The 62,862-nt window shown below is 39.5% G+C and overlaps 3 protein-coding genes across 3 annotated transcripts in view; 1 reads left to right on the plus strand and 2 right to left on the minus strand.

Annotated features, from left to right (window-relative positions):
* Nucleotides 1-2,833: 2,833 nt before the first annotated feature.
* On the minus strand, nucleotides 2,834-12,304 carry LOC139730826 (uncharacterized). The gene is made up of 7 exons (XM_071641699.1): nucleotides 12,218-12,304; nucleotides 10,830-11,003; nucleotides 9,275-9,331; nucleotides 6,722-6,911; nucleotides 5,877-6,055; nucleotides 5,021-5,081; nucleotides 2,834-4,572 (listed from the first exon to the last, which is right to left on the minus strand). Exons 2-7 carry the CDS (start codon nucleotides 11,001-11,003, stop codon nucleotides 2,834-2,836), a joined length of 2,400 nt encoding a protein of 799 aa, XP_071497800.1. The 5' UTR covers nucleotides 12,218-12,304.
* Nucleotides 12,305-14,986: 2,682 nt separating this feature from the next.
* Nucleotides 14,987-23,260, plus strand: LOC139730786 (uncharacterized). Its single transcript, XM_071641650.1, has 3 exons — nucleotides 14,987-15,035; nucleotides 20,235-20,453; nucleotides 21,525-23,260. Exons 2-3 carry the CDS (start codon nucleotides 20,254-20,256, stop codon nucleotides 21,925-21,927), a joined length of 603 nt encoding a protein of 200 aa, XP_071497751.1. The 5' UTR covers nucleotides 14,987-15,035; nucleotides 20,235-20,253; the 3' UTR covers nucleotides 21,928-23,260.
* Nucleotides 23,261-29,310: 6,050 nt separating this feature from the next.
* The window catches only part of LOC139730827 (major facilitator superfamily domain-containing protein 6-like), a 37,287-nt gene continuing 3,735 nt past the window's right edge, over nucleotides 29,311-62,862 (minus strand). Inside the window, exons 2-6 of the mRNA XM_071641700.1 lie at nucleotides 45,150-46,241; nucleotides 44,425-44,801; nucleotides 43,835-43,958; nucleotides 30,322-30,483; nucleotides 29,311-29,633 (exon numbers count right to left, since the gene is read on the minus strand). Coding sequence (XP_071497801.1) covers nucleotides 29,311-29,633; nucleotides 30,322-30,483; nucleotides 43,835-43,958; nucleotides 44,425-44,801; nucleotides 45,150-46,215 — 2,052 coding nt within the window. The 5' untranslated portion in view covers nucleotides 46,216-46,241. The remainder of the gene's footprint in view (nucleotides 29,634-30,321; nucleotides 30,484-43,834; nucleotides 43,959-44,424; nucleotides 44,802-45,149; nucleotides 46,242-62,862) is intronic.

The following is a 62,862-nucleotide window of genomic DNA, read 5'->3' on the forward strand; positions in this document are numbered from 1 at the left end:
GCATGTTAATCACAAAACTGAAATGAATAAGAAATTCAAACATCTCAACATTCTACAGAGAGCAATAATAAACCACATTGGTTATCATTAAATCTCCACTCTTGCATCTGCTTTAATTTCACACTGTGAAATTTGTTGGCTATTGTTGCCGTGCATTATAGCAATGACATCATTACACGACTGATAAATAAAAGCATACATTGTGGTTGCTTAGAACCAACCACACCCCCCCCCCCAAAAAAAAAAAAACAAAACAAAACAAAACAAAACTCACACATAAAAAAAAAAACCAGCAGCAAACCTACAGCAGTTTGACCATTGCACACTGTTGATTGGTATGCATCTACTTCCCATGCAAGCACTGTATTTGCCATAAAATTTTGACTACCAGACTGAGGACTGGATTTATGCCTACTGGTAATCAAATTCTTGGAGAAAAAATGTCACACTTGTAAACTTTTAGTGACCATTGACATTTCATCTCTGTCAATTCAGGCAAGTTATTACCAATTTATTTCTATCTTTGCCACCATCATCATCCTAAGTAAACACTGTAGAGAAGGCTTTCAGGCTACCAGGAACTCTCTTTGTGATAGCATAATATGGATAAAACTGAGTTTGTAAATTTACCTACTGAGTATGTGACATAATTTGGGATCACCTACTGGAATACATGACCTCACACTGAAACCTTTGATGAAATCTGTAACTGTCCATTTTCATCAGAAGGTGACACACAAGTGTGACCTGTGTTCTTTGTCACATGAGCTAATGAAAAAAAAAAATGCACACACAGATATGCACCATGTGGGACTATGGATGATCACATCATGCTGTCTATCACCATTTCATACAACTCCTCTCACTATCAAGGTGACAGATGCGGCATCATCACAACTCACACAAATTACTCCTGGTAAAGTTCAGTTCACTTTCAGACATTCCTGGAATATTCATATCAGCATACCTCAGATTTCTTTACTCAAACTGTTATTAAAACAATCGACTATGCCAATTCAAAGCAGAATATTATATTGCAAACTTCTCCAAGCCTATTGAATATATACCTGCACTTTGCAATTAACAGGTAGAAACTTGGTACTGCTTCACAAATATGCAAAGAATACAATGGGCAGTAGCCATAATTTCACCTATCAAAGACTACTAGTATGCTAAAGAGCTCTTTCAGATGATATAAAAACTTAACTTGTAACCATCTTTATGAGTCATGATTGAAATCTTGACTTGAATTACAGAACATTCACATGCTCGAAAATATGAATTGTGATTGTAACCTTGATTGGAGTTTTGGAGTTACATACTTAATGACTTATCAATCAAACTGGCACAGTGTGCATGAGCTAGTGCAGCACAAGCAAATCACAATACAATTTGCGTGGTCTGCGGGCGGAAGTAAATGTAGGGTCGAGCTACTTGTAAGTTTTGCCTCAATCATGTTTTGGAGGTCAAGTCTTTCAGATGGGAAGTGTGCTCCACGAATCTAGCAAATCCATATTTGAAAACACTTCCGGACCTCAATTTGCAAATCAAGATTCTGGAATCATGATTACAATAATTTGCTTTCAGACGATAGAAATATATCAATTACAATCATGATTCTTTAAAACTCAGAGATTACAATCATAATTACAAGAGATTTCTACCGTCTGAAAGGGGATAATCTCTTGAGGATTTACAGACTCGCAGCTGACAAGCATAGGACCGTAAATCTACTTTTTTTGCATGAAGAGGGAACTTCTCTCTAGCTCTAAGCTATAAAGAGAAAAACATTTCTGGTATAGCGATGAAAAAGCGAGATAATCTCTATCAGTGGACAAAATGAAGGCAACAGTGATTTATCAATCAACTTTTATGTGTCATTTCAGTAAAGAGTAATACTTTAAAGCCTAAAAAAAATATGCATTTCACTGAACCAAAGACAAAAATAAAATAACAACAAAAACAAAAACATGGTACAATGGTATATAAATCTCACATCCAAGCATTTCATTATACTGGTATTAAGTTCTTACAAATATAAAACTGTAAAGGTGCATAATTCAGAATGAATCCTGCTGCAAATAGACATTACTGTTTACAATATGCTTCTCTATGCACAAAGCACATATGATAAAATGGTATTTCCATACAAAGTATATGAGTTAAGACATACACTCTCACCACAGGTATTATATACATCCAAGCAAAATCGCGAAAAACTGTGGTAGGACAATTAACTTAGTCACAGAATTTCAGTTCATACTGCAAAGGTAATACAGGTGATGCAAATGCCAAAAATAAAAATAAAAATAAAAAAGAAACTCTACAAATGTTTCATAAATTTCATACACACACAATATCATGGTATCACAGTGATCCCTCTACCATTATTACAATACTTGAGGAGCCAATGAGCATCATCTGCCTTTGGTATTGATAATCTAGCTACCTGTGAATAACTTGGTGATTTCTTCATGTACAGTAATAAACATCGCCAACAGCTTTGCACAAATGATAGATATATTCTGATCCATTCCATGTAAAAAAGGCTTATGTCATCTAAATGCAGTCCATCACATCCATGTGATATCAAGGCTCTCATGAGATTTTGTACAAAATAAAAATAAACAGAACAATCCGCGGACATTTCAAGGTAAAAATGCTTTGGAATACATATTCAAGGTGAAACAAAAACAATAGTAAAAAAATCAAGGTGATAGGGCTTCAGCTCAAGAGGTGTCAAGGCAGAAAGCAGCTGCACAAGGGATGTCCCAGGACTTGAAGCTTTAGAATGCAATAATTCAAGGTGATGTAAATCCACCGTGACCCGGTGTCACACCCTACTGTCAAGGAGGTTCCCCCTCTGGCTCACCTTCCTCCGCTGCTTGTGTCTCTTGGAGCGACCGGCCGAAGTGCTGTGCACCGTTTCAACCAAATTGAGGATATCTGACAGGTTTTCTGGACTTGATCTTCTAACCTGTCTTGCCATCAACGGATCTTCATCTGGGACTCTCCTAGTTTTGACAGGGAAGGAACGTGGATTGTATCCACGGTCGGGGCTTATCTTCCGTGCAGTGGGGCTATCATGAGATGGGTTTCTTTCGTAGCATCGTCTCTGTTCTCTGCTGAACGACTTGGAGTGCTTGCCACGTGACGAGGGACGGGTCTCCCTTGAAGGCCATTCTGCGTTGCCGTTGGCTGCAGCAGACAGACTTTTGGATCGCTTTGGTCTCCTGGGATTTCCATTTGCGCCAGCTTGCTCCCCTCGGTCAGCTTCTTCTGGACGGTTTCTTGTGACATCATCAACATGATCTATGATTTGATTGGCACTGCCAGTTTGGGAACGCTTTGATGCTGGGCTTGTATGGTGCTGTCTTGGATTAGTCTCATTTCTTTGCTGACTTATGTCCCTTAACTGATCTGCAGAGTTCTGCGGCTGAGCCACAGAAGTTGATTCCACTGGACAGTTGGTGATGTCCAGCACAAGGCCACTGGGACCTTCTCCTGCATCTACATTGGACACACTCAACTGATTTAGGGACGGCGCATCAAGTTGAGTCTGCACCTCAGCGTCAGCCCGCACCAATCCACTCTCTTCAGGGGGCTGTGGTGTGGCATGCAGACTTGATCTTGCCGACTCAATGGCTTCTGTTAGGATATCTGGAGGCACATGATCCATTGTTGATGGTTCTCCATGGGCATCTCCTGACCCTGTGTCTTGAACTTCAGATTCTGTGGTTTGTCCAACACCATCTTCATCATCATCATTAGCTGCATCTGTTTCATGGATGGTAACATCAATGGCTCCTAAGACATCAGAGGTGTCATGACCTGCTAGATTTGACTGCTCCACCTCCCTGCTGACATTTCTATGCTCCTCCACAGTGCTTTCTTCAACAGCATCAAGAGATGGCAACGACTGACGTTCAGTGTCATCTCTTGCTGGTTCAACGGTCAGCTCATCATCAAACGAAAGGCTCTGCCTCGCAACCTGTGACCATGTGATGGTGGGGGAGGCATTCAAGTCTCGCTCTGGTGATTCTGACAGTATCTCGGCTGTGGGACTGTATGGAGGTGGTTCGTAAGCTGGAAGGCCGGGAGATTCTGGGATGTACGCAGGAACTTGGGCCAAGGCTGGAAGCTGCAGGCGAGGAAGATCTGTGAGTGCAATGTACGCTTCGTGCGAGCCCTGGATGGTGTAGACGGGTACCCGCGGTCCATTGACATGGCTCTGGAGATAGCCGCCCCTGACTAGGAGTGGTAGTCTTGGCCGCTGACTAGACTCGCTCCTGCTGGCTCCTCCGCTTACAGTAGTGACAGACTGATGACGAGAGGTGGATCGGGAGCTGCTGGTTACAGCTCCAGTAGGGGTGTTCACACTGGCCGACCTCTGCACCGGCCTCCTACTTGGTGTCCTACTGCGCTCACGTCTGGTGGAGCCCCCAGTTGGTTGCACTCCCTGGGGCGTGGTCTGAATGGAACCTCTCCCACTACGGTTGCCTAGGAAAGAGAAAGGGCTGGTGGCCCTCTCAACACTATCTCGAGTTGCAGTGTTCCTCTCTTGGGCTTCACCTATCATAAGGAGAGTTGAAACAATGACGATACGCGTAACACTTACCACTTTCTTCTGAGACTACCTATTGGAGTCATATGCCACTAATATTTGATATTTTCATATTCTCTTCTGAACAGGAGGATTGCATTGGTAAAGATACAGATAAAATAAAAAATCACAAACAAACTGGAGGGGAGCAGAGCATTACCTCCTAAACACCATAAAGTCACCGTTAACACATGAGCAACATAATCAGTGGCATGTTAATGTCAGTTATCATCATGCTATGCACTGCTCATTTAATAACATTACCAGAAATCTCTTCTATTTCTCTACATGCTGATTTTGTTTTCCATATGCTAATAAATATTATGTCCAAAAATATCCTAATCCATGATACACTATTCCTAAAAAATGTACAGGTCTTTCATTTATCTACTCAAGATAGAAAAACAAAGATTTTACCTTCCTCGACGATATACTGACTTCTGCTGGAAGCTCTGGTCTGATTTCGTTCGTTGTCAGCCTTTGCAAGAAGACAAAGTAAAACGGCAATATTTAACCCAAATGTGTCCTCTTGCAGCCATTAGACTTGATGCAATAAAGAACACGTGAACTCTTTCCATCATACATGTAGCAGTCAATGGCCTTATCCTGTACATGGCTGTGCAAATTATATGGTAACATCCAAAGTTTGACTCCATTATTTTGTTGATTTTCTATTGAGAATTATGCTCCCTGCATTTTACAGTTTGATATGGATAAATGTCCTAAACACAGCAACAGAAGAAGTGTGGAAGGAAATAAAGACACATGGTATATGGTAATAAGAAGTCTATAGTAAAACTGAATATAAGTCAACATTATTGAGAGAGGAAAAATACCTGTATTGAGTTATTCTATTATTTGTTGTCTCTAGGTTCATGACAAATCATCTCACATACATGTGTCTTGTTTTATATTCAATGTCTATTCACAGAATATCAAGTTTCCACAAAGCTTTGCATCTTTCCAGTTTGGTTTTGAGTCAGGCTCTACAGAAATCAACTTTTTCAATTGATGTAAACAAGTCAGGAAAATCAGTCTTATAATTTGTAAGTCACTTTCAAGTTTACTATGGGACAGTTTTTAAATCATAAAACAAATGTGTAATTGCACTTCATAAATAGTACTTTGTCTATACTCAGGAAGTCATTTTCATAGACTGGCCTTTGAGGAGACACAAAGGGAATGTGTAAATGATATCATTACATCATTTGCATAACACAAATATGGGGGGGGGGGGGGGGGACATCAATAATTCTACAACAGAGATACATACCTCATTTTTTTGAGCCCGTCTACTGCTACAAAGCAGCAATGTTGACAAGAATGCGGTCACTATACACCCTAGGGCACAGAAGCTGTAAACTATACACAGCGTGTAGACAAAGTCTTTGAGAGTTGTCTCAATGGATCCACAGCTCTTCACATCTTTGAAGGTGTAGTGTTTGGTGTCATCTGTGGAGAGATTCAAAATACTGAGTAAACTTTCTGGAGATCAGTAAGAGTACAGAATGTCAATGAGAGTTGTGTCACTTGATCCAAAGCAAAGAAAAAATAAAATAAAAATAAAATAAAAAAATAAATTGAGGTGTAGTGTTCAGTGTCATCTGTCTTGAGAGTCATAAACAGAGTGAACTTCTGATGACTTGAATCCCATATCGTTGCTGGGGTGACTAGACCTTGTATCTGCAATTTTGGTGAAAATTACTTTTTTTGATTAATGGTCAAATAATGGGTGAAGTGATGTCCTGTCCAAATCCCAACTGTCTTTATACTCCAGAAATAAAGCCACCACGGCATGTCAAAGGAAAGGCTATCCCATTCGCCACAGTGCTTTGGCCGCCATGTTTTTTGGCTCTCCTGAACATTTGACATTTTGTAGATACGAGGTCTTGTCGCTCCAGCGACGATATAGTACTAGTATTACTTTCCCCTACACATTACACCTTTGACAATTGACCTTCAATCAATCCGGTAGAAATTCACTAATGATCCAGTTCATGGGATCACTGCATCAAGTACTGATACTGGTAACACTTTTACTTTGGAATTCTGTGGCTTGCTACTACCATCACACCAAGTCGTGGATCTATCATTTCAGTTTGAGAGAATGACACTGACCTCCTGGCACGATGACAGTGCTGTTGGTGCCCGCTCCTCCGAGCACATAGCACTGGCACTCTCCACTGGTTGCCCGCAGGACGCAGACGGAGAAGCTGCCCAGGAACGGGATGGACACCAGACCAGCGGTCACTGCATGGACGATGCACACTATCAGGTCAAGGACACTCAGTATGATGGAGGCACAAATCTGCAAAAACATAAAGCAACATGCATATAAATCTCTAATAGACTGTTTCTGTAATGTATTACAATACATGGTTTCTTTTCCTACACCCTAGCAACAAAGCACTTCATTCATCTGCTCCCGTGCTCCAATAAAGTTCCTTAGGCAGGAATTCACTTAATTGTTGTTAGGCAGGGCAAATATCTGGCAAGCTATGTGGTTGTTAAGAGCAACATTTGTGAACAAAGCATGCATAGAATTGAATACTTACTAAAACAATGAAACAGTCTTACATTGCAAAACATTGCATGGGGTCTCAACCATCAATTAATGAAAGACTCACATGGTTTGTCATACTGCAATACTGAAGGCATGTTTATTATGATGTCACAATTTGAGAGTCACAGTAAAACATGTTACTCAACACAAAATGAAATGATATTCAGGGAATATTTTCACATTTGATGAGCAAAAAATAAAAAATAAAAAAAGATAAATATATAAATAAAGCTTCAGCTGAATTAAGGCGGCTAAATGTATTCTGGTTGAAGGTATTGTTTATATGCAGAAGAATTCTATCCAGTTTTAAGAGAGTGCTTCAGCTGTAAGGCACAAGCCTGCCACCCAAGTCTGAAAACCAACATGTTAGTCTGAAAATGGGATGCATGGATGGAAGAAATTGTGAAAATTGGCTACATGCTACTACTAGGTGCATATTGCTGTGCACTCCAAGCCTTACAAATGATTTCAGCATGACAAACAGTACATGTGACTTGCTGGCCTCTACCGTTTATTTATCTTTTTTTTTTTTTTCAAACACAATATTAGGTCTTACAGTTCCTAGCAAAGCTGGCACATTATCAAATGACTACTGTGTAAGCATGGCAGAAAAAAGAGTTACTAATACATGCCATTATTCATACATACAATGCAAATGACTGGGTTTGTTGGGTTATCTCATTTAAAGATGATATAAAGTTTTTTTACCTCAAAAGTTTCCCTGAATTTCCTTGTCTTAGTTTGTGTTTCAGGTTAAAGTACCTTTCATATAACTAACACTGTGAAACTTACTCCCCCCCAAAGTGTTCTCATGTCTTAGTAATCATGCAATAATGGTTTCGTACCAGAGCCACTGCCGGCGGCAGGTAGTACACGTATTGTACGAAACCATTATTGCATGATAACTGCGACCAGCAGCATGCAGCCCCATACGCATAGCTATATGGGGCTTCGCATTGTAGCTTACAGGATCATGACAGATTTAGTATCGCGGGTAAATATCAACTTAAAATCCAAAAATTTCTTCAATTTAAAGACTTACCAGTTAAGTTGAAGTATTGAAAACAGGCTTCGGGCAACGTTTGGTTTTGCCAATAGTCCCTTTCTGTTCGAATTGATGACTGAATGTGACTTGGTCGAGAGGACCTTGGGAGAGCTACACTGAATGGACGGCCAGCGCATGCGCACACAAACATCTTATCCGTTCATGGATTTGAAATTTGTTCGCATGTGATGTGTGCGTATGCGCTGGCCGTAGTAATCAGTGTATGTAGCTCTCCCAAGGTCCTCTCGACCGAGTCACATTCAGTCATCAATTCGAACAGAAAGGGACTATTGGCAGAACCAAACGTTGCCCAAAGCCTGTTTTCAATACTTCAACTTAATTGGTAAGTCTTCAAATTGAAGAATTTTTTGGATTTTAAGTTGATATTTATCCGCGATACTAAATCTGTCATGATCCTGAATGCTACAATGCGAAGCCCCATTACGCTATGCGTATGGGGCTGCTGGTCGCAGTTAATTGCATGATTACTAAGAAATGAGAGCACTTTGGGGCGAGTAAGTCTCACAGTGTTAGTTATATGAAAGGTAGTTTAACCTGAAACACGGAAATTCAGGGAAACTTTTGAGGTACCAAAACTTTTTATTGTCTTTAAGAAAATTTTCTTGTTACTGTCTACTCGCATACATGTATAGATATATGTGTTAACTTTAAGCAGGACATTGAATATCATGCCCTGCTATTATTACAGTAACATAATCACCATGACATAAAAAAAGCCATTAAAAAAAAAGAATTAATCCTACACTATACAGCCCTGATGTACTCTACACAATTGCTTCACAACTAACCTCGCCGATATCACTTCACATTATACAATATGGCAAAGTTGACAGCGTAGTCGATGCTCCGTAAAGCTCTGTTTGTGTTTTGCATGAAGATTTAATTGAACTGTGTGTTTCAACTTCGCAAAACTTTTGAATAAATGGTGATCATTTTTTGTTTCCCACAGAGAAAGACCTGCATGATGTCCAACCTGCAAATTTCATTTTATTTTATCTTATTTATTTCATATAATTGTGTAGATCTACCCAAGTCAACTTACCAGAACTAAATGTCTCTTCTTCACCAGCAGCACAGAAATTGTGCCCAGAATGATGGTCTGCAAGAAATTTGGAGTCAAGAAACAATTTTCATCACAAGACACACATTTGGTCAGCCTGCTCATCCCTACAATTAAAGGTGCATAGTCCCGGTAGTGTAGAGGGCGCTGTTGATGATACTGCCGATCACCGTTAGCATTGATATGAAGATTACTGAAGTTGAGCTGTCATCAAGAGTAAAGTGCGTAGGTGTTGCTTAGTAACGTTGCCTTCGTTGTCTTCTCTGCGCATCGCGCAGTCTGTAGTAATGCCAGGGTGCGTGCATATGTGCTTGTTATTATGACATCACAAAAGAAGTTTGCTAAAGCTGTCATCCCCCTCAGCCGAATCATGAGCCGAACTGTGATCCGACCACTGACTACAGTGAATCGGACTTCTTCGGACTCGGGGAAGTGGGCCAAAGCGTAAGCGCTAAAGAAGAGTCGATAGCATAGGTCTCTATAGGAAACTTGCGCCGTGCGCCCGCGTACGCATTTGACTAAAACACTGGGACCATGCACCTTTAAACACACTAAAGAAAACAAGGAAGGGGATGAAGAAATGAAAAGAATATACCAAACCACAGCTCATTAGGAAATTCCTGGGAAAACATACCTCTGTATCATCCCTGACACATTGTACTTCCTACATTAAAAGAAATGAATTTGTGTTCTTGTATACTGCCATGCTGGGAAGCTGAATTTTTGATTTGTGATTACAGGGGATGGGGCGGATCAGATCATATCATTGTTTCTGTGCAAAACATCTGCAATTTTAAATTGAATTTTAATTCTTATTGACGCCTTCATTGTTTGGCAAATTAATCCCCGTTCTCATCTTTGAAGTGCTTATCAAAAGAAAGAACCATTAAATTAAAAAAAAAACTGTGGGCAGCATGGACAAATTGGGCATCTTGTTGAACAAAATTTTGATCCATTTGGTGGACAGCCCACAAGATATGGCTTTAGGGTGATTGAGTGAGATAATGACAATTACTAAAATCCCTTAATTGCACATGAAACACAGGATAAGTAAGGTTTTTCAATTTTTCTGAAGACTTTTAAATGCAGTTTGATTTGTAAACAACACAGGCTACACTGATGCCAACTGTAATCTTTGGATGAGATTTAGTAGAAGACCTTTGAAAGTTAGGGGGCTTGGGGAAGACAGTAACAGCAGTCAAGACCAGCAGTCTAGTTAAGTATTGGTACTGTAAAACGAGGAATGTTCGCGAGCATTTTAATTTCGCGAATTTCGCGAGAGCCAAGATTCACAAAATTGAAATGCATGCGGAAGTTCTTGTCTACAATATATGTGCATTGAATGTTAGAGGCAACTCGCGAATATTTCATGCCGCAAAGAAGGCTGTCGGCTCCAATTCGCGAGAAAATTTCTTGCCTAGAAAATACCATTTTACAGTAGTTTATAGGAGAACCAAGAAATGATAGTGCGACTGCGCTACAGTGCTCTCTTTGCAATTCCACAAACTTTACTTATCAAACCAGTTAAGTTTAATACCATGAGAGCAGCCACGTAAGATGGGATGGGAGCTTCCACGAGGTACAGCGACGACGTGATGCCCCTGGCAACCAGGTAGATGATGAGAAGAACCAGACCCAGGAGTGAGACAAAGATCCCGCACACAGGAAGCACCAGCACATTGCTGGTGCAGCAGAACGTTTGCCGCGCCATCTGTGGATCAAATGAAAAAGCATAGATTCTACATCAAAACATGAAGTTGTATGAAAATAACATGCACATGATGGTGTAGGACAGTATGTGAACACTGAAGTGCTTCTTTCCATTTAATTAGTGACCACAATGTCGGGCTCTATCTAACGACACCTCTCTAGTAATAGTATACAGCATAGGTCCTACTTAAAATTCTACTTCTACTGATGTCTTGCTATGCTCGTCCAAGAAATGACAGAAGATTAGGTCTTAAATAGTATAGTGAGGTGCCCGCACCTCATCAGGGGCCCTATTTAAATACCGTTACCCTGTGTCAAATTGCAACAAGCGCACTGAACAAAAATGTATACCCAGCCCCAGGACTGTGTTCAGCACGCTTGAAACTTTGTAGGGTTTAATACCACAACCAAGCAAACTGAGCTGAAAACCGAACAATTTTTCATGAAAATCTTAAATTTATATTACAAATTACTTGTTATAAGTGTCAAATCATCACAGTCACCCGCACGCGTCTTTTACGTGCTTTGCCTATGGGAGCCGGGAGCATCACGGTCACCTGCACGCGTCGTTTAGGTGCTTTGTCGGTGGGAGCGCAGGGTGATCAGGTGCGGGCCCCTTCCTTTGCGCACAACTATTTTGCATTGTTCGCATTTGACGATGGTAGCTGCAAATTTCCGGTATCAATCAGTGAAATTGTGGTTCTATTGGAATCTTCAGCATTTTTCCTACTATGTGAGTGGGATTTCGTAGGATTTCAGTGACGAAATGTGATTTAAACATGCATAAACATTACCGTAGTTATGGGTAAACTCGGCCTAGCGGGTAAAGTCGGCCGCCAGCGCGCACAGTACAATTTTATGTACTGTACGCGCTGGAGGCCGACTTTACCCGCTAGGCCGAGTTTACCCATAACTATGGTAATTATATTTATAACAAGGTGCGGGTCACTCAACTATAGACACAGTATCTACCCGGGGACCGTTTCATGAAACTTTTTGTCAGTGATTTACACTGACAACTGTTAAAAGCTACTGAAATCCTTGCGTCTGATTGGCTGATAGCAACTTTGTCGGTGAAAACCTCCGACGAACTTGTTGATGAAATGCCCCCCTGGTACGGTATTTCATTAACATATGTAGATTAGTAGCGTAAACGTTTATACATTGACTGACATCTCTTGATAAACAGAATCAGGATTCATGAACAGAGTTTACCCTTTGTTGCTGCAGTCGTTGCTGCAGTCGTAACTGTTGCACTGGCTGCTACTACACTAACGTTAGTTATGGTGTAGTGTACTGCAGTGGCGACATGTGTGGCAGTGGCTGCCGGCTGGTATGTATAGATCTACTGTGACTGTTCATTCAATCGTCATTCATCGACAGTCGTTCGTAACACAGTTCCTCAGTCATGCTGCAATTTTGGCTCGGTAAAAACTACGAATACATGTTGTTTTCATGCCATTTCTTGCTCTGTCCGATTATGAAGACTAAATCCCATCGTCAAACACAACGACGCATTGTAGACTGAAGTTTGAAGTGACTTCAAGTTTGAATGGAAATCCCATGGCCCAGCGCATCGATGCGTCACTTGGTTGCTATTGCTTGGGCGTCCTTGTGTACGGTCTGTCGGTATCGCGGTTTCAATGGGGAAAACGCTCGTTGATCTTGAGGCTGCCTCGGCGAGGGCACATCAGACTCAGACTCAGAGGATATCGACGTTTCCCGATTCGACAAGGCCTTTCCCAGTCCCAGACAGATTATCGGAGACAAACACTCACAGCAGTACTTTATTCTTGGCCCTGCCGGAGTTCTTCTCTCTCAAAATGTAAGATCGCCATCGGTTACATCGTGCAGATTTTCGGCGTCAGCTAGCTAACGCTATGTTGTTGTTGTTGTTGTTTTGGTTTTAATGGCGTGCATGTATCACTCAATAATGAGTCAAGCTTATTCCACAGTGTAGTTGTGTTTACAGACGTTTCCTGTACGTGTCGCGCAGCTCTCTACTTTACAAGTCGCAGTTGAAGGCGCATTGCGTTTAGATGAAAGATTGTCTCATATCAAATCACCACAATCATGTACATGTACATCTGTAGGATACCTACTAGTACTAGTTATGCGACGTACCTACCATCCTTAAAAAAAAAAAAAAAACTTTTTTGTTGTTGTTGCAGGCAGATCGTATAACATATGCCTCTTCCTTTATAAATTCGCATCAATAATTTATATTCAAGTGGTTATTTTCAGGAACAAAGAGAGAAAAATATGTGTGGGGTATGAAAACCGTGTGTGTGGTATAAAATTGTATATTCATGAGCACTGTACCTCATTTTGATGAATTCTTGATTCTAAATTGGTCAATGGTGTAGTCACTAGTTTTCGCTATCATACTACCCAGTAGTCAGCTGGCCGTTAAGATGCGCGTCAGTAGTAGGCCTATAGGTCTATTGTAAGCGCGTATTTCTTGCTTGCACATTGAGAAATAATTATTATATTCAGTATTTCATGTATGTGTCCTACATGTATATAATGTAATTTCTCTGACCGGTAGCACAATTTGAGTTTCAATGCCTTACTTTAGCATAAAGTATACCTCTAGAATAATGCGGATGTGGTATATAAAACAAATATTGACTGCTTCTTTTGGGCTAAAGTTAAAACTATACTTGCCTTTTAGGCAAGTTCTCAACAGTGCTGTCCCTCGACTTCATCTCGGGCCATAGCACTGTTGAGAAAATCACCTCAGGGCAAAAAGTTTTACCTGTGCCCCTCGGAGCAGCAGTCGATAATTACAGGGGCGGATCAGGAATTCCATAAAGAGGGGGCGCAAGCAATATTTCTGGTGCTACTTCATTTCATTTTTTCTTTTTATTTCTTTTGTTTTAACAAAAAAATAAAGAGGGGGCGCTGGAGGAAAACTTGACAAATGAGTGAAGAGATATTGGCTTAGATATAGCAAAGTGAAAACAAATAAACTGTCAGCAATATTGTTGCATTTATTCCAAATTTTCTGAGACTTATACATCACTTCATCAACGCCGTCAGGGCTTATGTTATCTCACATATTCTACCCCTTACATACCTCTACTTCTCTGCGTTACTAATACGATTAACAAAAGATAGATCATCGGGAAACATGCAAGTTATACTGGGTTAAGGGGGAAGGCACATTCGAATGTCTTTTGTCAATCATCTCGGTACTTCAGCAATGATTGACAGATGATGTCACAGTCAGAATTTGGCTTCGGAAGCTGTTGTTGCTTTTTGTTTGGTTGGGTTTTTTTTTTTTTGGACGTATCCAAGTAATCTGAAGAAAAATTTTAGAAATGTTATCATAAGATATGACGCACATGATCAAGATCTAGATATCTTTTGGCCACATAACTGATGATCAGAGTATCATGAATCAAAATAATGTCACCATGCAATTCCACTGCATAGATCCTTTAAGCTTTAAATAAGATATGATGGCATAACATTAATCATAAACGGCACTATTTTGGCTGCATATTGTAAATTCACAAAGAAGTGAAATTCAAAATGCTATGGAGGAATGAAAAATGATAGGAAATGAAAGACAAACCTGCATAATGGTAAGATGTTTAAAAAGAATCCATTAATATTTTTGACCAGTAATAAAGAAATTTGCTATCAAAGCGAATGGAAACAAAATCACTTGTAGATAAACATTAATAATATTATGTTCATCTTTATGATGACGGCTGAAAGATGATGTGAAAATTATTGTGTATGCAATCCATGCCATCATCACCTTTGGGCGTCGTTGAATTGCTGTAGATCTAGCGCCAGCTATTGGATAAAAGCGGAGTCGCAGTGTGCTGCCATCTACGCCGCCACCAAGTGAATTTGACGGATCGAAAAAGCCTAGCCTGTGTGCATGTGTGTGTGTGTGTGTGTGTACAATCCGGCGATGCGTTGGACGTGCATATGCGCATGGTGTGGATTTCTAGCTACTGTCTGATCTGTCGCCTGTAACTCAAACTGGAGCGTGGCCTTGTCCGACGTGAAATAGTATGTAAGTAACTATTGTTGTTACCATACAACTCATTTTTTTTAAACGAATTTTCGAACACTTGCTGTTGTTGGGGTTTCTCCAGTATGATTGCCCATTTATGCACAATCTTTCCTTAAGAATTCTTATCATGAGGCATGTCGTGAGAGGAGATCGGAGACCTCTTTTGTGCACCGGCTGTACTTTATAGCATTGGCTTTTCACGTAGCACGTGTAACGTGTTAGACTGTGTAAATGAGGTATGTGCAACATGCATGCTCCTTGCTACACATGTAGACCTTCTACAGGCAGATAAAAATCATTAAGAGTCCACTCACAATCGGGATCCATAACTCGGCTACTGACCGAGTAGCAAGTGTATGATTTCTACTCAACTTTCAAGTGTCTATTTGTATGACTGTGTGTAATTTCATTATCATCATGATCATTATTCATGGTAACAGAGACTCCAACCCCAAGCACCTTCTGATCTGGAGATTCTCCCGCCCGAAACCCCTAGCAAACGGTAGACTCCAAGTTGATGTGTGCAAAGCGCGAAGTTCATATTCATAAATGAATGATACACGCCAAAAAAAAAAAAAAAAATAAAAACAACAACATGCTGCTGGCATTTTTTTCCGTACCCTTAATACGCCGAAGAAATGTGTTCCAGTAATGCTGCTTGAATCGCTTACAAAATAATAATAATAATGATAATAATGTCTTGATCATGCACATCAATTAGGTCTTCACACTGAGTTCATGAATATTCATTTACAATGTTACTAGTATTATGTACATCGACGATGCGGCCGATGGGGAAAAAAAACAAGGAAAAACTGAAACCCCACCTCTTCCTCTATCTCACTGAATATGGCATCCATGATGCTGTGATTCGAATCACAATTCTATATAAACTAGACTGGTAGTAGTTGTAACTAAGCCAGCCGTGTAATTGTATACAAAATGATACAGTACTGTACTACGTACAGTATTGCAAACATTGAAAATGAACTGTTTGATGCATATTCATTTCACCTTGAAATGATGCACTGAGTAATTACTAGGATTCTAGATGTTCTCTGGTGCTATCTAAGGCTTATTTTTTCAACATACGATAAAAATAAGTAAGAAAGCCTTTCCACCGGGAGACACAGTGCCAGGGCGGGAGAAATCAAATCTCAAACGGGAGAACGGGAGATTGTGCAAAAATGGGTTTTCGGCGGGAGTTCTCCCGTCGAAAACGGGAGAGTTGGAGTCTCTGTGGTAAAAAAAAAAAAAGGCAGTGTTATGATGAGTGTAGATCTATATCTAGACAACCACACACGTGTGTCTTTACCATCCAGCCACACGAGTGTGGTTGTAGCCATGGCCTGAGTCACTCGATACAGCCACACTCGTGTGTAATGTACATATCCACACACACGGAGAAGCTGTATATTCCGTAGTGGGGGAACACGCTGTGTGTGGCCACATCAGTACGCGATATCAGTCCAGGAAACCCGCTCATGAGTGATTAGTTTGCTAAGAAACTGTAGTGTAGTACCCACTTACTCTATCAGTGTCGAATAGTAATTTGGAATATATGCACAAGATCAGGTTAGTACTGATTTTATTTTTCTCGTTACGAATTTGTGTAAAAAGATGTCAGACTTCAGCTTCACGAGGCTGATTCGCGCGCGGAGAGGTGAGAGCCGCAGAAAAAAAGCACCGAAAATATTTAGTCCGATCAGGCCGCCAGGTGCGGCCGTCTTGCATTGTGCGAACACGCTGGCGCCCGTGTTTTGATGGGCGCTCTGCATCGGTTGATTAAAACTTGATTTTTGAAGAAAAAAACGGACAGGATTTTTTTTCTTCTTTTCATCATGGATATTGGACATGTGTGTGTAACAAAAAAATCACCGTGCAAAGTTATACGTCAGATGTGAGATGAATAAGAAGTGAATAGGGGGCCTCTTGAGGCCTTCCCCCGGGGGCCTCATGAGGCGTACGGGGGGTCCTCATGAGGCGGGGCAGTCCTCGTACGGGGGAGCAGTCCTCATGAGCGGGTTTCCCGGACTGATATGATGACTGATGTACCACCCCAAAGCGATGAATGTACCTCCTACTAGATTAACCTCATTTAATAAATCTAGACAAATTCACTTTTTTCATTTTAAACTTTATTCTCATTTTCTTTATTTGATAATAATAATGAATTTAAATAAATTTAAATAATGAATTTAAAATCAATATTTTGGGACTTTGATTTACGATTGATTATGCATCGCGTCGTTCTTCGTTCGGGTACTCGCAAATTGCGCAGCTAGCTAGGAGCAGCGCCGCGAGCCTTGCGCTCAGAGCTGCGCGATCAACATCACAACACGTGCATTTTCTCTGCCGCGTACACAGGCAGCCGGCGCGCGGGTCCCTGCTGGGGCGGGCGGCACAACTGCGCTGGCTGCAGCTAGCTGCGCTGAGCGATCGCTAGCACCCGAAGTCACGATGTAGGGCCTACCACCAGCAGTCTAGCGATGTCAATCCGAAGTCCCCAAATTTAGCGGCAGTTGTAACATTGCTATTTATTCTAAACCCATTGTATCACGCAAATACGATGAAAATGGAGCGAAAAATATATTTGTAAGAAAACAATATTAGAAGGTATGAAAATGAGGTTAGGTACTTTCATCGCTTTGCCTTTGCGAGCAAGCTAGTCTGCTGGTTGTGTGGTGTTCATGTGCTTGACACGCATGGCGATCAGCTTCTCCAGCCGTGTGTGTGGATATGTACAGTTGTACATTTAATACACACGAGTGTGGCTGTATCCAGCGACTTGGGCCATGGCTACAACCACACTCGTGTGGCTGGATGGTAAAGACACACGCATGTGGTTGTATACACTGCCAAAAAAAGAAAGTATAAGTAGACTGTCTAACGTAGTCGTTAGCTCTAACGTTCGATCTAGGAATAGGATGTACATAGATAACTGCGACCAGCAGCCCCATACAGCTGTACGCATAGCGTAATGGGGCTGCGGACTGTAGCATTCAGGATCATGACAGGGTACTAGTAGAATCGCGGATAAATATCAACTTAAAATCGAAAAATTTCTTCAATTTGAAGACTTACCAGTGAAGTTGAAGTATTGACAACAGGCTTCGGGCAACGTTTGGTTCTGCCAATAGTCCCTTTCTGTTCGAATTGATGACTTATATGTAATGTGACTCGGTCGAGAGGAACCTAGGAGAGCTACACTGAATTGACGGCCAGCGCATGTGCACACAGACATCTTATCCGGTCAATGGATTTGAAATTTGTGTATATGTGATGTGTGGGCATGCGCTGGCCATCAATTCAGTGTAGCTCTCCCAGGTTCCTCTTTACTGAGTCACATTAAGTCATCAATTCGAACAGAAAGGGACTATTGGCAGAACCAAACGTTGCCCGAAGCCTGTTGTCAATACTTCAACTTCACTGGTAAGTCTTCAAATTGAAGAAATTTTTCGATTTTAAGCTAATATTTATCCGCGATACTACCCTGTCATGATCGTGAATGCTACAGTCCGCAGCCCCATTACACTATGCGTATGGGGCTGCTGGTCGCAGTAAGGATGTAGAGAGAGTGTCAGCTACTCAGAGTTGGGATTGCAGTGTCAGTGACATCACAATCACATCATCTCATATAGCCTCTAGGGAAGCTGAATCTGAAACAAGGCCAGGCGGGGGGACAGCCATTTTGCAAACTAACCCACAGTAACACATTATATAGATTCTAGTATTCAATGTAATTTTAGATTCATTGGAATTGTAGCTGTGCATAGCCTCTAAATACAAACCCTTGGACTGCTGAATTTGAATATTATTGGCAATTTGTTTCACTCACAATTTACTGTAAAAGTCTAAGCGATGAATGTTCGCGTACACTTTAACTTTGCAAATTTTGTGAGAGCCAAGATTCGCGAAATTAAAATGCATGCAAAAGTTCTTGTTTACACTAGCGAGTAAAACCACAAGTTTTTGGCCACCTACCAGAACCTGGACACTAATATCACTAGCTCACAAGCCAGCAAATTCTGTTGCCACAACAAACGCATATGATAACATCATTTTACATTCTGGCACTGTCGTTCACAACAGGAAAGTCCCTTACTCACCTCCAAAAATCCATCCAAAATCCCATATTTCGCCGTTAAAAACACAGAATCGGCGCAACTTTACCAAAACGCACGTGAATAAAGTCCAATGTTAAGAATTGGGTTCGCCCAAAAAGTGCTAAAAATCAAGAAAAACACCGTTCTGTTGCGAGATTTTTTGCTAAATCGCAATCTCAGAGTGTGATGGTATCCGCCAAAACACAAAAGAAAAACAAAATCTCTGTATGTGCCGATGCAGTGACGAAACGTACGGGGGTTGAATGCAAGTGCCGACTCGCCAGAATTCGGACACCAATGGGCGCTTCAATGTCCCCGATGCAACCTTGTGCCAACAAGGTATGGCGCGGCACATTTTCCAACAGCCTTTTATGCGCAATGACATTGATCATAGAGCATGTCTGAATTCTGGAGGGGCCAGACGGATTCTGGTGGATTATCAAGGTGATACATACATGTATAGGGATTTTGTGAAATTCTATGATGCATTTAACAAAATCAACATTGAGATACATACAGTGAATTGTTGTAGATGTGATTTTGTATGTATTATTGTAGTTGAATCAAATACATCTTGTATTGCAGAAAGCTGAAGTGCCTGAAAACTGGTGGTTTGACTCTTTATGCATTGGATGCCAGTGGCAATATGTGAAAATTTCATGCCGTGAAAAAGGCCATAAGCTCCAATTTCAGTCCGGGAAATCCACTCATGAGGTGGGCTCCATCTCACAAGGCACTCTCCCCATCTTGAGCACCTCTATATACAGACATCTAATGCTATTGGCATGGTACTTCCTGTAACTTGTACACTGCATGCCCATACAGTATGTGGAGGATTTTTGTTACTTTTTTTTAACCCTTGCTTGAAAGAAGAGACTTACACATACAATGTGTAGAAATGGATCATTCCCAATACAAATCACTTATCCTGTAACCACATAGTGTAACTGTGATGTTTACAGTGTATACTTGTATACCTTTGTGAATGATAAATGGCAGATATATTACGGCAAGGTGTCTATTTTGTGAAGACATTTACAATGTAATGTTGTATGTTTTCTCACTTATCGTGAATCTGATTTCGGATGTCCAGAACACCCAAATCCTCAAAGATGACAGAAGCAGAGACGACAGAGACCCCCAAGGCCGGCGCAGAGCCCGTCAGCGAAGAAGTGCTCGCCAACTACGAGGCGCTCTTTGCGGGCCGATTCTCTGACGCGGATGACGTGTTCCAGGAGTACATGAACAAGGGAGCCCGGGTGCCGCCTGTCTTGAACCACTATGTGGTGATGAAACCAAGGCTGAACAACAGGTGGGTGCATGAATTCACCCCTCACTAACTCATGTAATGTAGGATGCAACACATCTGCATGCCTGCTTGTTCGGGGTAACTGATATTCAATGTTGAGCAAGTAAAAATGAATGGGTAGTTGCTTGTTCAATATATTGAACACTTGCGGAAATGTTTGTTTTCTGTCCAAGTCTGAGTGTCAACGGGTTATTAGTAAGGGTTGATTGTACAATAAACCAGTTCACAGTTACCATCTGAGCATGTGCAGATATAGGTCATTGCAGACCTCTTGAAATTGACTTGTAACTGAGATATATAATTTGAAAACTGGATAGGTCTTCATGGAAACTATGTAATGAGTACTCATGTATGAACCAGGTGAATGGTTTTCTTTTCAACCAAAAAACAAAAGACTTTCATGCAGCACTTGCATGTAAATTACCATCTTTGCTTGGCTGTTTTCAAGTGCTCTTAAAAGATAAGTCCATGTTCTGTAAAGTCTGTGGTTCCAGAGGTCATTGCAGACGAGCGCCAACTGTGAATTGGCTTATTGATCTGCATAATAAACACATTCCACAGACCAACTTGCCTGCTTGCCAGGGCAATTTATATTTCTTGTTGCACAAGTAAAGTGAATAAGCACTTGCTTGATTTAAAGTATGAGGCCTTTGATCCAAAGCCCTTTCAGGCACGCTAGAGAGAGATATTTTGTAATGATATGATGAAGGAATATTTCACCTTCCTATAAGCAGCCTTTCAGAACAGATTTTGACTGAGTTGTATTATTTAAATGGGTGAATTCTGTGTATGATAATTTAAGCAAAGTTTTCCAAAGTACCGATGACTTAGATGAACTTGCATGGCACTTCCATCAAGAGGCTTCTAGTTTTGGAACCATTGTACTTTATCACAAAGAAAGTCACTTTTAACCTGATACTACTTTTGAGCTGATTTTGTTATGTTTATGTGGTATGGAGAAAGTGTCAAACCCGCTTTAAGTATATTGAGCTAGCCATTGCATGTTAATGACTTGAGACAAGACAAGAGATGGATGTATAGTGGAAGTTGTAATGCTTCTGTATCGTTTTGCAGACCCTTCCAGCGCGGTGGTCCCAACAACAGGCGGGGAATGAAGCGTTCATTCGACGGGCGAGACGACTGGTATGGCAACAACGGCAGACAGCGGTGGCAGCAGGAGAACTTCAACAGGCAACGCGGCGGCGGAGGATGGGGAGGAGGCGGCTACAACAGGGGCGGCTACGGGGGCGGCTACCACCAGGGCGGCTACGGCGGTGGTGGCTACAACCAGGGATACGGCAATCAAGGCTACGGTAACCAGGGCTATGGCGGAGGTCCCGGTGGATTCAGGGGGGGTCGGGGCGGCTTCAGAGGGGGCTACCGAGGGGGATACCAGCAGGACAACTGGAACAGAAGGGGCAGCGGGAAGTTCTCACCCAGAGGCGGGGGACCTCAGAGGAAGTGGGAGGATTATTAGGTTTATGTCTGTTTTGAAGTGGAGAGAGAAAGAGAGTGTGTGTAGTAATGTCAAGTAATCATGAGTGACATGTCTGACCTCGTGAGTTGCTTCCATCCCCATCTGGTTGCCCATCAACAGCAATAGCAACAGCTACAACATCAGCAACAACGACAACCGTCAATATCAGTAAAGGTTTTGTCAGTTGTTCAACCTCACTCATTCATCCCAAAGTATGCAATTTAAATGTGCGAATTTGGTTTTCTCCATTTGCTCGAGGGCACGCATTGCCCTGCTATTTCAAGCACACTGTGTCTGTCCAAATGAGTTTGATTAATGTACCTTATGAATTTCCTGCTAAAATCTCCTAAATCTTGTAGCTGTTAATGATGTAAGGAACTGTATAGTGATATATTAATCTAACCTCATATTGAGTGTTTGCAAAAATCCATACTCTTTGGAAGGAAACGGCCAGAGATTATTGCAAGCAACTTTTTAAGCCATGTATGTGATGTATTTATTCAGTAATTCATAGCAGTGTTCATGTCGTAACATTTTAACTGACACATATGTCAAGTGAAGTCAATCATGTAATGTGTACAATATTTCTCCTCCTTGTGTGTTGGCGTCCTTATTTCTGTTTCTTTTTGTTGTTGTTAGTTTTGGATACGATATAGGGCCTTAGTCATGATGCAAAAATCACAGGGATTGAGTCTGCTAGCTCATCAATTGGTGAATTAACAGTGTATAGAAAGGGACGAAAAAGGACGAAATGTTCCATGTTGCTAACTTATCTCAAGAGAGCCAAATATTTGTCCTGATTTCTTGGCTTCGAGAGCATCCTCCTCTAGATGCACACTGCCTTAAATGAAAGTGAATTGAACATACTTTGCATTGCAAGAAGGTAGACACACCAGCACAACTCTCTTCGATGAAGTTGATTTTTTGATAGAATAGAACTTGACTCTGCGCTATAACCCTAAGCCATCTTATCTGGCAAGTCCAGCACTTCACTTATGGCAACCTTGCTGTCAAATGTATATACTGCAACTAGCTGGTGAATACCACTTCTTTGATTCAAGTAGCTGGGAATTTTACATGAGCATATGTGCAGAGAGTAAAACCAATCACGAAATCAATATTGATGTTTGGCATTATGAGGGGATGTCTTTTGTATGTGTTTAAGATTAAACAAGCAGTCTTATTTTTCAGATTTTTCTATGTCTTAGTCTCACTGCTCCTACCATGCACTGTGAACATTTAGGATTTACAGCCAAACACATTGTAATGAGGCCACATTCCTGTAACATGATTTTTTTTTTCTATGTTGCAAGGTGTAAAGTTGGTAATTAAAGCCCAGTTTTGAATATTATGTTTTAGTTTAAGCTTATGTATTATTTATTTCTCTTTTAAGATTGGCTAATGTGTGATGAGTGACCTGTGGGATGATGTGTGTTTATTCAGGATTTGATTTGGTTTTGAATTTATTATACCCCCGCCAAACGAAGTTTGAAGGGGGTATATAGGAATCAGCGGACGGTCGGTCGGGCGGTCGGTCCATTGCAAATCTTGCGTCGCGAACTACTTTCTCAGTTTTCAACCGATTCCCATAAAACTTGGCACAGATGTGTGCCTTGGGTTGTAGATGTGCAAGACATATTTTTTGACAGTACCCAAAAGTACGTTGCCATGGTAACGGCATATTATGGGCAAAAATGGGTACAAATCTTGCGTCGCGAACTACTTCCTCAGTTTTCAACCGATTCCCATAAAACTTGGCACAGATGTGTGCCTTGGGTTGTAGATGTGCAAGACATATTTTTTGACAGTACCCAAAAGTACGTTGCCATGGTAACGGCATATTATGGGCAAAAATGGGTACAAATCTTGCGTCGCGAACTCCTCCCACAGTTTTTGATCAATTTTTATGAAATTAGGTACAGATGTTCATCTGAATATGTTAATGTGCAAGACACATATTTCCGCAGTGGCAAAAAGTGCATTGCCATGGTAACGGCATGTTATTGGTAAAATATAGGGCAAAATGCTTCATGGCAAAACTGCTTCATCAGTGTTCTTCCAATTCTCATGGAATTCATATTGAATGTTTGTCTTAGGATATAGGTCAGCATGACACATTTCTTGACAGTGACAAAAAGTATGTTGCCATGGTAACAGCTCACATATTATGAGCCAAAATGATGGAAAATTTTGTGTTGCAAACTACTTCCTCAGTTTTTGCCCAATTTCCATGAAACTTGGTACAGATGTGTGCCTTTGGTTGTAGATGTGCAAGACGCATTTTTCGACAGTACCCGAAAGTACGTTGCCATGGTAACGGCATATTAATGGCAGAAGATCAAGGAAAGATCTTGCGGATTTAACTACTTCCTCGGTTTTTTGACCAAAGCTTATCAAATGTTGTTTTGACCAAAGCTTATGAAATGTTGTTTGGCGGGGGTATAACCAGTCGCTGTAGCGACATTTCTAGTTAATTTTATGTGACAGCTAATGAAGCATTGAATACTTGAAAGCAAGCAGTCACCGCGTCAGTAGTTTTAAAGGGAAATTCCAGACGATTTTCATACTTTCACATCATGTACTATGTAGTACATAAATCGACAGCTCCATGTAAAGATTTGTGGAATTTATTGTGGCCATTATGGTCCTTGATTGGAGAAACTAATACTCTGAAAAACCCAAAACAAATTACACCAAACAAAGGATGATGACATAGGAGGCTCACATACAATATTTCAGAAATATTGCAATGTAATTCCATTATGATACGGCTTGCTTAATCACCTAATGTAGAACTTATGCATGCTATCTTCTTTTGTTCTGCTTTGTTGAGCCCCCACTCATTCAAATCTATGGTGAGGCTACCATGTCATCATCCTTGCGATTTTGAAAACATTCCTATTCCTCATCCCAGTCACTATAAATTCTGAAACTCATACCCAATATAACCAATACAGTTAACCTTGCTTACATGTAAGTCGACTCAAGTAAAAGTTTGAGAAAAATCTGACAATCTGTTAAAAAGTTATGAATTTTTAAATTTTCCTTGCAGTCACTGCTGGATTAGAAGACTGCAACAGCTTGTGATGTCACATGCGTAGAATGATATAAAGAAAATATTAAGAGAATTTCACAAAATTTCGTACTGTGAGAAGAGTACAAATTCCTTCAACTTGTAACTGCCTATGTCAAGGGTAATGTTTCCCCAGCATTCTGAAAGAGGCTACTCATGTGCTCTTTCATGTTGATAATAATGATAATAATGATAATTTACACTTTTACCGTGCTTACTGCCAAGTTTCTAAGAGCCTTACATATATCATGATTATACCATAACATACGTAATCTTGTGAGAAAAGAGAAAAATATGTTTAATTTTCCATTATTTTCTCTATATTATTCTACGCATGTGGCATCACAAACTGTAGTAATCTTCTCATCCAGTGACGGCGGCACTGAAACTTCAAAAATTTATAACTTTTGAACGGATAGTCCGATTTTCCTGAAACTTTCACTGATGCGTTCTGATATTGCTGCATTCACACTATCCCCATGTATATTAAGGTGAACTTGTCCTTTAAGTCAAATATCTGCCACTTGAGTCGATGGAAATTCTCAGATGGAAACATGAAAAGTGCACAATTCATGTATGGCACATTTTTGCATTTGAGCATTGCCCTACGTCGACGCCAATCCTCCGACACTGTGTGTTTGTGTGTGTGTGTGTATTGTTCTTGTATACAGTTCATGTATGTATCTGTATACATTTTGTGCCTCTGTGCCTGTATGCATGTACATTGTGTGAAAGTAGTGTATGTGTGTATGTATGTGTGTGTATACAAATCCATATTTTACTTGCTTTTTTTAGGTGTAGGGGCCTACACTATACTATTTTCCATAATTTCTCTGTTGGCGTGATAGGAATGGATTAGCCATCTGTCCAGAATCATAAAGGTGCCTGTATGATGAAGGTTTTCAGTAACCTTTGACCCAACACTTTGCCATATATTGCCTGTCATTGCAGTCAGTAGTCTTTCTTCAAGTCAAGTTTGACTTGGATGGGGAGCTATACTCCACATGTTATGTGCCTTGAAAAATCTCAGCTTCTTGGTATTTTATGCTACTAGTTTCTATATGCCTGAAATACATGGTAGCTGTAATAAGCCAGTTCGGAGCTCATGTGCACATGGGTACAAATAACCTGTTTTTTTATCAGTTGGTTTGGCACATCGCTCGTTTACGAAGCAACATCACTCGTTTACAAAGCAACATCATGTATAGGCTTTCTGGACAAAACAATTCATGGAATTGATCAATCATGCTGAAACAGAGGATGAACTTCTGTAGACGTGACCAAAAAGATCTGTCTTAACACATTGGAAAGCACCCATTTCATTATTTTGCATTGAATGTATTATTTTTTTTTCTATTGATATTGCCATATATACCTCTTGTGCTGTCAGGTGGATGTGCTTGCAAGCAACCTTCATAAGGATTATTTTGAATAATCAGTACATCACATATGCTTATCTCAGTGAATTTAAAGCCGACATGCCCTGTTGGTACAAATGACCTTTTCTGCTCATGCGCAAAGTGGAACCCCATACTGGCTTATTTGTAATTTACGCCGTGAACACCTGAACACAGTTTACACAGTTAAAGATGAATTCAGCAATGAATTTATTCCGTATTCACAAGCTGGCTCTAGACATTGACACATACCACAAGCAGCATTAACACGAACAACTTGCATTGTAGCCACAGTTCTAGAATTACGTCATCACTAAAACCAGTCATGTGACATACTGTATATACACATAACAAGTATATTGAACAATGTCATTTGTGACTTATCTGTAGAAATAGTCCTTGAAATGCCCCCATCCCCTGCAATGAATAAATAAAGAAATGAAGAAATAAATGAATAGATAGATAGGGAAATAAATGAATGAATAAACGAATGAATAAATAAATAAACAAATAGATACATAAATAAATAAATAGATAAATAAATAAATAAATATATAGATAAATAGCTAAATAAGAAAGTGACCATTGCTGTTTCATAGGCCTTTTTTTTTTGGGGGGGGGGGGTTACACTCAGGAGTTCTTCTGTTTGATGCATTTTTTTAATTTTTTTTTTTAGTGTTTATGACACAGAAGAATATCCTGCAATTATTTTGTTTTTCCTGAGAAAGTAAGCCTGAAGCACATAATTGTCACTCGCCCTATGAACAAGCCATCTGATATCCGAATTTGAACATGATAATCATATGAATTTATGTTTTATGATTAAAAGCTTGGCAGAATGCATTTCAATGCAGAGCTTTACTGGGACGTGTACGAGTTTAATAAAGTACTGTAACAAGGTTGAGTTTTGTACTAACTCAGAAATTAGCTTGTTGACATTGACACCAAAAAAAAAAAAAAAAACCTTGTAATATATGAGACACTTAATTACAGTACCAAAAATGACAATGAGTATGATGGACGTAGGGATGTTTAATACAATCAGTAATTGCTATATTTAGACTACCATGTATTGTATTAAACACGCCAGTATTTCAAAAGTTTGAAATGGAATGCACTGTACACTTTTCAAATCTGGTAACATTGAACAAACTTTTTTTTTTCTTGTTGTTCAACTATATAAATATAACGTGTATACTTAACTTTGCTTCACAGTTGATTTTGGAATGAGCTGCTCTTATACCACTTATGTTTTGATAGCTAAAGTGTACATTGCATTTTTTATCATTAATTTTGTATTAGATAAGTCAGGCTGTATTTTACACCTTTTTCCAACAATTATGGATACTGCCTTACCTTTCTCAAAGGGATACTTTTGGCAGTAACATAACGTTTTTGTAACATCTATGTATACGAATTAGAAAGAACAACATGGATGTCACTGATAACGTGTTTCTTTTTAATCTCTATATAGAAATACACATTTAACTTCACGGCAAAGAAATATTTCATCTGTGCTATTCGCCAGCAATAAAATCTACTTTCTCTGCGCTTTTTATATTGTCTTTCTGCTTGATATCTTATGATAAACATACACAACACTACCAATATTCCACGCACATATCTATTGATATATATTATAATATATACTCTTCACATTTACACTTGCCACCAGATAAGTCATAACTCCTATACACTCTTTTTAACTTGAGACAGAAAAATAATTTGTATGCTTCTGGCACTTGAAAATATTTACAAGTAACTATATAAGCTCTGTTTACGCCATAGACAAGAACATTTGATAGAATCTACTGAACACAGCAGATATTAACGCATGGCAGAAATCATAAATATGCTTGTAGGCTACTTTATGTGTGTATATTGAGGAAAAGGGGGAGGAACTTTCATGGTACATAAGCAATCTGCAGGCAATTGATAATGCTCATCGTAATCTATACCACAGAGGACATTGACCTGTATAGAACATAAAAATAAAAAATAAAAAATACCCCGAAAATGACGGTGAGGATGACTGGAACACACTGAACGAAATATTGAATGAGCAAATTCTTTATAGCTCACACTCATCCAAGAAAGACGTCTACACGGTTGGTCGCAAATCAACTGAGCAAGAAAGCGATTTTTCACTACATCAACAACAATCTTTAGCTGTAGCCATGGCTATGTGTCAACTATTCAAAGTACCTCCATTTCTCCCAATTTCGTTTTATAATAGTAAAGGTGACGGAAACTAGTCGCATGTTCCATATCTTCCATATCTAAAACTTTTGATTTCAATTAAGTTGAAATACATGATAAGTGTCTCTTATCCGAAGAGAATGTCGTGTGTTTGTTTTGTTTTGTGTTGTTGTTATTGTTGTACATGATTCAAGTAGGACATGAAACTGATGCCCATAGCTGATTGCTCTTTCAGACACAAGAGGGCGTTTTCGTAGATGACCACCTGCCACGGTATGGTGACACCAGTAGTCTCGGCCAGGTTGTATCCACAATGACTGCAAAATTGTATTATTTTCAACCTGTTACCTTATAATTTCACGATCAGCTTTCAACGATGAAGATCAGAACCAATTCCTATTTACAAACAAAACGTGTTCATAATTCAGGCCACTTGCTTAGAAATACCTTCTAGATATGATAAAATGTAAACTCTTGAAAATAAGTAATCTCCTGCAGAAATCTACGCGAGTGTTCATAATCCTTAGGCAATTAAAAATAAAAATCTAAATTGCAACTACGTTGTACTAGAACGTCCCTCGCTATTCACACTGCATGGCTGTGCATTTATCGAAATGAAAATATAGCGGAAGCTCTCCTTATTTTCATCTTACTTTTAACACAAAAGCTGTCAAAAAATATCTCTATGAAAGCGTGAAACATTCTTTGCAATCATTAATTCGCTTCGCTTTTCTCGGCGTCTGTCTGTGAGGTCGGCAAATCTTGAGGTGGCGTGTGTTCGTCAGACCCTGGCTCACCGGGCCCCTTCTCCACGTCTCGGTGTCTTTCATCCAATAGCTCCCTCTGTTGGTCAGAGTAAGGAATGGGGCTTAGGTCAGCCGATGTCAGGACGGGCTGAACATCTGACGGTTTGCTTGGTGGCGGGCTCGTGGTCGAGGCAGACTTCATCTCATTGTAGGTTGGGTACTGCATCGCCAAGAAGATAACAAGTACCACCAGGGATGCCACACCGAACCCACGGAAAGTCTCCCTTGTACCTGTATACAAGAACGAATGAACAATAGAAAAAGAAATCTTGGTGTACCCGTCTCAACTATACAATGCAAAAATAGCAATCAGAAGTACCGGTATTGTAAATTTTAGATTTGTATGGGCTTATTTTGTGATTTGAATAGCTTCTATTGCTGTACTTGTCAGTGCCTTTCAAAAGTTGGAACATTGTTCGTAGAAGGGAGCAATGGAATATTTCCAAATATGAACAACAAAATGGACAACATAATGTCCTACGTCTCTCGCTCTCTCTCTCTCTCTCATATTACGTAAATTCGCAGTACACACACACACACACACACGTATATATATATATATATATATATATATATGTATATGTATATGTATATATATATCATAAGTAGACAAATCATTACCAATAGTCTACAATAAATGGTAGATATATTGATATCTTATTTTCAGAACAATGATCATCATACTCTATTTTCATTTTATTTTCTTTTATTATTCAATCTGTATCAATGGTAATAATGATTATTTTGTTACGAATCATACTCTCCATCATATTGGTCTTTTAAACAGACAGAATGACGTCGGGATCCTCGGTTTTAATTCACAAATTTAAAAAAATATGACAAAACTACTTTCCTTTACTAGTATTTTGTAATTTACGCCTGTAAATCACTGATGTCTATCAGTGCTGTAAATTCTTACCGAATGCGTTAACAAGGAGCCCACCAAAGATGGCACCACAGCCACGCCCTAGTCCGTGGTGCGTGCCCTGTAGGATGCCCTGGGCGGACGAGCGAAGTCTCTGCGACGTGGCCAGCCCTATGTAAGACGTGCAGGCGGCCCAGATTAAGGCATGGGTCAAACCTGCATGTGTGTAAAATAATATGAAAGGAAAGAACGATGAGTGAAAAGTGGAGAACGTAGACGTGTATCATACATAGTATTATACTCTAGTGTGTAGAATCATGTACATGTGAAGTTGCGGTGCCAATTTGCAGATTATAATCTTGGTCACAAACATAATATGGATGCTTGATTGATTGATATTTTGAAAGGATGATGAAAAAAAAAGTCGGCCTTGTTTTTAACCTCAGTTTGTTTTGCCTTGATTTGATTTGATTTGTTTATTGTCTGCACGGCATTGCTTTATATTTCCTTAATTTTCAGCATTATTCTCAAACGTTGTAATATATACAGGAACCTCTGTGTCGTATTTTATGCCATAGTCATATTTCACACAATTTCAACAATTTTCATTACACATCTCTAACATAAAGATATCGATCCACTGGCGTAGTTAGAGTTTTACTTCTTAAAACGACGTGGATATGTTATACGTATACGTATTACAGAAGGAAAGAAAAAGAGGAGACAGACATTTACTTTGGTGAATTCGATTTGATTGACTTTTTACCATCTTCAAATGAAAGCTATAATCATCATTAATTTGACACGTACAAGAGACATATGATAATCGATGTGAATAACCTGTATGCGTAATAAAGCAATGTATCGTAAGGCAACGAGCGAATAACAGACACTTTGTTCTGTTACAGATTGATGTCACAGATGACGCAGTGTTGATACCTTAATGTCAAAAGGATGAGGAGAGGGGGTTGCTAACGAGAAATGACAGTTCGAGAGCATTATGCAAACACTTAAAGCAGGTGGTTTCATACAGCACGAGCAAGCCTTCTTTTAACAATTTTTGCCCGTCTCCTTTCCCCATTTTTTTTTTTGGTGTGATTTTCAAGTGTTTTTTTTTATTATTATATTTTTTTTCCACTCGGGCGATGCGGCAAACATTTCAGCGTCGTTAATGGTGTCAACGTGAGTTACGGTCGAGGCGAACATGGATGAAAAGTCAAACATAAAAAATGACTCCGTTAGCATTGTTCCCATCATCCACATGGCACTTAATAAAACACAAGGCTGCCATTCAATGTTTGATCAGAGGATTTGTTAATGATTAAAAACTATTTAAAAAAAATGAAATATCATCAACACATCCGAGTTCCTTTTTTCTTAACAGATATGATTATGATAAAGCCAAACTGTACATAGAAAGAAATTAATTTTCATGACTTATGTTTTTCTTGTTATGATCAAAGATATGTATTTATTCAAATCCAGGTTAAACATAAGATGACATTGTTTGCCACTACATGTATTTAGTTTGCTTTAATAAAAGATTACCATCAACAATCTGATTATTAATGGATTTTTAAGTCAAATCTATTTTCTCAGAAATGCTGTGGTACAAATCTGTGTGTGTGTGTGTGTGTGTGTGTGTGATTGTTTAGAGGCAAGGTAACTTGAGTGTATGTGGTTATGTAAATGCATACCCTCTCGTTGATTTACGTGTATCAAAAGAGCCCAATGGTCACTCGCGTGAGGGCGTCTTGCTTTCTTGTAGTCAAAGTAAATCGTGCTATTTCATCAATCACATTGAGAACGAAATTATGTTGACAGATGGACCTACAAACGCACACAAACGCACGCTTAAACAAATCACGGGTCCTTTGCCCAATACAGACGTTCTAGATAATGGCCTCTTCAGGACATCCCGCGTAAAGCTGAGGGATAAAAATTCCTCGCCCAATGTCACGATTTTGTCGACCAATGGGAAGGCGTTCCTCGTTGCCATTGTGATGAAGTCATTATGCAAGACTTGTCGAAGCGTTTTCACTTTTAGTCATATTTCGTGACCGTGGTCCGTGTTTGTCCCGATCACTTGGCAGACGAGCTTAATATCTTCAGAAGATGTATTCGCACAATCTCACTTGGTCGCTGCTCTAATCGACATTACAATGAGTATCCCGAGAGTGTCTAATGAACAGGGAGCGTAGAGGAATCAGTGTGTCGTGGTGAGTACACAGTACCTTCCAGGAGTAGGCCTACAGCGCGCAATCCGTGCAGACGGGTGTACGGGTCATCTGATACCGATAGCCGCTGGAATTACAAACAAGCGGAAGCGTGGAACTCGTGTACACAGAAGAAAACAAACAGATTCCCTCTCCGAGACTCCTTCCGTTCTCAGCCGCCCCCCCCCCCCCCAAAAAAAAAAAAAACAAACAAACACAAAGTGACTATTGTAAGAGGGAAGATATATTCCAGGGGGTTAGCGCACTCGAAGAATGAAAGTGATGTAATCCCTACCAGAGGGTAAAGTGAGACGAGGGAAACAAAAAGGATGAGATAGTGAAAGAGACAGGAGTAGATTAGATACATAAGAAGAGAGAAAGAGAGTGTCAGAAAATGCGATGCAACGTACAGCATACACGTCAACTTATAGTTTCAATGCAGAAGTTTACAACCAACTTTTTTTCGTTCTCTGTATTTTGTGTGTGTGTGTCTGTGTCTGTGTCTGCGTGTCTGTATGTGTGTCTGTGTCTTTGTGTATGTGTGTGTGTGTGTGTGTGTGTGTGTGTGTGTGTGTGTGTGTGTGTTTGTGTCTGTGTGTGATCTGATTCGACGCACGATGTATACCTTGATAAACTCTGCAAGGTCAACTTCTGTGTAAAGATTAGCGGATTGAATTATTGATAGCTATTCGTGGATATGAAACGCAATCAGCAAAATGTAGGTAGGTGGAAAAGCAATTTTATCGTGCGAAAGGATGAATATCAAAATCCTGCTTCAGTGTGACCCGTGGCATACAGTACGGATTTCCGAGAGATGCCCATTGTGATACCTCTAATATTCTTTCCAAGCTGTCCTTTTCTTCTTTCCTGATATTTCCCATAATATTCTGTTTTTTTTTTATTCTTCTTCCTCTTGTCTCCTTATCCATTCTCCTACCACATGGTCTACTTCAGGCACGTGTCATTTTCTATTCTTTTTCCTGTTTCTCTATTCGAAGTGTTGTTTCGATGGCAATTATAATGGGCCGGTATTGCTTTATGCCATGTCTTGCCCTCCACCCCACCCACGAACTCTGTCTGTCTATCTGTCTGTCTGCCGGTCTCTCTGCCTATCTCTGACCCTATTTTTGGCCGTTACTGTTGTATTTTCCCTTGCATAATGAATTATTTTTCCGCTCGATGATAATGCCACCTACGGGAGGCGGGAAAACTGAACAGCAGCAGACGACGACAATCTTCGTGACGTCCAGACTTCATCCGTTGGGATTATTATGACGTTGTCATGGCAAAAAATATAGTCGCCGAAAAATCTGGTAGGCTTGAGTATTAATGTAACTGCCTGATGTGTAGAACAGTGTACTATGAGCAATGATGAACAGATATCAGTTGCAATGTTGCATGACATGAGTACCAAAGTTTCGACCGCAATATTGAATGAAACCGAAATGAGCTGAGTCACGAAATTCGCGTCATGAATATTCACAGCCTTTTTATTCTAAACATATAAATCATCAAGCATGCTTTATAGCATTCCTCCCCATTTCCAGCATGTCCCTATACTTTCAATATTTTGCAAATTTATGTCTTTCTTTTATTGTACATTGTAATGTATAATTTGTGCGTTCAACTTCCGTCAAATGTTGATAATATGTTTCTGCTGGAAATGGAAAAAAAAATTATGAATGAAAAAAATGATGTATGTTCAGCCATTTCCTCAGAATGGAAACAACAAAGACTCATGTGTTTGGTCTGCTGGCACTGGAGAGTAACCGAACTCGACGTCGATAAAGAAAAAGTACAGTACATTATGTCATGATTATCTTGAATTGTTGGATTCGTGCTGTTGTTGATCAAGTTTAACAGCTGCTTATTTATCCCGCGAGCAACGCCCGCAAAGACAAAATTTGTTATTTGTTGTTTTTGTTGTTGTTGTTGTCTTTTTTTTTTGGGGGGGGGGGGGTTGTCGCTGAAGAGAATGAGAGGTAACTCCCCTCTCTTCGCACTTCCGTTCTCCGGCCGATGCGTCAGAGTCGGATCGTGTAGCTTATTAATGCGTCCCAATCTATTTCCCATTTTCATGGAAAAGTGCAAAAGTGATACCATTATGAATTGATATGCAGTGACGCAAGGTGAAAACTGTTGCCCAAGGCTATAATTGAATTTTTTGATCAGTCATACATGGCTGCTAATATTTTCCAATAGTATTTCGTTATTTTTTGATCACGCGCTTATTATTCACACAATGCGATTGATCAATCCTGGCCAGCACTATACAGTGAGAGCCTTATGGAAACAATGATTATTGTATTGAAACGATACTACCACATACTTTCTTTATAGATGAGAAGTGTTCCATTCTCTTACTAGGTTATCTGAAGGACGTACAAATCGTGTCATAATGATTCCCCACATTTCAAAACAATAATCCTCAAAGGTAATGAGACCGCTGATTTTATAACAATGCGCAGCTTGTCACTGAGGCAATACATGGACCTCTTTGAGCGTCGTTTTGCAGTCGTGACTGAATTCAATCTACTCACACGCCGGAAGGCCCTAAAAGAAGAACACAAGTAAATGTCGCCAGAACTCATGAATAAATCCCCAGGCCGCTAATTGAGAAGCACTCGCCCGTGCACGCTCCGCGAATGGCTCCTCTTATAACCTTCCCGGAAGTGAATGCCCGCATCATGTTCACTCATACAACGTGATGTATGAATACGAGAGGAAGAAGGGGCACATCTATCTACCCATCTATCTATCTATCTATCTATCTATCTATCTATCTATCTATCTGTCTGTCTGTCTATCTATCTATCTATCTATCTATCTATCTATCTACCATCTATCTATCTATCCATATATCTATCTATCTATCTACCTATCTATATGATTATCTATCTATCTATCTATTTACCTACGTAATTATCCATCTATCTACCTAGATTATCTATCTATCTATCTATATATACCTACTTACCTACCTATCTACCCATCTATCTATTTATCTATCTATCTAACTACCTACCTACCTACATATCTATCTATCTCTATCTATCTACTACCTATCTATCTATCTATCTATCTACCTATCTATCTACTTATCTATCTATCTAGCTAGCTAGCTAGCTTGCTATCTAGCTATGCTACCGAGAGAAAGAGAGGGAGATGGCGAGGCGAAGAGAGAGATAGTGCATGAGGAGGACGAATTGCAAAGGAGAATTTGTAAAACTTGAGGGTGGTGCTGGTAGCAACGCGTTACTCGTCTTGAGGTGTTTGCTGTTTTCCTCGGGCGGCCTCGTATGTAAATTCGACGCCCACTTTATACTTTCACCGGCTGCAGCGGAAGAGGCGTTGCTCTTTTCCTGCTCAAGATAGTCGAGATACTCGCGCCCTACTGGCTGTTTTCTCCTGTGTTTGTTTTTAACTCTGGAAAGCTCTAAAGGAATTATGCATAACCATATACTATATGTTTGATAAAGAATATCCATCATGATCGTTATGATTTACACATACGCGCCGCGGGTGTGATGAGGTCACAGATAAAACATTCATGCTCTGCGAGGTTGTGAGTGATGGTGTGGCAAAGTGTTGTTCTATAACGAGTATAAGATGTGATGGCCATAACTTCAACGTCATTATACACATACGGTCGTTATAACTGCGAACTAAATAACGCATACATAATTGTCATGTGTGTAAGTCCATGGTTGACAGCCATGAACAAGATACTTCCATTATTAGCAAGATATTACAAGCTGCTTGTGACTACAAAGGGTTGACGCGATAAACAGGAAATGGTGACAATCAATAATCCAATAATTCTTCATTTGAGAATTGGATCAAGAACACATATTGATTCTATTCATTAGACAGCAAGCTCTCTTGCTGACTACAGACAAGATTATTCGCTGTAAGATTGATGACCAATAAATCAATAATTTTTCTCTACAAAATATACAAGATCTATTGGCGACGCAGTTTTATTCCCCACTCCAGTGTATACAGGACTGTTTGTTGAAAGGGATGTAATCACTATTCGCAGCATGTTTCCGAAAGGAATGTATATATATATATATATATATATATATATATATATATATATATATACATTCTATCAATACATCGATGCATAATTTTAGCCTTTCGCTGCATGCATCTTACGCTCCCATCCCAAAAATTATCTTCCAGCTTCGCTTTGAAAAAGGCTATCATTTTTTATGTCGCGGGCGAATTCAAAGAACTGGATTGACTGAAATACTGGGCACAGAAGGAAAAAAAAAACACAGTAATTTGTAGAACAGGAAATTTAATCAAACTCGAAGACTCGAGAAATCGGACTTCATTAAGGTCTGATAGAAATTCGAGAAGGACAGAAAGGAATACGAAGATAATGGTGATATATAAAGGAAAAAGCAGAAAGTAAAAGAATTAAATTCAGGTAAAGACTAGCGATTTTATTATACGATACTGGGAAATTAATGTGACGACAATCTAATTCTGGCTGGTGTCCGATGTCTCAGTAACCTCCTGTTCTATACTATCACCACTGACGTCATGCGTGATATTAAAATTGTATGATAATGTCTGTAATAACAGAATAATAGAAGTAATGATGAACACAGTGATAGGAAAAATACTAATAACAACAAAAATGAAAACCAATTTTGACGACAACGATAATAATTATTAAGACGGAAAGGATCATGATGATAATGATGATGATTGTAATGACTATAGTAATAATAGTAATAATAATGATAATAGTAAAAGTAATAGTAGTAGTAATAGTAATAATAATAATGATGATAATAACATTGATAATAATAATAATGATGATGATGATTGTTATTACTATTATCATTTTTGTTAGCAGTAGTACTACAGTAGTATCATTTTCATCATTGATATACATTGTACTTCTGCAATTGTCTTCATTATGATCATGATTACAATTATTATTATCATTATCATTGATCGTTGTTCCTCGTGGTATATTATGCTCATCATACTACTATATCAAAATCATAAATTATTTTCTTCATTATCATATTACCAAAACTACTTTGCTGCCTATAACCAGACCGCTGTCTTGTTGGGTCGACAGTCAGTATTGACTTGAGACTTTTCCCCCTTTTGAACACCCTAAAACTTACCCAGAGCACAACACATGGAGAAATAAGATAACCCGAAGCTGGGGTCCTATTCTATCATTAACCTGTTTGTGTCGCCCAGCCTCTATGTTAATACGACCCGTTACCATGGCAATCAACATCATTCGATTCCTCCGGGCGATGATCCATTTTTCGCATGCACCTGACGGCACCTAATCGCAAGCCACGCTGTCAGTTATCTTCGAAAAGCCCTCACCCCACCGCGCTCCACGTCGAGGCGGCAACCTGCGCTGAATATCAATTGACTTCATAAAAATCAATGCTGAAATACCAGCTTTGCATTATGGATTACACCCTGAGAAACCGCTTTGTGTATCCTAACGGGTGCATCGTCTCAGACATAATCCCTTTCGGGGGTTAAAAAAAAAATGAATGTATATATCTTGCCTCATCCTATCAGCTATGATATTCACGCACCGCAAATTTAACCAGCATGGAGTAACTGTCGAATTTGCTGCGTATATGGAGATAAATTAATGCAATTTAGACTAAATCTGCACGCAAGTGGATTCACATATTCCACGAATCTCACGCCATGGCTTATTAAGATGCATGGCCATCAAACATACCAAATATAACTTTCCATAATCATGAGAAGAGACGCGAAATTATTATTGTTTTCTATATATCGCGAATAAATGACGCGAACCCATATGGCATGATGTTGGAAGCGCCTCTCGACACCATAGCCGGTGGCGCCTCTAAATTTCACCACTGCACACGCGACCTTTTCCTCGGGGTCGTATCGTCTGCTAGGGCCTGATCCAGCTGAAGAGTATACCTTCTTCTCTCCACGATACCTTTCAAAGGCAACCCAATATGGCAGGGCTCTCTGACTTGACGTTGGCACGAGGCGCTCCTGGCGATATTACTCTAAAGGAGTCTTTTGCCCGAGCGTGAGGTAATGAAAGGATATTTGTTTTCAGAATTGAATTCATCTCACACACATACGCGGCGCAAAGATGGATTGAGTGAATAATACATGCCGGCCTCAATAGTGTCGGGTTGTCAGAAATTTGCAAAGCAATTTGGCTGGGAACTCCTTTTCATGGATTTCGAGCTCCATACAGTACACTTAAGGCCTATTATTAAATCATATTGTCTCATGGCATAGTTCGGAAGGCTGTTTTGATAGCACTAACGGTCAGACCGAATATTAGACTTTTTTTATCGAAAGTGTTGAAAAAAAAAAACACGCCATGACATTTATGAACGGCTGTTTATATCAATAGCCAGGTATATTGTCATCGAGTAGTCAAAATCACGTTTAAAATACTTTGCGATGCATAGCCAACATGTAGGTCCTACTCGTATTCTAACAAATATTAGCGACAGTATACTAGTATATAAATCACTGATGTAGTAAAACTTATTTGTGTGTGTGTGTGTGTGTGTGTGTGTGTGTGTGTGTGTGTGTGTGTGAGAGAGAGAGATTCCGGTAAGGGCTACTATTCTCTTTCATTTTCCCAGCTCCTACATCTAGAGTGATGCACGCACCCGTGCAAATCTCTCGGACACTTTTCTTTCACCGGGTCAACATCTCTGTTTACCGATGCTGTGACAGGCCCCGTCCTCCCTAGAGATGCCCCGTCCCATCTTGCGCGCATCCAGCGAAAACAAGGAGTCAGAATTCGCGAAAAGAAAATCCCTAAATCCCTTCGAGTCTTTGTCCTTGCGGACGTCAATTACATAGAGGAAGAAAGAGCAATTCTGAGCCTGTAATCAGAGGTCACATCAACATCGCAAGGCACCGTGCCATGTTGTCCCGTACTGCGACAGAGGTATTTGACTCAACGAGATGAGAGTGAGCGAAACGTCTGTACACTGCAGGAGCATTCTTCATTCACTCTTAATTCAGTGTTTCATTCTTGCTGTTTGTGGCTGTGGATTTTGTCTACGTTTTCTTCCTCTGCTTCTTGTAGAAAAGATTAAACCACTTCCAATAATGGGACATATAGGTTTAATGGGCAATTTTCGTAGGATGACGTTTATGTCGTTTCACACATTTTTTTAAAAATCGAAAACCTAAATCGAAATCCCAAATCCAAATCATCAAAATTTTCAAACGATATGATTATCAGAGCCGCTACACATAATGTTACCGCGAAGGGAATACAGATGATTTAATTTGAACCTAGGATGGCACAAAAATATTAACATGAAAGACTTACTTCACGAATGAGTTCTCTTCTACGACAAATCGAAGGAGATGAAATGAGAAAAATCGAAGGAAAGAAGTCTTAGCTTCTTAGTTTGAGCAGCAATCATTCATGTTGCGTTTCACTGGACCACCCCTCCCCCATAACTGTCTACAAAGAATCGACAACCACAGACTTCATTCATGTTAATTCTCGATTCCCTCTATAATTCTTTTATGTCATATCTATCAAATAAAACATAAACTGCACTCAGTTACTTTTGTTTGTCGCGTAAAGAAATTATGATTTCTTCATCGAGATAAGCAAAGCGCTATCACCAGCCTTCTAATGCAGCCACAACATGAGAAAAACATATCTACACCGAGTTCAGGAGAAGAAAAATGAAACCCACGCTAAACACACAAGATACGAATCATTCTGGTGGCGACTGCAAACATTATAGTCGAGTAATCAGATTAATGGAGAGATCGAGTGTATAAGTGGTGTGTTATTTTCTTGACGAGATCGTGAAATGATACCGTCGAGAAATGCAGTTTGATGAATGCACTCATTCTGGTGTTTAATCGATGGACATTGAGGGAGAGATATACCTTCTCCAGCCAGCTCGAGATCGATTAGAAAGCAAACACGCCATGTTGGTTTAGATTTACATGTGGCGTCACGCAAGGTGCTTGCGAGGCCCCAGTCAATGCATTAAGAAAAAAAAGAGACAAACTTCATTCGCCTCACAGGCCTCAGCCTAATGGATCCTTAAACATTCCATTTGCTAACAGCAATGCTGACACATTTTACGTGCCCTTCAGATTCCTACAGGTACATCCCACAAAGATGACATGTTGTCCTCGAGCAATGGCAAGACGTAATTTCCTTTTCTTCAACATGAATTTTTAGATGGCTTGGAGGAAAAAAAAAGAAGAACGCCTCCAGCATCCACTGATTTTACCCGTCTCCGCAACTCAAAATAATTTACCAAGTAAAATGAAGCATTTGCAACGTGTCAGTCACGTCTCTTTTCGACACTGTATGTAAAATCAACTTATACTTTGGTTTCTTGAAAAGAAATTCGTAAATTAAGTGAATATTCTACTATCTTGTTAAAGCTCACATCATGTCAGTTTGCTTTATGCTTTTTTTTTCACACGTACAAGAGAGCAGCAAATTATATACACGGTGGTAAGAAAAGCCTCACAGACATGTTACATTTCAGAGAAGAGAAAATTGATGAAAGTTTTGGTTTTTGTCTTGCTTAAAATCTGATGTAGATAAAGTTTTGTCTAAATTCTGTATAATTTAGTGAAATTACATTCATGAGCTATATGTAGGGATCTCTTGAGAAATTGTCAAAACATACTATGACAGCTATTTTTGTGAAAATGAATTTGAATTTGTCAACACTACAAATGAAGGTTCATGCTGAAAAAAATAAATCGATTCATATTCCAGAATTAATTCTGAATCCCTTATTGATTTTGTATTAAGTGTCCCTGTCATAAATCGTCTTCATTATGTATTCTTTCTGCGTCTCAGACGTCTGGGAATTCCCATTTTTATGCGATGATTTTGTTTGTATCTGTCAACATGGTGAAGAGATCATATCACGTTGACGAAGATTTCTCAGAATGGAAAGTATAGCAGTCAGGAAGCGTTGTGCAAGCAGATCTTGAAGCTTTTTGAGCATGGAATCGTGAAGCATAGGATATCGTTTGATATTATTGGACTTTATCTGTATATTATTATTCGTAGTAAAGTATGTTCGAGACGCAAAAACCATGACAAGGATTTTCTAGACACGATGAGTGTTTCAAGTGGTCGATGAGATGGATTTCTTCTCATTATAATCAAACTGTTGTATATAGTTATTTACGTAATTTGTATTTGTTTTAATTTGTTGTAATTTTGATGTTATTTGTATACAGTGTATGTTGTATATAGTTATTTATGTCATTTGTATTTCTTGTTTAACCCTGTACACCATTGTATTTTTACGCGGACCCCTTTGAAAATCATTCTAGTACTGAAAGGGCTATCCACCCTGTGAATGGAAATTATATTTAAAATAATCAGAGCTGACAGCAAACAAATGTTCATTCTTGGAATGCAGTCTGACAAAAGGATATGGGTCTAAAAACTCGTCAATATTCAAAGCTTTAGATAGAGACAAAACACACCATCCAGTCTCCCCTTGAAATTCAACAGCGCACTTCACCAGCAGCAATGTTTCGCGAGAGCCTACACTTCTACACCCAATCCACAAATCACGATCCAGAAAACAGGGCGCAGATGATCAAACAGAGCTTGGATAAGTGTTCCGCTGAACATTCTCGAGAGAGGTAAGACGACGAGGGTTAGCTTATTTGAGCCACATTGATTAAAGATTCGCGTTACCTGATCAGTTTAATCCTCATCGGATGTCTATTCGCTATTTCTCGCGATGGGGTGGCGGCGCCATCCACCGTACACATTGCGTCTACTCTATGTCATAGAACACTTGTTGAATCCGGTGCACCGGGATTCCACAATGCGTAAGCACGAAGTATTTTCTTGAACTCGGTAAATGGTACGGTAGCTGGCATTTCCAATGCAACTTCAAACAAATGCTCTCTCTTTTGTTATTTCAGTGTCGTCTGCATAATATTGTCCAATCTTTCCTGTCACGCAAGACTTGACATTATGGTTTTACCTTATATTTGGAAGAATGTACACCTGCTCTGTCGTTGGTACGCCTCGACAGAATGCACTCTTCAACACTTTGAAATGATTTCGATATATTTTACTATGACAAACAGCTGCTCTCATGGTCGTGATGACAAAGATGACAAAATATGCATGATGTAGTCCATAATAATGAAGTAAAAACACGCTCTAGTTTTATTGTTACACTAGTCCTTACGTCGAATCTGTCTGGTTTTGCCTTTCTCTGCATCTCAAGTCTCATTCATTAAATAAATCACTTGATATCAAAACAGGAAAGTTTGTCATACCGTATGAAACAATTTCAGCAAATATGATACAGGTAGAGCATTATTCAGTCAAGTTTCGTGGCAGGCATGTAACGAAACAGTTGTTCTGCTTCGTTTTGTTTTGTGTGATGTATGCTCTGATATACGCGGTCATACACTGTAAAAACATCGGTGTTAGATTTAACACCACGGGTGTTAAATCTAACACCGATCAAACTTCAATAGAGGACCACACCCACAGGTGTTAAAAATGTACTGTGATGGTGTTGAAAAGTGTTCACCTGACACTTCGTGGTGTTAATTTGACACTGTACCTGGTGTTATTTTGACACTGTACTGGTGTTAATTAAAAAATGACACCACATGGTGTTGATTTGATATTTGTTGGTGTTAATATCAATGGTTTAACACCCGTCCAGCTTCAATAAGAGACCACACCAGCTGGTGTTACTTTGGTGTAAATCTATTTTTCACATTTTTTCAAAAATCTAGTATCTTAATGTAAAATTCTTGATCGTCTTGTTTAAATTAAAAATCAACAAGAAGTACAGTTACTAAGAAACTCTTCAAAAAACAGTTTAAAATTTGGAAATGACACCCGGAGGTGTTAATTTAACACCATAAATGAGCACCGAAAATTTAACACCAGCTCGGTGTTCACTATTTAACACCGGACTTTTTGCAGTGTACAAAACACACACACATTTATACACGCACACAAAGATGACAGCGCTATATAATTTCCTGAATCCCCCAAACTTACCTACTTATGACAATAAAGGCGAGGCCTTATATGAAAGAACAGTTAACACTGAAGAGGCTACCCCGGGTAGATAACACCAAGATAATAGTAATGTTGATAATAATCATAGCAATAATAATAATGTTGATAACACTCATGATAATGATAATGATTATAATAACAATAATTATGATATCTTCACCATCATTGTTATTGCTATTATTATCATTATCATTATTATCACCATCATTATTAGTTGATTAGAGATATTCCTCAAGCTGTTGAGCGGGGAAACAACACCAACGTCAACGACGCTTACCTTGTAGAGTTTCCACAATGAGAACCCACCATGGGTTGTCTAGGATGGAGATTGCGAGGAATCGTATAGAGTAGCAGAAAAGACCGACACAGAACACCGGAATGTGGCCAATCGCTTGCAGAATCTGTAACAAATAGATGAATAAATGATTTTATACTATCCGTATACTGATATATTGTGTATATAATCTAATAATAATGACAATGATAAGTAGTAATAATAACAATAATTATGTATGTACATATATGTATATATATATATATATATAGCGTATATATATATATATATATATATATATAGCGTATATATATATATATATATATAGTGAAAACTTTGAGCAAAGAAAACATGGGTTTTCATATATATATATATATATGTATGTATGTATATGTATATTCTTTATTTTTACTACGTTTTCACATCGATGGGTACAGATCCAGTAGAAGCAAAATAAGACAAAACTTCGATGCAAACAGTTAGAGAAGTCCATCTATGGTAGATGTGAAAACATCAATGTGGACAAGGCCATGAGGCAATTAGTAAAAATACTATGATGGATTGTGACGTCTTGACATTCGACTTTGACATACCTTGTGACTAAAGAAATAGGCTAGGATCTCCGACACGTGGTTGACGACAGAGGCCAGACCAAACAAAGATGGCGGCCCGCCGAGATCCTGTAGATGCCAGTAGAGGAAGGTGAAGAGAAGACCCATACCAAAGCCCGCGAACCACGCCACGCAGAGCACGGACCCGTAGCGGATGGTGGCGAACATACGGAACACCTGTTTGATGCCGGCTGGATCCTCGGCGGGCAGGGACGGGGACCCTGGACCAGGGTCTTGTGATGTGCCACATGCACCGGACGTGGAACCTGCGGCGACAGGTTCTTGGACTCCCTCGCCCGAAGTATGAGGACTTTCAGTCACGGCACCGTACGACATAGGCCCTTCGCCGCTCGGATCACCTAGAATGATGAGGGTAGAGCATGAAAGGTTTCTACTCACCACCGCAGTAACACATTTTCTTTCAAAAGAGCATACCTTCCACATTGAAAGTCATCTAACTGCTTTAATCTTTCAGGTCTTCACGGATAATATGATAATGTGACAAGGGTACTGTGACATTGTTTATGGGAACCAAAACACTCTTCAACAAGCACAATGTGAAAGATGTAAAATAATTATCCAAACACTTCCTTCATTTCTTTTAGCGAATGATGATTGATGGTAAAAATGTCATCGTTATTCTAGTGTGCCAGTCAAAACAGCACGACCAAAAACAAAGACTAGCTCAACACAAAGCAACAACTCACCACCAATGGTCACTTGTCCTTCTTTCTTGTTGTAGGTTAGTTTGGACATCTCCGTATTGTGATCGTCGTCGGAATGATACTTGAACTTGAACTGCATTGCTACGAAAAACGAACACGTGATCAGGACGGCGTAAGTTCCGAAACAGATATAATAGTTGACTCCGCATCCGTGAGAGCTCGTCCTCGTCTGGTCGAGCAGGATGCCTTCGATTAGCATGAAGACGCCCCACCCAAGGGAGCCGAACATGCGCTGCTGGCCGTAGTACTCCAGCCGATTACTGCCGAGGTAGCCAAGTGTTGCCGAATCGGCCAGGGTGATCGTCGGTGAGCTGAAGAACTCTCCAACTACGATGATGATGAGGAGGAGGAGAAAGACGCCGCGGACGTCGTCGCTGACGAACTTGATGGTGGTCGGCGACGATCGATGGACGGGTTCCTCGCCGTTGCGAGTGGAGTTGAAAGGATGGTAACCCTTTACCTCAGCACTGTTGTCGAAAGGTTGGTCGATGTCGGACTGGTATCCAACTACCAGCCCGTTTTCATTTCCTTCTCCGGGTTTCTCCAAGTCCATGTAGGTGTGGACGCCACCGTCGCGGGACACCTGACTGACGAAGATGATATGACTGTCATCACCGGTTCGGTTGACAGTGATGCAGATAGAGCTGGCTGGACGAATAAACGCCATGGCTTCGGTGAAGATGAGCCAGGCGAAGAGCGAGAAGAGGAAGAGGACTTTGGCCTTCCGCCACGAGTCCGCCAGTCCACCCCAGAGCGGAGCGGCGCAGAACTCGATAAACGGGCGGATCCCTATGAGAAGACCACTCTGAGACGCATTGAGCCCGAGCTGCTTGAAGTACACAGCTAGAAGTGGATACAAACTGCCGTAAGCACCGTAGAACAGGAAGTAAAAAGCTTTGCACATGAGCAGGTTAACGTCGATGTGTGCTGCACATCGCTTCCGTTTCTGTTTGTCTTCCGGGTCATCAGAATTGGAGGGAGGACCGTGGAGGGGTGGGGCCACATTCCCGGCCTCGAAGGGAAGAGTGTTATCCTCTGGAAGGTACATTCTTGTAGATTAGGCTTTAGAGGAATCTGCAGACGAAGAAAGGAAGCATGAAGATAACATCAATCAAGTTTCACAGTGGCTTTAGTTATTTTGAATCTTTAGTGATGAGGTGATTGCAGATGTTTTTTGTTAGCTTGTTACAGGTTCTATTTCCCTTTGATTATGTGTTACACTATGACTGTTAATTTGGGGGTCATCCCTCGAGACCGACACCCACGAGTCATTTGGTCATACAGCCCCACGAGTTCGACATTGAAAACAGGTCCATGAGTCATACTGCTCACGTGTCATACAGCCCATGAGTTCGACACTAGGCAAATAAAGCCCATGAGTTCGACACTAGGTAAAAACAGCCCACGAGTTCGACAGATAAAACACGGGGCTTAATGTGTCGGTCTCGCGGACCTTGTATGCTTAGTGTCGAACTCATGGGCTTTATGACTCGTGAACTGTATAACTCGTGGGCTGTATGACTCGTGGGCTGTATGACTTGTGGGTGTCGGTCTCGTGACGTGCACCCTTAATTTGTCTCCTGGAGGAGTATACGTCATAAAAGTATTATATATACTATGATATATTCAGTTGTTGTAAACTTATCATTGTTTATTGTACCTAACTCGTTTTTCTACATGATACTCAAAATAGTCAAAATGGTCATTCTTACACTGTATATGATTAAGAAACTTCAGAAATTTAGGAACTGAATGCAGAACCTTATCACTAATGAGCACACCGTATTATTGTATTAAATTGTAAATGCGTGCTACAATCATGTGCATAGTTGTGATGACGGTATCATGTGCATGTACCGGTATAAATTGTTATGCCTGCTCAACTGTTTTGCAAGCACAACCGGTAATACGTGTGACTTGAAAGAGTAAGGCAACAGACTGGAAACGACTTGAAGGATGAGTAAGTTTTATGAAGACTTTGGGAGTAATGAAACACTATAGAATATTTTGATGATATAAGGATTATATCAATATTTACAACTTTCTTTTAGCAAAGGAGACACACCCACTACCGTGCTTAGGACACACAGCACCACCAAGTGGTATAATAATCCTCATATCGTTACTCTGCTGCTGCTCTACGACTCGTGAGACTTGCACAGTAAGTTCATCAGAAGAAAGGAACAGTTGGGACATGTTCGGTTAATTCGAGACTGGAAACGGAACACCACACTATACAGAACAGGACTCTCTTTCTATATCAGGGGCCGCGGACGTTTTTAAGGTTGGGTGGGGCCGCTGCTCGGAATGGAGGTGTCAGGAGTCCAGGACAGTGTGCAGTCTACCCCCCCCCCCCCGTTCCTCGGCTTCTGTGTGTGCCACATGTTTTAGTTTATATGTGGCTAAAGAGGGGGGGGGGGCTGCAGTCCCCGCACACTTTTGGTTCTTTAGCCAATTTTTAAAACAAAATTCAATTTGAAAAAAAAATCGATGAAATACCCCGCCCCGCCATGATTTTTCAGAGGGTTCTACTCCGACCGAGAATTTTCCCATCAAATGAAGGGGAAGGGAGCACCGCCTATTGGACCGCTACCTTTTGACACCCCTCCCTCCAGCACACTGTAAGGAACGTTCCGTTGCCCCTGCCAATATCCATCTTAACCATTTAGAATGTTTGCAATATTGGACGTGTATTGTTCATTTCTTTCAAAACGTGATATTTTGTCACTCTACAATATCAATGTTTATAACTCCGACGCGTATCTTTAGGGAATCAAAACTAATGGCTGTTGTTATCATCGGTATATTCCTTACATTCATCCGTTTAACCTTACTGTTGTTGTTATCGTTGTCATTATATTACCATTAATGTTTCGTTAACTCCGCCAACCGGTGTTGGTTTGTTTGCCTATTCCTTTGTTTGTTTGTCTATATAACTAGTTTGAAATAACTCAAAAAGTTATGAATTGATGAGGATAGAATTTTCAGGAAAAATATGTACTGAGACAGGTAGGAAACAGAAGATGATCAAAGTTTAGTTGTGCTCCGGATCACTGTCTGGATCCTGGTATTTTTGGAAGGTGGAAATCACAATAATATAGGTGGAAAATAATGAGTTGGCGGAGGTCTGTGCTCTCCGAGTGCTTTTCTAGTTGGAATGCATAATTGTGCAAGTAATGATCGCGCTCATCAACCATGTCATCAATTGCAAGAGTTGAAGTTTCCGTGTCATAAATAGAGTGTGTGAGAGAAGAGTGGGATAAAGAGGTGGTTGATGGCAAGATGAACAGAAGGAGCTGTATAGAATGAATATATTTGTGTTATCATCTCTCTACATTGCTTATTAATGCTACATTTCTGTTTTGTTGCAGAGTTGGCGCTTCTGTCAACCTTGAATAATAATCATACCTCATTCTCACTATTCAGTCACATTATGCTGAACGCACCTCAAGAGGTGATATGCTGCTTGTATCGAGTGTCTTAAAAGCATTCTCTATACCGACACTTCCACACCCCGAAATGTATACGCGATGGCGAAACGGGGTGAATGAAAACGAGCACGCTCGTATAACGTGTTATGATCGTAGACAGGATTCGAGTTCGAACGGGCATCGGAGCGCCGCGAGCAAATGTGACTCTGATGATGATTGGATCCTCCGGCATCAGGTGTCTAGCATCTATCATAATCAGAAGAAACGCCTGAGACTCGGCCGGTCAGCGGTGCTCACCAATAATTGGAAATACTGAGCCATATCGGGCGATATGTGGTCAGCTTGTACGAAGGCTTTCCTGTTTAACAAAACTGTTTTTGCCTTTTACTTCATTTCCTCCTGTTTGTTTGTTGCTGTTTTTTGTTTCTTTGTCCGTATGTTTCTTATTGTTTTGTAAGCATATTCACTTCCGGTTAATTAGAGATTATTTTGATGTAGATGGATCTGCATGTAAATTCATTCTAAATCCTCTATGGATGTTTGATTGAAAGAAACGCAGATAACTTTTAATATGGAAATCACAGTTAATGAGTTACTATAAAACATTTCAATGTGTCCAGAATACGTAACGACATTGTAAAGGTATAAAGTATGAATGCATCTCAAAATAGGAGTGTACTTATTGAACTAGTCATGATGGGCACCAAAATGAGGCAAATCAGTTTTATCAAATGTCAAGGCTTTTAGTCTTTTGCTCAGATGTATATATTTATATTCCACATACTAAGAATGTTGCAATAGTATTGGTCCAGAGGTGATCACGTGATGAAGCGTAGTTTTGCCCATCATATCACGTGAGAAGAAAAGTTCGTTACACTCTATGTTGATAGTCCCTTTTGTTTCGCTGATCTCCACACACTCCACACAGTCCTAATGCAAGATGAGTACGCGCGAAATAAAAGTGCGTTGCACTGTGGACTATCATATGACCTAGGTCACTTGATAGTACACAGTGCAACGCACTTTCACTTCGGTGCCGCGCGGTGCGCGCAAGAAATTCGTTGTTTTGTCATCTACGCGCACAGGTAGCCTAAGCCCTAAAGGATACCTAAAGACAGCTAAAACGGTTTCAGGTGTGGAATAAAATGGGGATTTCTAGGACCCTAGATGTGGAATATAAAGCAAATAATCAACTTTTAGTTTCAGGCAATGAGACAAACTATCACTTCCTCGGCGATCTGAATATGTACGCTATCTTTCCTCAGCTGCGCTTCGGAAAGATAGCTACATCCAGATTGCCTCGGAAGTGATAGTTTGTCCCATCACCTTCACCAACGTTGATTATTTGCTTACTACTAGTATCTCAGTGTGCGTGCGCGCGCGCGCGTGTGTGTGGTGTTTGAGTGGGAGGAGGGATTGTCTGTCTATAAATGATTTTGCCTGTGAGGATGTTCCTTTCCTCTAATCTAAAGCTGGTTCAGATATTAGACAAAGAATCTGCATTGTACCTGTTGACAGATGCTCATTGTGACCACTTTTTCACTTCCGTTTCAAATGCTGTTTTTGCATTTTATTCTTACGTTAAAAATCCAGCTCTTTGAAATGCTTCATGATCTTTCTTGACATTTATCTCTCTGCAGCGTTTCTATATTATATCCTCTATTTATCTTAACTAAAGACCGACAGAGCTGTCTGTTGCGTATAGCAGAAAATTCATTTGCAGACATTTTATGCTACCAAGTTACATATTGTGATTGATTAGGAGAACGAGACTCGCTTTTAAATCGATTAATATATCAATGTCCGAATTGTTCTCTCTCTCTCTATCACACACACACACACACACACACACACGCACGCACCTGCTCTCTCACGCACTCAGACTATCCAGCCTTTTTGTCTGTCTGTTTGTCTCTTTATGTTCATCTTTTTCGCCATGGTTTATGTTTTCAAAACAAGGAAAAACGATTGACAGAGATGTATTCAATCAACTTCGAAAAAAAGGGCGGAAAGTACTATGTTATGTCGAAAACGTTGCATTTTGTCATATTTCATTTCTCCCATCCGTTTTTCTATCTATCTATGATTCCTCTACCATGCATTTCTCTGTCTCTTTTTGTTCTCTCCACCATAACCTATCCACGGAGACTGTTTGTGTCACTCACAATAAACCCGCCTACTGTGACCGCCTCTTCGTTCCTCTTCTTTTTTTTCCTCCTATGGTGCGTTGTGACAAACAGCAGTAAAACAGTGTGATATGCTAGCCGTCTGCATGAATATAGGTTTTCTCCAAAACACAAAAGTATATAATATACCGCGCAAATGAGATAAAGGCTGCAAGCCGTGTATTTTTTTACCGGCCGCTTCGTCGTATACGAGTTCAGTAATGCGACTAATATATTCACGTCCTTCTGGGTAGATTTGGTCACTTTTCCAGTACGGGGAATATGATTCGTGTTACTGGTCTTGATTTTGTTCGGGTTTTTTCCCCATAATTGTGAGGGAAGGATGACGTACTCATTATAAGGCATATTGGATCCTGAGCCGGTAACATGTCAGGAAATTGGATTTGTTCACCGAACGGAACACATTATGACTCTATAACAGCACTCATGAGATAGATGCACTGATAAGTAGACATATAGAGAAGGAACACGATTGGAAGCATGCTTACTAATGTGAACACCGTGAACGGACATACTGGTCCATGTATATATATATATATATATATATATATATATATATATATATATATATGTGTGTGTGTGTGTGTGTGTGTGTGTGTGTGCGTAAATCCGTTCCGCTTGGGGACGGAGAGAAGAAATTATAGTGGATATAAATCACATTTCCAGAAACATAGAAATAATACTGATGGGAAAATGCTGAAGGTGAAATGTTGAAACGAAAGATCCAAAGAACAACAGGAACAAGAAGAAGAAGAAGAAGAACAACAACAACAACAACGACAACCAACAACAACAACAACAACGTCTTGTCACGACTGTGTTATTGACAAGTAGCCGAATTAACATCTCCCGAACATAGCTATGGAAACAAGAAAGTAAAATTAACTACGGTAAGTAACACACGTAAGGCCTACATTCAGTGAGGGAATATACCTGTTCATGATATTTTTTTCAGTTTATTAACAGTATCAACCCAATAATTCTCACTGAGCACGAACTGTGAGCAAGGGCGTGGAAGAGTGGAAGCTGAACTGCCACCATTTTTGGAAAAGCTAGAATCCCCTTTAATCTTTTATCTTGAACACTGTAGAAGCACTAATCCAAGGAGACCAGCTGTTATTATGGCAATTCCATACTGACGAGAAAAATATTTGTAGACACATCTCAACCTCCATAGACATGATAGTATCTGTTTGCTAGTGCATCAACAACAATTAAGAGGAGAGGAGAGCTGATTAGCCCTTTAAAAAGGAGGAGGGGTATCAAAGCACGTTTTGCAAGTCCCTTCAGGATAAATATTTGATCGCTGAAGCTCGACCCAGTTAAGCGGGTATCCTAGACGGAATACCGCTATCGATCCACTCGCGATTGCCCGATATGAAGCGATAGACTGGCGATAAGCATCGCCGCAAAGAACGAAAGGGAAGTCAGTATTTTGCGAGTTTGAGAGGAGGACGTAGAGGAGGAGAAGGAGGAGGAGGAGCTAATGTCACAGATTATAGAGATTGTTGAAATCCATGACTGTATTGCAACTACGAATGTAATTGCAATCACATGAATCGGGTGAAATAATCCCATTCAATCCAACTATAGAACAAGTAAACAAAAGACCAAAGAACGCAATAAAACAAGAGTTATTGGGTGGAGACTCGAAATTAAAGTAGTGTTCAGAGAAAATGTCTTACTTGATAGAGTATATCACATACAGCACGCACAACATGAGCACAAAGACAGACAGACATTATGTCAATATTATGTGGGGATATGTGTACTTATTCATGAATTTACTATATATTCACTCGAGATTTGTTTTCTTTTTTTATATTATCAGGCTTATTTTCTTTCTTTCTTTCTAAATTCATTCTCTTCTTTCGTTTAGAAGGTATATGTTTCTGTTCTTCAGATTCATTACGCAGCCTATTTAAGAGGTCCCTCTTACCGTTGTAATTTTTTGACTTAAGTATAAGTAATAATATTGTCAGTCCAACTGAATTCAAATAAGTTTTATTATTAATGTCTTGTAATTCATTGTTTCAGAAACTGACGTAAATTATGATAATAATGACAAGTATATTGTATTTCATTATGACTGAAATATACAAGGTATTGATGCTAAGGCCTTTATGGTTTACGATTTACATTAGACTTCGAAGAACTTCTTCACAAAACATATCAATCTTGAATGTATTTTGTTGCATTGATTGTAAAAACACACTACATATCTTGGCAATTTCTTCACCGTTGTGAGATGACTACGATATCATTTACTTCCATGTTATAAATTAGAAGCAAACTCTTTAGATATAACACCCACTGAACAATGAATTTCCGTATTGGACGATAAATCTAATTCGATTCAGTATTATGCATTATACACGTATATTTGTATGTTCTCATAAAGGTCCATTAATACTTGATAATATGACAGTGAAACAAGAGTGTGTCACTTAAATCTTAATAATCTACCGCTGTCATCGCGATTTGCATTTATACATTATCAGAAAATGCATCATTGATGCACATCTTTGATGCATCATTGATGCACATAATCTTTCGCTTATATTTGGACGTTTTGAAATATCTCCATCATTAACTTTGTTAATGAATATATTACATCCTGCCCATTTAATACTCCATGGGGGGGGGGGAGTTTAATGATATGGGATAACTTGTAGAACGGGGGTCAGAGGTCATGTACCAATGCAAGGAATCTTATGTTTTTATGATGACAATTTCGTGTCACTTTTAACAGGCGAATGTTGTTGCTGTGTTATTTCCCTTCACTTACTGTCTTTAAATTTTATCTGCTTTTAAAAAACAATTATGATAAACGAATAAAGAATTCACACCTAAAATAAAATCAACGTATTATCTCCTTTTTGATTGCTTTATACTTGAATTTCGATTAAGTCTAAGTCGTAGATATGAAAAAGAGGCCCAAACACCCTTGCAATGGCACAATTCGAAATTACAGGTACGTTTGATTGACGAGTTGTTATGACAATAGAAAGCGGATATTTTCTGTGAGGAATAGCACGCGAGGGTAAGTAGCTATACCTTTAAACACTATCTTTGCTTCCTTGGCCACCCCATGATACAGTATACATACGTACCGGAGTGGTTTACAGACCTATGACGTGCGAAGGGGCAACGGGAGAGTCGTAAGTCGGGCGCATATTTTAAACACAAGTCCTGCGTGACCGAATGACGAATGAGACTGGAGACAAACGTGACTGCGCCATACAAAATGGGCTCGGTTTTTTTAGGGGGGAACGCGCTACGGGGAGATCCGAAACACAGAATAAAAACCTCTCTCAACAAACAAACTATGGTTTATGTGAAAGAGGAAAGGGAGTAAAGATTATAGAGGGAAACTGGGGTTGACGTAGGGACATAAAATGAAGAGCCGGTACGAGAAAGGTAAACATGGAGTGAACCACTCCTTTGAGTGGTTCACAATATACAAGCTTGCTTTTTAGTGGACCTCTCAATTCATTTTTTTTTTCTTAACTGAAACATAACTTTGTATCTTTTTTTTTGCCAGTATGCATGCATATATCTTTATTTGTATCATTTATCCTTTGCAAAGTCGAATGTATACGTTTGTGATATAATTCCTGGTTTATTCTGTGTTATGCTCTTTTTGGAAAAAGAAGAATGAAAATAAATGAATTGAATTGAATTGAATTAAACAGAGAGAAAGAGATGAGAGAATGAGAGAGAAGGGGGAGGTGGCAGGAAACTGCGTTCTGACTCTTCCTCCTCTTTACATCTTCTCTGCAAAGATGACGTCTAACATAGGATGAATTCATTGTTGGGGGGGGGAACAAAAATCAAAGTATAGACGATGGAAGAGGAGAAAGAGAAGATGCATTTAAGCTGTCATCATTAAAGTGATAAATGATTGGCATTCGTAGAACACCGTGCAATAAAAAATGATCAAAGTCATGACATATATAGACGGATTAAGTCTTGGGTCATGCCATCAATTCTGGACGGAATATTGGATGTGGTTGAATAATTGATACGAAGATAATGGATAGAATTTCCTGGTCTGCCAACATCCGATCGTAACGCCAGTGCATCATCACCAGATTCGAATCATTCTATAGAATTTCTAACATTTCATATGTTGTCGAAAAACGTCATTCTAAGCATCTTGTTCATCTTCATACTAAGAAAACTGATCATTTCAAGATCGAGTTATTTTGAATCATTATAGCACTCAAACTGATCAGGCGACAATGTAGTCATAAGCGATTATCCGATCGGTAAAATCAGCAAAACCTGAATTCCGCATGACTATTGTGGTTATGTGGTGAACAAGACATTCAATGATTAAATGAAACTAACATGATGCGAAATAATCATATGTATACATACATATGAAAATAGATGAATAACAGAATAAATTTGTATAAAAACACGTAAAAACAAAATAACATGCAGACGTAAAGATATCAAACGTTTGTCTTGTTGCCTCCAAAGACTAAATATGTTTTAGTGTAATCAATTTTTCATTGATTTTTTTTTCACCTGATTGACCGACGAAATAACAGACGCATATAGGCAAAGTTGCGACTGAATTTTTCCGAACATAATTATGATTTTCATTTTTATCAACTATCGCTAAAATGTGGAGTAACATACGTATACGTGCGCATATGACAGAAATGCGCAAACGTAGGAATTCTGATTGTCATTAACGTTTTGCTACTCTGCCTGGAGTAACACCTATCACTATCTTCAAAACATCAACTTTCATTAACTTGACTGTTACTTTTATTCTTATGGCACTTTTATCATCAATGTAATCATCATTTTTGCATTTTCATTATCATGGTTATTCATATGTAATACAAAGCAAAAACGATCATTATTATTGAAAAATGCATATTCAGGGGATCATTATGAGGGATTTGCATTACTCAAAACGCGAGTGTGATGATCCAGTCAATTTTTTTCTTCTCAGTGCAAAAATCTTTAAAAAATCTCCCGCAAATGTAACGCATCAAATCATGTCCGGCGCTTTTGTTCGCTATCTTCCATGTAAACAAAGTTGTCATAAATATCTCGCCTGTGTATCCACCGAACCATATACTGTAGCATAAACATGATGAAAATAACTTCCGCCCCAAAACGTGAAAGAATATCTTCCTATATACGGCCATGAAATTCGCCGCAATTCTTACTGTCATCGCGACAAAATGTTTACATCTTGTGTATCAATAAAAGAAAAATCGATTCCCTCAAGGAAAAGATATTCGGAGGAAGCGCAGATGAAAATAGATGCCGTTGGGGTGGCGGAATGGCTGTCATCAGTTTTCGAGTCAAATTCTATCAGTCACCGTAAAAAGCATTCAAGGACAGGGCATAGCGGCGACGACAACAGCTTTTATGAATTCTTATCCGGCTAGTGAAGAATCACGCCTATACAAACATACATGAACATATATAGACAAAATAAGTACAGACTGAAAAGTAGACAGGCAGCACTCATGTTTGCTTACTCAAGAAGCGCTTCAAAGTTTGTTTTTTTTTTTACTTATATATATATATGTATATATATATTTCGTAGTCGGGATAGGGTGTCGAGAGTGTATGTCTGTGAGTCTTTTTCAAATGATTGAAGATTGCACTGACATTTTCATATGCCTCGCTTATTACACACAAATCAATCAATCAATTAACGATAAATCAATCAATCAATCAATCAATCAATAAGTAAAGAATAATGGAAAAGGAATGTGTTTGCTTACAGGGTATAATTTAATCATAATGAGCCTATGCCAGCAAACTGAGCCTATTTTTACCAAAAACTTACCCCTAAAGCTGATGAAAAGTTGTCAAATTTTGCTGATAGGCACACTTGCAGCAGTGGAATGGTATGCTTTCAGTTATTATTTTTTTCTCTTGTTTTTACTTTTAGGATGAAGGTATCATGTATATACGGTGTTAGGGTTATATCTTGACTGTATAACATTACTAATATGCTTGAAATGTTCAATTTGGCCGGATATCAAATGAGTCTGGATGGGAATGATTGGGGGAAAAGCACGATAATGCTATAGAATACTTTCTTACTCTGTGTGTGTGTGCGCCTAGCAGCAGCCTGCACACCTCTCCTCAGTCTTGACTTTTTTCTTGTGACACTGTTTGATCTACTGGATTAATTTTACATCAGTCTGTTTGGGATACCTTCCTGATCCTACTGGCCAATTGTGGACTTATTTACTTGTTTACTCTTTATGGTCTATGAGCATAAAGATTTTCTGTTTTCAATTCAGAAATTAGAGACCAGTGGCCATATTTCTTGTACAGTGACAACATGGCCTATTGATATTCGCTCAACCATACTACTGAGTGACACCCTTGGAAGTGAACAATGGTGTCTTGGAGGATTACACCCCTTGCTCTGATTCTTCTATGCTGCACTTTCAACTTCAATGAGGGCTGCTTGACTGAACCCATTCAAGTTAAAAAAGGGTATACAGAAGACTCTTGGAGGTCTTTTGTTGGAGGAAGAGTCTTGTATCACACCAATGGTACAAGCAGTTTTCGCATTGAACTAATAAAACATGGCGACATCCATCCAAATCCAGGCCCTCTACAGCGAAGCAATTCCACACTCAGTCATGAACACAATGATTCATCACCAGCTGTTTTGTCTTGGCAGTGTTCGTCTAAAGAACACATCAAATATGATAGGGAAGAATTATTGAACCTTAGACCCCTTTCCGCCACTTTAGTGGATGCAACGTTATGGTCTACACTAAAGTCACTTGGAATATCTTCTAAGCGCCCCACTCATAGAGGAGTTAAGGGAGGACGTCGAATTCAAAAGCAAATCAGAAACAACCGGGTTCCGTCATCTCAAAGTGTACAACATGGAGAGAAACGGCATGAAGTATCTCATCTTTCTCAGTTTGCATTATGGAATGCGAGATCCATTAAGAACAAGTCCCATATGATTTCGGACTTGGTGATTTCCCACAATATTGACATACTAGCTATGACAGAGACTTGGCTAACTGGTGACGCCCGTGATGACCGGTCTTTGGCAGATATAGGGGCAACTCTCCCTTCTTATCAATTTCTTCATTCCCCACGAACTGACAGACATGGTGGTGGTATTGGTGTCTGCCTGCATAGGAGCTTTAACGTACGGGAAGAAAAGTGTGAAACTCCAGAATCATTTGAATACATGAATCTTCTCCTAACTGGGAAGAAACTGCTGAAGCCACTTCGTCTGGTTGTTGTTTACCGTCCGCAGAGGAAAAGAGATGGAAGGATCACTGCTCCAATATTTTTTCAAGAGTTTTCCACCCTTCTTGAAAGATTGATGACTGAACCAAATTTTCTTGTCATAGCAGGTGATTTCAATTTTCATTTTGAAGATGAGAATGATCCCGAGGCATCTACGTTCTTGGACATAACTGCCGGAGCAAATCTTAAACAGCTCATTGATTTTCCAACCCATGTGAAAGGGCACACACTTGACTTGGTCTTGACCCGAACTTCCGAAGACATAGTCTGTCAGACATCATGCACTAATTATCTACCGTCTGACCATTCAGCCATCATTTGTTCTCTTTCAGTGGGCAAACCCGAACCTATAAAAACCAGAATTCGGTTTCGGAAATTGAAGGACATAGATATTGTTTCATTTCGTGAAGACATTCTGCAGTCCAAACTGTATACTTGTTCCCCAGATGATGTAGATGAACTTATCAATCAATATGAGTCGGTACTTGAGAACCTTCTTGATAAGCATGCTCCTGTGATTGATAGAACAATTACATCTCGACCGCAGTCACCATGGTTCAACACTGACTGTCGTGAGGCTAAAAAACACCTTAGGAAGTTGGAGAGACGCTGGCGTAGTACTGGGCTGGAAATCGATCATGAAATCTTTGTTCATGCAGCTGCAAAATATAATAAAACTCTACTTCAGGCCAGGAGGAAATACTATTCGCTGGAACTCGAGGACTGTGGTCCTCGGGAGTTTTTCCGGAAAGTTGATAGATTGTGTCAGGCCAAATCTACTAGAACTTTACCTAAGGATGATAATTCAAGTCCATCCTTAGCTGACCGTTTTTGCACATTCTTTGCAAATAAAACTGAGAAAATAGTAACCTCCCTTCGAGAAACCTCCTATCGAGAGATAGCTGATATCGCGTTTCAGATGACTGAACAAAGATTTGAGGAGTTCCATGCTGTCACGGACGATCAAGTTCTCAGGGTACTGTCTGCTTCAAAGTCAACAACCTGCGGGCTCGATCCTATTCCAAGTGATCTTCTGAAAAAGTGCTCCATGGAACTGATTCCATTTTTCACCAAGATTGTCAACATATCCCTGACTAATGGCTATTTTCCGGACACGTTAAAGTTTGCTCACGTCACTCCTCTGTTGAAATCAGACAAGCTTGATCCAGAAGTCCTGAAAAGTTACCGTCCCATTGCTCACTTGAAGTTCCTTGGGAAGCTGCTTGAACGGTTAATGGTCTCCCAAATGCAGAATTATTTGATGAATAACAATTTGTTTGCTAGTGCTCAATCTGCATACAGACCTTACCATAGCTGTGAAACTGCTATTGTTAGAGTTGCAAATGATATTTTGTTAGCTCTTGATAGGGGACATGAGGCAATCTTACTCCTTCTTGACTACACAGGTGCATTTGATACCATTAGCCAACAAATGTTAGTATCGCGCCTAGAAGAAAGATATGGATTTACTGGAAATGCACTGAAGCTAATCACATCTTACCTTGAAGGCAGAAGTCATTGTGTAGTTATTGGGGACTCAAATTCCCAGGTTTATTCATCTACCCATGGTGTCCAACAAGGGTCGGTAATTGGCCCTTTAGCATTTACATTGTACTCTGCTCCATTACAGGACATCATTTCACATCACAATTTGAACTGTATGATGTATGCTGACGATACTCAAGTTTATGTATTTATTGAAGGTGGTAGGCAAAATGATGCCGTTCAGAAGCTACAGGCTTGCATTTCAGATATCAGGCATTGGTCTATTCACAATTGTCTCAAACTTAATGCAGACAAAACTGAGGTTCTTCATTTTACCAGTAGATTTAGACAACGTAATCAACTTGAATCTGTTACACTGGATGAAGGAGTTGTTAATACAATTGCCGACTCTGCTAGAAATCTAGGTGTCAGACTCGACAAACATCTTACGCTGAATTCTTACATAAATGATACTTGTAAAGCTGCATCCTTCGCACTCCATAAAATTGGGACAATACGACAGTACTTAAACCGGAAATCAGTAGAGAGACTTGTTCACGCTCATGTGATGTCACGTATTGATTTTTGTAATAGTATTCTGTATGGTCTTCCTGACATGCAAATAAACAAGCTTCAGAGGATACAAAACTCTGCTGCGAGATTGGTGACACATGCTCAAAAGCATGACCACATCACTCCTATTTTACATGAATTGCACTGGCTACCAATAAAGGTCCGTGTGCAATACAAAATACTGTCGCTGACTTTCCTATGCTTACAGGGTCTGGGTCCCACATTATCTCCAAGACCTCATCCAAAGGTATCATCCGACTAGAAATCTTCGCTCAAAATCCAAGTCTCTCTTAGTTTGTCCCCAGACTGTCACCAAATTTTATGGAGCACGAACATTTGCTGTAGCGTCAGCAGAATTATGGAATAGTCTACCTGATAAAATCAAAGATGCTGAAACAATTGATTCATTTAGAAGAATGTTGAAAACATATTTATTTCTGCAATGATAAGGCTCATGGCCATCAGTGTTTCTCAGTGTCAGCTTAATCTTAATTTTCTATTGTTTACTTACCTGTCCCATTTTCACCTTACTTCCTTTTCTTGTATTGTTTCATTCTTAAAGTGCATAGAGACTTCTCCCTGAATGTGATATGCGCTATACAAGCACAGTTTATTATTATTATTATTGGTACTCTTGAAAAATTCTCAGTCGATTCGACCGCGCCGACTGAATAAACCAAAAGATATTGTAATCATTTATTCATATGTGAACTGTAATTTCTTGATGTTTGACAAGCTCTGGCATCAAGATTAGGTCGATATTCAACACATCTGGTAGAGATGAAAATCACGTCGCCAACCTCAGTACAAAGCATTTTCACCACCGGGCATAACGCTTCATATTCAATTTTATGGACAACATTGCCCAAAATAGTACAACTCTTCCCCATGTTGGCGGTAACCTGGTTCATATCGAATCGATCGTCATTGATTTTACTCGCTTTGAAACTTTCCACACGACGACTGACGTCTAATGGCGGGAAAAAGGGAAAAATAGTCTGTCAAGCAAAAATATTGATGTCAATAACATTGTAACTGTTTTGTAACCTCTTGTAGACATTGCTATCTATATAATATGGTCATCTACCGTCACCTAGTAAATGCTTAAATCAGATCCAGAAATACCATTGCATTGCAGTTTGCACTTTCGGATTTGACAACGAATGATTGTTCTGCGCATATCGGCAACAATTGCACATGTTCATCGCTTCATACGGGGTTCAAAGTAATGTATAATCTACTAGTACTCGTTAAACTCCTTCAATGCGTTGTTATTGATTATGATTATGGTAACCTGAGGAATGGATACTTAGTTCAAGCTATTCTCCCTAAAGAAAAAATAATTAAGTAATTGAATAAGTAATGCATATCGATTTATAAGTTCGCGCCATCTCAGATTAAACACAGGAATATTGTCTGTGGCAAACTGTTTCAGAGAGAAAAAACTTACTTCCCGTTCAGTTTGAATATGTATTCATATCTATCTTTTCATTTTTTGAAGCGCCATGAGCACCGAAAGGTGGACCTGTGCGCTATACAAGTAGCCACTATTATTATCATTATTATTAACTTCATCACCATTTCCATTCCATGCACCCGTAACGCCTCTATTTTTCATTGGAGATAAATAAATAAATAAATAAATATATATATATATATATATATATATATATATATATATATATATATATATATATACATATGTACATATTACATATATGTATATAAATTGTCTTTTATCAGAAATATTTCTCTGGCACAAACATATTGAATACACTTTGTCTGAAAATATAACGCTCGTAGTGCATTGCATAATCTAGGCGCCGTTCAGGAGGCAAAAGCAAGAGCAACCAAGACCACGATTATCATTTCAATCAGCAAAGAAGCTTTGTCAGGAAGCTGAGTGTTAGTTAATGCTTGTAGATTAATGAGTCGAAGATTGAAGAAACCATTGCAGTGCCCAAATGGAAGGAAAGACTGGGGCTGGGGGCGTAGATCGCAAGGGGCTGTCTTCGGAGAGGGCTTTGTTACAAAGTCTCTCCCCGCCATGTTATAAATGGCTGGCTGTCAGTTGCTAGGCAACACCCCCGTGCATCTTTTTACAGCCGAATCAATAGCACTTCTGATGATTTAGGTAGAAGGATATAAAAAGGGCTAAAAATAAGCGGCAAAGAACCTTCTTCTGTTTCTATCTGCTTGCGGACGGAAGTACGTGTTGAAGTGCTATACCTGTTTGTTGTTGAGTTGGGAAAGGGTAATATATTTGAGGTAGAGAACAGTGAGAGACATGGTTCAAGAAGGTGATGCAATGGAGACGCACAAAAGAGCTTTAAGTTTCGACTGGCTGCTATGTGCATTAAATTTGCCCTCGTGTAGTTTCGATTCCTTATGCTTTCTCTGATGAATTGTGAATCTAAGATGACGCTAGGCTAAAGATACCCTTTCTTTTCGAATTAGAGTGACACACTGAAATACTTCCAATTCCTCTCCACGAAAGTCCCAAATGATATTTCTTCATTGTCATCATCCTGTTTAATGTAAGAACTGTAATTCCTCTTCTTCTTCTTTTCTCTTACCATAACTGAAACAAAGTTCGAAACACATTATTACAAGGCTTAAAGAAATTACGTTTATTCACATATTTGTTTTATGAAAGATAATATTCCAACTTGTATCAAAACAACGAACTTTCAGTGAACTACGAACATTCTCGGTTCAAGCAGTATGACTATATATGACTGTTCCTGTAACAAA

Source organism: Diadema antillarum, unplaced genomic scaffold (assembly GCF_040938485.1).
Source record: "Diadema antillarum isolate AM-2024a unplaced genomic scaffold, OU_Dant_1.0 seq00000338_RagTag, whole genome shotgun sequence".
Classification (NCBI taxonomy): Eukaryota; Metazoa; Echinodermata; class Echinoidea; order Diadematoida; family Diadematidae; genus Diadema; species Diadema antillarum.

Bases quoted from the DNA above. Each gene is read 5' to 3' on its own strand.
- LOC139730826 (XM_071641699.1), bottom strand. From the start codon at position 11,003: ATGGCGCGGCAAACGTTCTGCTGCACCAGCAATGTGCTGGTGCTTCCT. The intron at 6,056-6,721 runs GTCAGTGTCATT...ATCTCTCCACAG, and splicing joins CACTGTCATCGTGCCAGGAG to ATGACACCAAACACTACACC. The intron at 4,573-5,020 runs GTAAAATCTTTG...TCCTTATGATAG, and splicing joins TCAGTATATCGTCGAGGAAG to GTGAAGCCCAAGAGAGGAAC.
- LOC139730786 (XM_071641650.1), top strand. From the start codon at position 20,254: ATGACAGAAGCAGAGACGACAGAGACCCCCAAGGCCGGCGCAGAGCCC. The intron at 20,454-21,524 runs GTGGGTGCATGA...ATCGTTTTGCAG, and splicing joins AAACCAAGGCTGAACAACAG to ACCCTTCCAGCGCGGTGGTC.